Source organism: Coregonus lavaretus (assembly GCF_964263955.1).
Source record: "Coregonus lavaretus genome assembly, chromosome: 8".
Taxonomy (NCBI): domain Eukaryota; kingdom Metazoa; phylum Chordata; class Actinopteri; order Salmoniformes; family Salmonidae; genus Coregonus; species Coregonus lavaretus.
Window position 1 is genome coordinate 3,744,272 of NC_139995.1, and position 60,948 is coordinate 3,805,219.

Here is a 60,948-nt window from a genome sequence, read left to right on the forward strand (position 1 = left end):
GCTCTAGTAAGAACAACGATCTGGCGCCGGTGGAGAGCCATGCCCAGGAATTAGTAGTGCAGGTTGATGAGAGAATAGGATGCAGCTGCGTAGGCAGGAATCACTGGAAACAACCCGCAGCTGCACAGGAGAGGCAGATCCTTAGCACGCCCCCCGATCCACTCCAGACACACCCACATAATGGGGACAAACACACATACAGATACAACAGACAAAGAGGGGACAAAACAAGGAGGAAGGGAAACAGAAAAGGGAGAGACAAGCTGCCCACATAACAGTACCCCCCCCCCTCAATGGTCGCCACCTGGCGACCCACCAGGCCTGTCCGGGTTGTCGTGATGGAAGTCCGTGATCAGCTGAGGATCCAACACAAAACGCTTAGGGACCCAAGACCTCTCCTCTGGTCCATAACCTTCCCAATCGACTAGGTATTGGAGACCCCTACCCCGCCTCCGAGAGTCCAGGAGCCTACTGACGGTGTAGGCCGGATGGTCGTCAATGAGGCGAACAGGTGGAGGTGGATCTGCCGGCGGACACAAAAGGCTGGAGGACACAGGTTTCAGTTGGGAGACGTGGAAAGTAGGGTGTATCTTCATGGCTGAAGGCAACTTCAAACGAACCGCAGCGGGGTTAATGATGGACTCCACCACAAACGGACCCAGGTACCGAGGAGACAGCTTGCGTGATTCGGTACGAAGAGGTACGTTCTTAGATGACAGCCAAACTTCTTGACCAGGATGAAACACAGGTGCGGGAGTCCTGCTCCTATCCGCTGTCGTCTTGTTCCTGTCGGTGGTCCGAAGCAACGCTTCCCGAGCGTCGCTCCACACTCTCTGGCAGCGGCGGAGGTTCTCCTGAACCGAAGGAACAGCCAATTCCTTCTCCTGAGCAGGAAACAGAGGGGGTTGATAACCCATGATAACCTCGAAGGGTGAAAGGCCGGTGGCAGAGGTGGTGAGGGAGTTGTGGGCGTACTCTATCCAAGGCAGATGTTTGGCCCAGGATGATGGATGTTGAGCAGCCACACAACGAAGGGTTGCTTCGAGGTTTTGATTGGCTCTTTCTGTTTGACCGTTGGTCTGGGGATGAAACCCTGAGGACAGACTAACGGAAGCACCCAAAGCAGAACAGAAAACCTTCCAAACACGGGAAGTAAACTGTGGGCCACTATCAGATACGATGTCCACAGGTATTCCATGGGGACGGAATACATGTTGGACTAGGAGGTCCGCTGTCTCACTGGCAGATGGTAATTTTGGTAATGCTATATAGTGAACAGATTTAGAGAATCTGTCCACAATGGTAAGTATAGTATCATTACCTTCAGACTTGGGTAGGCCGGTGACAAAATCCATGGCTATGTGGGACCAGGGATGGCTGGGAACTGGGAGGGGTAGCAGCAGCCCCGAAGGGGACTGATGGGAGGCTTTGCCCCGAGCACAGGTTGAACAGGCTGCCACAAAAGCCCGAACGTCAGTTTCCATTGAAGGCCACCAAAAATGTCTCCTAAGCAGCGTCAACGTGCGTCTCATCCCAGGGTGACCAGCAAAACGGGAGGTGTGAATCCACTGCAACACCTGAGACCGGACCGTCTCGGGAACAAAGAGTAGGTTGGGAGGTCCATCACTTGGTCCCGGGTCCGTGGCAAGTGCAGTCTTCACAAGAGACTCGATCTCCCACTGTACTGCCGCCACGACGCATGAGGTAGGCAGGACTGCCTCAGGCTCGCTGGTCTCCGAAGGGTCAGCAAACTGGCGGGACAAAGCATCTGGTTTAACATTTCTTGACCCCGGTCTGTATGTAAGAATAAAGTTAAACCTACTAAAAAACAGGGCCCATCTGGCTTGGCGTGAGTTGAGTCTCTTAGTGGCTTGGATGTAAGCCAAGTTTTTGTGGTCTGTCCAGACCACAAACGGCAGTTCAGCTCCATCCAGCCAGTGCCGCCATTCTTCCAGTGCTAGCTTGACCGCCAGCAGTTCCCGGTTTCCAACGTCGTAATTCCGTTCTGTGGGTGACAATTTCTTGGAGAAAAAAGCACAGGGGTGAAGCTTTTGGTCAGTGGGGGAGCGCTGGGAGAGGACTGCTCCCACACCTGAGTCAGACGCGTCCACCTCCACAATAAACTGCAGAGAGGTATTGGGGTGTATCAACACGGGGGAGGTGGAAAACAGTTCCTTCAAAACCCCTACCGCCTGCTCCGCCTCAGGGGACCACAGAAAAGGGACTTTTGGGGATGTGAGTCTAGTAAGGGGTGCCACCACTTTACTAAAACCCTTAATGAATCTACGGTAGAAGTTAGCAAAGCCCAAAAATCGTTGAAGTTGCTTACGGGTGGTGGGTGTGGGCCACTCCGTCACTGCCCGGATCTTCTCGGGGTCCGCCTTCACCTGCCCGCTCTCAATGATGAAACCAAGGAACGATGTAGACTGTTTGTGGAACTCACACTTTTCTGCTTTGACGTACAGCTTATTCTCCAAGAGCCGTTGAAGGACTTGACGGACGTGTGACTCATGCTCCTCGGGTGACTTGGAAAAAACAAGAATATCATCCAGGTATACAAAGACAAAACGGTTCAAGAAATCCCTAAGAACATCGTTCACCATGGCTTGGAATACAGCAGGGGCGTTTGAGAGCCCAAAGGGCATGACCAAATACTCAAAATGCCCCAGTGGAGTGTTGAAAGCGGTTTTCCACTCATCTCCCTTTCGGATTCTGACAAGGTGATAAGCGTTCCTGAGGTCGAGCTTGGAGAAAACTGTGGCGCCATGCAGAGGTTCAAAAGCTGAGTTGATGAGTGGAAGGGGATACTTGTTTTTAACAGTTATGTTGTTTAAACCCCTGAAATCGATACAGGGGCGTAACGACTTGTCTTTCTTTTCCACGAAAAAGAAACCTGCACCCAAAGGAGACGACGAGGGACGGATTATGCCCGAGGCCAGAGAATCACCAATATACTGCTCCATTGCCTCTCTTTCCGGTCGGGACAGATTGTATAAGCGACTAGAGGGCAAGGGAGCACCAGGAAGCAGTTCAATAGGGCAATCATAAGGCCTATGTGGTGGTAGAGACAGTGCCTTGTCCTTACTGAAAACCTCCGCTAAGTCATGGTATTCTTTGGGGACAGATGACAGATGACAGATCGAGAGGAGCTGAGGGATGAGTTGGGTTACACTTAGTGGGGGGAACCGCTGACCTAAGGCACTCTGAATGGCAGTTAGTGCTCCAACTGAGAATGGTGTGACGTGTCCAATCAATTTGTGGGTTGTGAAGAGCCAACCAGGGGAAGCCAAGGATTAGGGAGGTAGCTGAGCCAGACATAACTCTTAACTGAATGCTTTCACAATGATTGCCAGAAATCACTAGGGAAACGGGGGTGGTTTGATGAGTTATCTCCGCGAGGAGGCGCCCATCAAGGGCTGTGACCCGAATGGGGGTAGGTAGTGGCTCCATGGGGATACAAGCTTGTGTAACGAACTGGTGGCTAATAAAGCTGTCTTCTGCACCTGAGTCTATGAGAGCTGAGAGTGGCAGGGAATGACTCTGGAAACGTAAGGTTACAGGTACTTGTAATCGGGGAATGATGGGTTCAGGATCTAACTCTGGGCTCGCAAGTAGACCCACCGTTACGAGCGAGCCTTGTCTTTTGGTCGCTTAGGGCATGTAGCCAGAATGTGTGTGGCGTCTCCACAGTACAGGCACTCACCCGCCTGGAGGCGCCGTTGCCGCTCTGCTGGATGTAGTCGAGCTCGACCCACATGCATTGGTTCCTCCTCTGTGCTCGGGATGGGATCAGGAACAAGAAGCTGCCGGCTCCGGGAAGGCGAGACTCGAGTGGTTGAAGGCTGGGGAACTCGTCCTCCTAGATGTGGCCGACCGCCTCTCTCCCGACGCCTCTCCCGCAACCGGTTGTCTAGCTTAATGGACAGGGAAAACGAGAGAATGTAAATCATGTGGCTCATCACGAGCAGCCAGTTCATCCTTAATGGCTTCATTCAAACCGTTTAGAAATGCTCCTTGAAGTGCCACATTGTTCCACTTGGAGTCCGCTGCCAATGTCCAGAACTCAATAGAGTACTCAGCCACACTGTTAGAACCCTGCCTCAAATTAAAAAGTATCTTGGAGGAATTACCCACATGGTCAGGATGGTCAAAAACAGTCTTCAATTTAGCAGAAAAATCAGCAAAAGTCAATCCAGTCAAAGTTTGATTTGAGCACACAGCCTCAGCCCAAACCAGAGCTCTCCCTCTTAACAGCCCCAGAACATAATGTACCTTAGAGGAATCAGTAGAAAACGACAGTGGTCTCTGCCGAAAAATCAAGTCACACTGAAGCAAAAATCCCCGGCACTTGTCCAATTCTCCATTGAACGGTTCAGGCGACGTGAAAGGGGGTTCCCGACGGAACGAACCCTGCATAATGTCTGAGGAAACAACTTGGGGTGCATCAAACTGGGGGTCAGAGAGAGATGGAGAACTGATAACAGACAATTTAGAGACTTGTGTAGTTAACTGAGTCACCTGGTTCAGTAGTTGATGATTATCTTCCAAAAGAGTCCGAATCAATTGGTCATGCTGTCCTAGCAACGTTCCTTGAGCCTGGATAGCTTGTTGGAAGCTGTCTTCGTTTGCCCCGTGCTGTTTCTCTGTTGGGTCCATGGCCAGATCGTTCTGTTACGCTATGGTTAAACCCAGCACTCAGAGAAACAAAACACGACTAAGGGAGTGGAAGAAACTAAGGGAGTGGAAGAAGTTCAATTTGTCTTGGTCCAAAAACAACTGAAGAAAAGGAACAGAGTGGGCTAGTCGGCTCCGGAGGAAGGAGAGGCTGAGGCAGGCAGGCCGGCAGGCAGGCAGGCAGGCAGGAAGGCAGGCAGGCAGGCAGGCAGGTTGGGAGGTATGTCTGAACTGAAGACAAAACAAACGACAGGTAAAGGAGAGTAAAAAGCCAGGCTAAAGACAAAGGCAATTTAACTTTACTGGTGAGCCAAGTTACCGCTCTAGTAAGAACAACGATCTGGGGCCGGTGGAGAGCCATGCCCAGGAATTAGTAGTGCAGGTTGATGAGAGAATAGGATGCAGCTGCGTAGGCAGGAATCACTGGAAACAACCCGCAGCTGCACAGGAGAGGCAGATCCTGAGCACGCCCCCCGATCCACTCCAGACACACCCACATAATGGGGACAAACACACATACAGATACAACAGACAAAGAGGGGACAAAACAAGGAGGAAGGGAAACAGAAAAGGGAGAGATAAGCTGCCCACATAACAGGCTGAGATTAACTCTGCCTTGTTGGCAGCAGAACGACAGTTCCAGAGGCTGCCTGAGACCTTGAACGCCACGTGGGTGGTGCGTGCAGGGACCACCAGGTTAGAGAGGCAGCAGCCACGCGGTTTGAGGCGTTTGTATAGCCTGTGCGGAGAGGAGAGAACAGGGATAGGCAGAGGCATAGTTGACAGGCTGCAGCAAATGGCTACAATAATGCAGAGGAGATCGGAATGAAATGAACTAAACATCTGGGAAAGGAGAGAGCGGGGCCTCCCTCACCACAACTCCCAAATATAACTCTCCCAACTTCCACCTCAGAAACTATAATTGTTGTAAACTACAGCGGTTCAATATTTTCTAGGAATAGACTAACTTAGTTTATTCAGCTAGCTAACTAGGTACAGTATTATTCCGTGAAAATCGTCCGGGCACCTAGTCATAAGACGCCACAGCCAGCTAGCATGCCGGACTCCAACAACACGGTTTAGCGCCAATACTCAGCCACAACAAACCACCAGTGTATCAACACGCAAGCAGATCGTTCGTGTCCGTGTCTAACGTTGTGGGTTAGTCCCGACAGCTTGAGCGAGTCTGTCGTGAACTTATTCAGCCAGTTAGTTAGCTAGAATAGTTAGCAAGCTAGCTAGCCATTGCTTTCAGACAAAGAAGAACCCCTCCTTTCACGGCACGAACACACAGAGAGAGCCAAGCTAACGTTAACTAGTCACCCATGTCCCGAATTCCTTGAACGACTCGGGCTACCAATATGTAAAAAACAAAACACAAATTTAAGTTATGACTTACCCCTAGCAGCTACTGTTATTTAGCCAAGTGCTAAGCTAGCCACTGAATTGACTCAGCCAGTTCGCGTCTGTTCGCTAGGTCGTTCCAGCTATTGTTTTCTAGTAGCTATCCAGGTAGCAACAAGCTAGCTAAATTTCAAGCACAGTAGCCACTTGCTACCTAACGTTAACGGTTCAGACAATGAGGTTAGAAAACAGCAATTATTGTATGTAATTAATAAGATACCTATTGATCTTTTCCAAACCTTCTCCACGTTCTTCACACCTTTTTCACCTAACTGCCCACTTCTTAGCTACAGTGGCTTGCGAAAGGATTCACCACCCCATGGCATTTTCCCTATTTTTTTCCCTTAAAACCTGGAATTCAAATGGATTTTGGGGGGGGTTGTATCATTTGATTTACACAACATGCCTACCACTTTGAAGATGCAAATTTTTTTTTGTATGTGTCAAACAAACAAGAAATAAGACAAAACAGACAACTTGAGCGTGCATAACTATTCACCCCCCATCCCCCCTCCCCTCCCCTGTATTTAGCGCCCTGTATCCATCATTCCTTCAATTCTGACCAGTTTCCCAGTCCCTGCCGATTAAAAACATCCCCACAGCATGATGCTGCCACCACCATGCTTCACTGTGGGGATGGTGTTCCCGGGGTGATGAGAGGTGTTGGGTTTGCGCCAGACATTGCGTTTTCCTTGATGGCCAAAAAGCTCATTTTTAGTCTCATCTGACCAGAGTACCTTCTTCCATATGTTTGGGGAGTCTCCCACATGCCTTTTGGCGAACACCAAACGTGTTTGCTTATTTCTTTCTTTAAGCAATGGCTTTTTTTCTGGCCACTCTTCCATAAAGCCCAGCTCTGTGGAGTGTACGGCTTAAAGTGGTCCTATGGACAGATACTCCAATCTCCGCTGTGGAGCATTGCAGCTCCTTCAGGGTTATCTTTGGTGTCTTTGTCTTTGTCTTTGATTAATGCCCTCCTTGCCTGGTCCGTGAGTTTTGGTGGGCGGCCCTCTCTTGGCAGGTTTGTTGTGGTGCCATATTCTTTCATTTTTTTTATAATGGATTTAATGGTGTTCCGTGGGATGTTAAAAGTTCCTAATATTTTTTTATAACCCAACCCTGATCTGTACTTCTCCACAACTTTGTCCCTGACCTGTTTGGAGACCTCCCTGGTCTTCATGGTGCCGCTTGCTTGGTGGTGCCCCTTGCTTAGTGGTGTTGCAGACTCTGGGGCCTTTCAGAACAGGTGTGCATATATACTGAGATCATGTGATAGATCATGTGTAACTTAGCTATAATGAATAATCGTTGTTTATCTATCCTAATTCACCAAACGCGGACAGCTTCTCAGCCGTTGTTTCCAGACTCGGCGAGACACCTGTTCTCAGCCTGTCTCCCTCTCCAGCTTTTACCGCTAGGTTTTATGGGTATTATTACTCATACTGTGGTACTCAATTGCTCCTCCATTGTTCCCCAAGCAAAGGGGGAGGCCGATGACATCACAAAGTCACAATCACACCAACTCCTTGAATGCCCTACTCCTTGAAGTTTGCAGTTGTGTCTAAAAAACACTATTTTGCTCAAAACATATATTATGTTTACCCTTTAGTGTGTGTACTTTACTGTATTTATACTTGGGATATCGCTTTTCAACAGGAAAAGTTCAAAAATATTTAAGTGTTAGGGTGAGGCTGCATTTAGACAGGGTGTGTGTGTGTTTTGGTCTACATGTGGCTCAAGATGGCAAAGGTCCCAACCCCAGATAGATCAACACATTTGAGGAGGTAAACAAACTCAGCTGGAGTGCCACCCACCACGCACATACACCCACACAGCTGTGAAACAGCACATTAGCCTGGTTGCACGGTTCAGAGATCACGGCCTGAGGAACAGCAGAAAATGGGTCTGCCCATGGCCAGGAGGAGGCTCATTGAGGGAACACATCACCCATCACAATCTCCACGTCTCTATCCCAAATATAGTGCACTACTTTTCACCAGGGCCCTAGTGCACTATATAGGGAGCCATACCATCATCTCTCCGTTCATTTAGGCGCTGCTGGCTATCGTTTGATGCCATCTGGTAATGTGTGGCTGCCTTTTACCGCCAGTGAGAATCCTGGAGGATGTGCCACCAGGAAGTGTTTGAGGAATGTGAGAGCATGGATAACATTTCACGACTAAGTACTTGAAATCGTCTGTGTCACAAACACACATTTTACATTTAGCAGACGCTCTTATCCAGAGCGACTTACAGGAGCAATTAGGGTTAAGTGCCTTGCTCAAGGGCACATCGACTGATTTTTCACCTAGTCGGCTCGGGGATTAGAACCAGCGACCATTCGGTTACTGGCACAACGCTCTTAACCACTAAGCTACCTGCCGCCCCACACAACAATCATTGTCCCATCTTCTAAGCAAACATAATTGGATGTAGCTAAATGATTTGGCAAATATCAATATGGAGAAAAGGTGAAAATAAGAGAGAAGTTAGAAGTTGCTGAACTCCTCAAAGAGGATGATAAAAGAAAGAAAGGAAGTTGTTCTCAGTGCCCAACACATCAGACTGTCTGAACCACTGATTGGGGGGAAATGAAGATATAGGGATTTAAAGTGTGTTTGTTTGTCTTACATGCTGGATCAGAAAGTGCATCCTCAGACCCAGCTTCATGACTGATCTCCTGCCAGTAAGGGGCCTCCTCATGCTTAGAGCCCCAGCAAGAAGCCCTCAGAAGTGAGCCAGTCAGCGACTCTCACACCCCCTCACCAAGAACCACGACACGCCAAAGCCTCTCTTCACCCGCCTGTCCCACTCCTGACATTTGGGGAATCTTTATCGCCTTATCCCTCTCTGAACCCGAGACTCAAAGTGCTTGGATGGCTGATGTTATTATGCAAATTAGCGCATACCGGTATGAAGATGCCGTGGCGAGTGGGGTGGTCTGAAAAACAACCCCGGCGGCAGCGGCCACCCGTGGGCTCGGTGGGGTTATCGATTAGCTGACACCCTCCTCGCTGATATATCACTTCCAAGAGGCTTGCCATTCCTACACAGGTGGCGCCTGGTCGATTGGGTACAGGCTTTTAATCTAGCAGGCCTCGGCTTGTCTGATTGACACCAATGGCGAAATGTCAATCTCCACCAAGAGCTACGGTGCTCCCCGGCTTGTGATAAACTCTTCATTTGGACTTTCAATTTCTATCGATTGCTTTTCCCTCCCCTCAAGCCGTACAACACTGCACAGCCACCACAGCAAATCTGCCAAAAAAGTTGTCTGAGTAGACAAGCGTCAGATACCAGCTAATGCGACCTGCTGTTCTCGACGCCTTTGACTGCAGGCTGACAAATACAAGGCAATTTGTTTTGGTGGCCAATGAGGTGGTTACAAAATTGCTTGTTCAGCTTGAATGTGAAAACTTTTCAATTGAATCATTTTCTGTGCCTGCGTGCAGAGAATTGAACTTGCCCACCTCTTTTCCAAAGAATCAGAGACGCCTAAAGAAGGCTGTTTAAATTGAGCTCTTTTTATGAGTTTCTCTTGGTCTCTCCATTATTATCACATTTCCACAAAATAATAAGCTATAAATCACATGAGAAAGACAGAAGGTAGAATAATCCACAGGAATTATGTCCTCTGTTGTTACTGTACTGGCACAAAATCTAAATTAACCTTATAATAATTTCATTTGGAGGGAAGCAATGAAGTAGGTTTTATATCATTCGCAGTCCTAAGGGGTAGTGGAGGGGCTCATTTTATCTAGCAGTACAGTCAAGCTTTACTTCCTTAATTCAATTTCAAGTTCATAATTGGGCTGTCTTTTGAAAAGGGACTGCAGCTCAAAGTTAATTAAAAATGAACAGCAATGAAGTCTGTCTCTGTGTGCTGCAATGCCCACTTTCTGTGTTATCAGATGCTCACGGTCTCACTCACTACAAGCAAGTGGGTGTAGATTTGTTGTAACCTAAGTATAAGATCATTCTTGTTTGTTTGTTTGCCATACTGCATATTCAAACATCCCATGCATCCTCCTAATCATGCAGAATGATCTCCTTTACTAACTAATTTCTATGCAAATTATTGGTGTGGATGAGAGCTATAGAGATGAGAAATAAATGCAGAATCCATTGAATAGTGTAGGGAATAGATACTCACTGATAGCCAGAACAAAGCTTTCCTCATCAGCCAAATTGACTTTTCATCTTTATCGGACAACATTTTGGACACAAGGATGGTCAGGACACATTTTTGGATGCAGCTTCTATCCTCATCCCTTTCCCAAGGTTCTCTTCTCTTTGTTCTGCTGAATTCACTGAACCACAAACCTTGAACACCTGCTGGGTTTACTTTTGTCAGCCAATGAGGAAGTTTTTGTTCTCTAGTAATCCTAAAGTCACCAGACCAGGCTTTCTGCTCTACTTTACGTGCTCTCTGTCCCCTGTACATGCCTCTACCTTAAAGATGGTCTGCGCCTCATGTGATTCCCAATGAACTATAAACATGTGGTACACTTTCCAGAGACAGATAACCAGTGAAGCACACAATTAATTTGTTCCAGAATCCATGGGCAAAGCAGTGTGTCATATCCGAGTACAACAATAGTGCAATCAGAAATGGATAAATACAGGTGGAGCATTTAAAATAAGATGTAGCTTTTCTGCCACTTTATTTTGATGAGTAGGCCTAATTCATTTTGAGTAATTAGTTGACAGCGCCAACTCTGTTCTTGTTCAGTGTGACACTGGCTGACATTAACAGACGTGCCCCATTTGTCTATATAGCAGTGAAAATATAAATAACATTTGTGGAGCTGTGTCTCTGTGTTGAGCTTTCCGGGAGAAGGAGAACAAAACAGCTCTCACTCCTGCCAATAGCTAATTGATTTGGCTGGGGCTGATCTGTTGTACTTACTTAAGTAGTTAATTTAGTTCATTTTTTATTTAGTTCCGCAAACTGCCTCTCTGAATAAAACTGCCAGAGCTGAATGGGTCAGCTGAATTAATTCCTCACACCCCAATATGCCTCAATCAAACACACATTAGAGTAGAGTAACTAAATTAGTGATACATACACACAGTTGGCTTCTGATAAGTGTACTTTGGATAAATGCATATTGCATCACCAGTCTCACCATTGCTAGATAGTGTGACATTCGACTGTCGCACAGGACCGAAGCCTACTTGCATACGTAAAACGATGCAATCTCACTTCAAACACTTTTTCTACCATTGATAACTGTAAACTCACATTCAAAATATTCTAAATAGTCCCAATCTATTGTATTTATAAGGACTTGATTGTCACTTAAAACCAAAATCATACACAACACCACATTGAAAACCTCTTAACTTGTCTAATACCCACAAATGTTATCTAATAATTCTACTAAGGTGTTGGCACTTAATTGGACCCTGCTGCAAAGCAAACTTTCCTTTCCTGTCTAGATAATGATGTTGACATTCAAACTGTTATAACACTCCAAGCAAAGCAAAGACAATGGGGAGAATTACTGTAAAATAAAATTAAGGCAGCAGCTTGGTGCAGTTTAAGTCACACTCACAATAGGGTGCAAGGGGATCGCGCTGTTTTTCACATTTGAGGACAGCATTCAAATATGAAAGTATGGATAAAAAAATAAGTGAAATGTGCAGTGAGGAATAATTTCATAAGCTGCTTACTGGGAAGACAAGGAAGTGATTAGGACCCATCAGCGAAGTGTCAGGTGTAATCCCACTATTTTTCCTGTTTAGCTGATGTCTTACTCTCAAGGAGAAAGCTCTCCTGCTGGTGCCTCCGAACAAATTCATACTGCTGCTGACATTTCTCATGTCATTCTTGATGTAGGTTCCTAGCTTGTGTAACTTTCTCTTTCTCTGCAATAACTTTCTCTACAATAACGTTTTGAGGTGACACATTTCACACCAATGATAAGAAGACCTATTTTAATATTGATTACTCTTTTACAGATCCTTGAGTTAATTTGGACCTATTCTGTGATCTGTTGGTATAGTAACCCAAGTACCAAACAACAAAAATGGACGGACAAGAATTGTCAAAATAAGCTGCAAGATCACTGGGATGATATGGAGAAGAGATATTTAGATACACATGTAAATATCAATCAACCAAATAACCACTCAATCAAATTTGATTGATTGGTTATTTGGTTGATTGACATTTACATGTGTAATATCCAGTGTCTACTCTATGCATCAATTCTTGCACTCAAATGTGACGCAAATCAATGTAATGATCTCACTTGGGTCTGCATTGACACCCTTTGCACATGTCAAAAACATGGAGTATGTCACAAGCAACACCCTAAAATGCATGCATGGTGGAAGTCATGCATCACTTAAATTAAAGTCTAAATAAATAAGTTCATTTTAAAGGCATTATGGCACTGATGCTCCAATTTTCCATCAAATGGACTTGTTGCGGATAAAATACTGGGTGTGATGATGTAGTGCACATAAACTAAATCATTTTTGGGCTTAAGTTTCCATGTACCGAATAAAGAGCAGAAGGTCAATGTGATCCATCACATTTTTAACTCAACCGATGGTTTTGCCACAAACTTGCCCAATCTGGTTTTGGCGCAAGCTCTCTTGACAACAGTTCACTGATAAAGTGGCAGGGTAGGTTTTGATGAGATATGGATAATTGATAGCCAAGCATCAATCATCATGTCACCAGCATTCAAATAAAACCCCCAAAATGTATTGGAAATTATCATCAAGCTGATCACCGTCTATCACTTAACCACCATTAAATTTGTCATAATTTATTTAATCTGCCTATAAACTCATTGCTTTTCCAAGTCGTAGTGGTCGTACCACATAGCATATCATCGCGTGACTCCCACGTTTTTATGCGAGTAAAGTCATGCCATATAAAACAAATTCACGACAGGTGTGATAAAAACACGACGGTTTATAATATCAATATTTACGCATAAAGGAGTTTCCACTGCAATTGTTGCAAAATTAATTTTACAGACACAAAAAGATCCCACCATGTCGAAAGAACAAATTGTCTGTCGACATTTATGAAATTGTACCGACACTTCATGTTTTTATCACACCTGTCGTGAATTTGTTTTATATGGCATGACTTTACTCGCATAAAAACTATGGATGGAAATGGTATAGAGAAGCATTGAGGAAAATTCACATCGGAATTGATTGAATTAAAATGGAAATGATCTGAAAGTATCCACCTGTTGCCACTATCTGTATGGGAGAGTATGGAAAAGATAGGTACCCTCTTGCCATCTACTGGTCATGAAGAGTAATATCAGGTTTGTGGGGCTTTATGGAGCTTAGCTGCTTAGTTCAACTGTTTTCCAGGCATCTGACTCTCCAAACACAAACTGGAAATAAATGATATTATTGCAGTGGCATAACTTTACAATCCTTTGTATTTTGTCAAATCTGGACAAACACTGATACAGATAAACCCGTTTAAAATATAACCTTTAAAAATTCCAATAAATAATACATCACAGGTGGCTTTTGTAGTTTCATTAACGTCATATCACGCCAATTACTACATGTTCTATGATGCATCTGTGCAAAGGGCGAGAAGGCTTCTTCATTAGCGTCATGGCAGCAACACTTCCTGGATCCTATCCACATTAGGACTTCCGTTTTTTTTATTTTTTTGGGGGGGGGGGCGGGGGGATGCCTTAAAAAAAATTCAAGGTAAAATGCTGTGTGTTTGATACGAAATCTATATTTTTTGCAGATTTGCATAGTGCAAAATTGAAATTATGTAATTCAAACTACAGTACATGGGTGGAAAAATCTAAACTAAAAAGAATTACTAATTTTTATAAGATATAGAATATTATAAAGGTGGAGCACATTGAGAAATGGTTGGAGCTTATATAAATTAATGTCATGAACATAATAATAGCCTACTGGTAAAAAACTTTTTTTTACAAATAAATCATTATTTTGTTTGACTTAATCTTGTTTATTTACTGGTGCTATTGTTCAAGAATGCAATGTTGAAATCTAATTTCTAAGAAAAGTCACTGTATTTTGTTGTATTGCACAAACAAATTGCACTGTACAGGGAAAAATATTGATTGCGTGTCCATAAAACCAGGGTCCAGTCTACTCACTAAAGTCCCTAGAAAACAAATCAGTTGAGTTTGAACAAAAAGCTAGATTATAGGAGGTGTTGCTAGACTTTTACTGTGGTCAAACAGCTTAAAATGGGGTGCCGGCACACTATATGGTACAAACATAGCACTGTACAGGAAAAACGATTATTTGTGCCGATGTAAAAGTTGGGATTACTCAGTAGGGTCTGTAGAATCTACTGTATATATGGTGTCATTTGATGGGCCTCTGAATAATATGGAGTGTTGCTGGACTTTTACTCCACCCATTCTAGTGGCAACAATACAAATCACTGTATATGGAATACATATTGGCTTATAGAGCAAAAAGTGTTATTTGTGCCGATGAATAAGTGGGGTGGGAATTATTCAGTAGGGTCTGTAGAATCTATATATGGGGTAATTTTATGGGACTCTGAATAATACGGAGTGTTACTGGACTTTCACTGTGGTCAAATAGCTTAAAGTGGGTTGCTTGGACACTATACCGTACAAATATAGCACTGTGTGTCCATAAAACCAGGGTTTACTAGACTACAGTCTACTAACTAGAATCCCTAGAATACAAAAAGCTAGGTCATAGGAAGCTTTGGGTTGACATTTGAACAGAGACCCATATCAGCACCATGGACAGCTACCATTTTAGACTGTTATGTTGTCACAGTCAGCCTAGCTCCAAATATGTGGCTTAAAAGCATATTAATGTGATTTCATATTTTGTCATTGCAAGACCACACACTGGTAAAGAGAAAACCTTACTATCTTTCTCAAATAAACTTTCTTGTAATGTCTACATTTAATCCTGCATGTTATATTAATTCCAAAACAATAAATGAATCGACTGTTTTTGTGTTGAATATCAGTTGGAAAAATAAACTGCTTACCCTAGTGTGAAATAAAATGCCATTCTATACACAACTTTCATGCACTCTTGCATTGCCAAATACCGATTATTAGCAGATTAGTTAAGAAGCCAACTGCTTCTAAGACTGCAACAATGATGGTCTGTCATACCTGTACGACCATGACACATTCATACATTCTACTGCTAGTGACAACAAGGTGAAATTAAACAAAATGGTACAAACAGAGAATGTAAATGAGGCTCAGGTTCAAAACCTATTGCATGTGGAGAGTTTAAATGAGGGAATGTCAACAACAATATGCAACACTATGCAAAATGTACACACTTTTGAGGATAAGAACCTGCTTCTGATTTTCATCCTTATGTAGCCATGAGTTTGTGTGAGGAAGTGTCAGTGGTGCATCTCAATCAAATCTGACACCCAAGATATTGGGAATGAATACTACCACTTAGAGATAAAAGTTTGTGGTAGAGGTATATCAGATCAGGAAATCATAAGCTCTATGAAAACTGAATCAGATGAGCAGCATGGAATATGCGAGGATACACTGAAATGTGTTTTGTCAGATGAGGCAAATTTGAGGGTTCAGGCATACCACTCCAAATAATGGTGTGTTTATATTAACTCGTGGTGAATGGGAGTGGTTCCGTTCAGAGAAAAGTGGTAGGTATTTCAAAAAGTTATCATGGGTAAGCCTATTTGCAGGAAAGATTAAAAAGTCAAATCCTTACTCTGTAGTACATTTTCGATATCATTAATTTTCAGTCGCTCAGAAAAGGATATAAAAAAAGCTCCAGAGAAGGAGCAACTTGCATTGTCATTACATAATACTGCCATATATAAGGTGCACAGGGAATTAATAGCCAATGCCGACCGCCGATGTTTGGCCGCTCAGAACCGAAGCGGCATTGGAGTAGATACATCAGTGTTGAGAAACATAAAAATCAGAACAACGCACAAATAACTTTTGGGATTCTGATAATCAAGTCACTGCAATTACTGAAAGAAAACATAAGAATGAAACATCGGCAAAAAGAATAGTTTTTCCTTTACAGTGCTATATTTGTACCATATATGTATTCTATAGACCCTACTGAGTATTCTCTACAATACCTTTACTGCGGCACCTAGAATAGTTTTTGCTCTGTCAATCAATAAAATGTCAATCAAATGTATTTATAAAGCCCTTTTTACATCAGCTGATGTCACAAAGTGCTATACAAAAACCCAGCCTAAAACCCCAAACAGCAAGCAAAACAGATGTAGAAGCCAATATGTATTCCATATACAGTGATACGCATTGTGGCCAATGGAATGGGTGGAGTAAAAGGCCAGCAACAATCAGTATTATTCAGTGCCCCATGAAATAACACCATATACAGTGCCGTGAAAAAGTATTTGCCCCCTTTCTGATTTTCTCTATTTTTGCATATTTTTTATACTGAATGTTATCAAATCTTCAACCAAAACCTAATATTAGATAAAGGGACCCTGAGTGAACAAATAACACACCAATTACATACTTATTCACAGCACTGTATACATTCTACAGACCTTACTGAGTATTCCCTTACTTTTACTGCAGCACCTATAATAGTTTTTTGCACTATAAGCCAATATGTATTCCATATACAGTTATTCACATTGTGTCCAATAGAATGGGTGGAGTAAAAGGCCAGGAACACTTTGTATTATTCAGTGCCCCATGAAATGACACCATATACACTGAGTATACAAAACATTAAGAACACCTGCTCTTTCCATGACATTGACTGACCAGGTGAATCCAGGTGAAAGCTACTGTATGATCCCTTATTGATGTCACTTGTTAAATCCGCTTCAATCAGTGAGACATGGATTGTGTATGTGTGCCATTCAGAGGGTGAATGGGAAAGACAAAATATTTAAGTGCCTTTGAACGGGGTATGGTAGTAGGTGCCAGGTGCACTAGTTTGTGTCAAGAACTGCAACGCTGCTGGGTTTTTCACGCTCAACAGTTTCCCGTGTGTATCAAGAACGGTCCACCACCCAAAGGACATCCAGCCAACTTGACACAACTGTGGGAAGCATTGGAGTCCCCGATGAAGACAGCTTGTCTGTTGAAACATTGGTTATTAGGTTATTAAATTATTGCATCTGAGCTCCTAGAGTGTGCAGCTCTCCTTTTCTTTTTCAAGTGTTCTACTCCGTTAGCCAGCACCTCGCTTAATTAGGTGTGTGTTTCTTTCGCCTCCATAGGAAGCATTGGAGTCAACATGGGTCAGCATCCTTGTGGAACGCCTTTGACACCTTGTAGAGTCCATGCCCAGATGAATTGAGGCTATTCTGAGGGCAAAAGGGTGGTGTGCAACTCAATATTAGGAAGGTCTTCCTAATGTTTGGTATACTCAGTGTACATTCTACAGACCCTACTGAAGATTCCCTACAATACTTTTACTGCAGCACCTAGAATAGTTTTTGCCTTGACCTTGGAACAGGTTTTAAAACCCAAATGTAATGCAAATGTCACTTAAATATGAACAAATATGAATCATTGTTAATGTTTAGAGAATTATGTTTCATATATCATGAATAAATACAGGTTTATTTTTATTTACACTTTTCTACTATTACGTGGGGGACTTTTATTTAAAAAAACGTTCGAAATGCCGTGACCCCGATTTACTTTGTTAGTGTTGCTGACGAGCCGCTGATGGCTTCTTCCTCCCAACAAAGATGGCAGCTCCCTTAACCCTGCTTTTAATTGTAGCTGTAACCATAAGAGCAGTATTATTTAGATCAAGTTTAGCTGAGCTAATACCAGAAAGAGTTGAGGTAGTATCTCCACTAAATGCCTGGAAAAGAGGTAGGCGCTTTATTGATTATCTTTGTAGGGAACTGCTGCTGCTCTGTCAGTATGATGTCGCCGGTCGGCTAGCTTGTTATTATGCAAACCTAGATAGCTGGTTGGATTGCACCAGTAAAAGTGTTATTGAGAGTTCTAGTCTTGCTAGTTTTAGTGATTCCACAAAGGAATATAGTAATATACATGGGGAGTCAGAGAATAATCTAAGCTAGTTAGCTGCCAATGTATGGCATGCTCTCTGGAATGGCAATCAATGGTAGGCTAGCTAGCTAAGGAAGCAAGGATGGGTAGCGACTGCAACAGTGATTCATGCATGTTTGCATTATTTTCTAATACAAGCCACAATGTAATTTGCTACTGTTCCCTTATCTATTGGTTTTATCCTCAATATCCTGTAAAGAAACGGAATGACAGGGAGGTATATTAATTATTAATCAGACAGTACATCAGCTTGTGCAAGTCTAGCTGACTCAACTCCACGAGATGCAAGTTAGCTAAGTTATATATCGTGGAGTTAAGTTTAGTCGGCAATAGATGTGGCTTTAATTATGATATTGCACTCAAAATGCAAAATGTTCAGGACCAGTTTTTGGAATAAAAATAACGAGCCCCAGCTATCATGGTTGAGAACAATCTGGACACAACAGGCTACACATACAATATTTTGGTTCCATATGTTAATGTTGTTTTATGGTTTGTTATTTGTAGTTGTGGAAGGCCTGGCTCTCCTGGACCTGGGAGTATCGCCATATGCAGGGGATGTGTTCCATGAGGTCAGTTCTCTCTCCATTCCATTCAACTAGTAACATTGTATCACAACAATGTGTTGCTTCATAAATTAATACATTCACGATGTCATCTTTTCTCTTTCAGACTCCCCTCATTATATACTTCTTTCACTTTGTTATTGATTATGCAGAGATTGTGTTTATGGTGAGTGCAACCTTTAATATACTAATTCAGTAATAACACTATTATGTTACTATACAGTTTGATACCTGTATCAAATTGAGAGTCCAGTGTAATTTGACTGCTAGTTTTGCTTAGAGACAATTAGCTTTAACATACATGGATGCTACAGAGAAACCATAATTTGAGTTTGATTCCCAAAGGTAAAATCCATCCATACATCCATCAATTGTTATATCATCTCTGCCTCTCAACCTGCCCCATAGATAGCAGATGCACTCACTGCGGTGGCGCTATACCTAGCAGTGAAGGGCTACAACAAAACTGTGGTAAGTGACAAATAATGCCAAAATAAATATAATGCAGATCATGATGATATACTGTGTCATGGGATATCATGCATGACCTAAAAATATGCATCAAGATGCCTTGGGATTGGGTGTTAGACATTTTACATTTCACTTGCATTATGGGTACAGGAACAACAAGCCTTGATCTGTGACCTAATATATATACTCCATACTGCTTACTACAAGTATTTACTGTGCCTATTTGCTACATATAAATAATATGCCATTTAGCAGACACTTTTATCTAAAGCGATTTACAGTCATGTGTGCATACATTTTTGTGTATGGGTGGTCCCGGGGCTCTACCAGCTGAGCTACAGAGGACCACGTAGGCCTACTATTTTAGAACATAGGCTAAATGTTTAGCTGCCCCTGTATCTGGTTGTCAGCTGTTGTGACAAACACAGGAGTCTGAAAAGTCGAGTCACTTCCTCAAGTGTGCAGTGAATTCAAACTACAGGAAAAGCTGAAATGAGTATCACATCCTGGCTATATTTTATATAGTCTTCTACTACAAAACATTTTATTTTCACATATCCAACAAGCTTACTAAAATAGGACGTGGCAGAAGAATTCCGTCACAGCCATTGTCTAGTGTTAACACAATAGTTGGTGTGTCGTCTTTCTGCTGTTTCAAGATGCCCTGGGATTGGGTGTTCGAGAGCATCAAATCAGTGATGCATTTTGGGTAAATTGTGACTCACTGACTGATCTACAAATAATAGTGAGTAGTTATTTATGATGCAAGGAGATTTGTAGATCAGTCAGTTGGCAGTCAACTGCAATGTTGAAGAATCCCAGAGACTTTTGACTTTGCTGTTGCATTATGGGTTCAGGAACAACACAGACTTGGTATAGTGGCACAGCTAGTGTGGTGTGTGTTTCTGCTCCAGTTCAGGAAACAGAAGTACACCCTGGAGGCTGAACGCTATCCTCTGGACTGCCTGGAGCTCATCCACACCCCCAAAGAGATGTACTACATCCCTCTGAAAGTGGCCATGTTGTAAGTACCAGAGAAGGCACAGATCTAGGATCAGCTTACTTTCCCCAGTCCTAACATTAACCATTAGAGGGTAAAACACAAAACTGACTCTAGATCAGAATCCAGGGTTAACTTCACCCTACTCCACCTGGCTCAAACTGGTCAGCTTAAAGAACAGCAATGTCAACATTCAGAGATGCACAGCAACACAATTACTCCTTGAAACCTATGGGTGTCTGCCAGTTTTGGTAAATAAAGTATTTACAACCTAATGATGACCTTGTGTTTTCGCTCTCTCTCCCTGCAGTTACTTGTTGAACCCTTTCACTATCCTCTCCTGTGTGGCAAAGTCAACCTGCGGGCTTAACAATGCAGTCATCGCACTCTTCATTCTCTGTACAGTAAAAGGTATGTGAACCGCAACAAATGACAAAATAAAAACTATTTTGGTGTGACCCAAACCATGTATTTGCTTGTCATGTCAATAACGTAATTCTTCTCTGATATTGAAGGAAGTGCCTTGATGAGTGCGATATTCTTGGCCTTGGCGACATACCAGTCAATCTACCCCCTCACACTATTTGCCCCAGCACTGCTATACCTACTACAGGTACGTTCGTATCACTCAGCTGAAAGACTCACGTTGGCCTCACTTTTCACAAGGTTTCCATCCAATTTGCGACAGAGACCAGTGGTCCCCAGGAGAACGCTACCTGCCCGAATACATAGTGCCAACTGTAAAGTTTGGTGGAGGAGGAATAATGGTCTGGGGCTGTTTTTCTTGGATCGGGCTAGGCCCCTTAGTTCCAGTGAAGGGAAATCTTAACGCTACAGCATACAATGACATTCTAGACGATTCTGTGCTTCCAATTTTGTGGCAACAGTTTGGGGAAGGCCCTTTCCTGATTCAGTATGACAATGCCCCTGTGCACAAAGCGAGGTCCATACAGAAATGGTTTGTCGAGATCGGTGTGGAAGAACTTGACTGGCCTGCACAGAGCCCTGACCTCAACCCCATCAAACCCCTTTGAGATGAATTGGAACGCTGACTGCGAGTCAGGCCTAATTGCCCAACATCAGTCCCCGACCTCACTAATGCTCTTGTGGCTGAATGGAAGCAAGTCCCTGCAGCAATGTTCCAACATCTAGTGGGACGCCTCCCCAGAAGAGTGGAGGCTGTTATAGCAGCAAAGGGGGGACCAACTCCATATTAATGCCCATGATTTTGGAATGAGATGTTCGACGAGCAGGTGTCCACATACCTTTGGTCATGTAGTGTAGCATCCCGTGACTGAAAATTGACCTCAACATAATGGTTATTCTTTGCCTGACGACTCAAACTGAATTCTACAAACTTCAGTCTGAGACTGCCATCGTTGAAGTTGATTGTGGTGACGTCAAAATTAGGGGTGTTGTACAAAACAAATTCATCAGCGATTGGATAATCTCTAACCAATCAGAGAATGAAAGCCAATGACGCATTTTCAGAACACTGCTTTACTTACGTGTGTTTTGGCTATGGCCCAACCCATCGGTTTCTGGGACCAATCAGACCGGTTAGAATGTGTTTGCGTACTCTGATCCAGACTCATTGCGGAGAAGAAACTAATGTCCGTGGGCGTGGCATACTGTTTGGCCAGAGCAAGGAGTTTGGGTAGCCAGGAAAGGTTATTCTATCAACAATTGTCCAATAAATAGTTTCCATTTTACCGACACAAAAATAACAAATTCTGCCGACATTTTTTTTTTTATACAGTATGACTTTACTCGCATAAAGACTGTAGATCGAAACGTGGTTAGTGATATGTGGCCCATCTCTATAGTCCAAAGTGGCTTCCTCCCCTTGTCGCCTTTCCTTTATATGCACAGACATGAAAACTGGGCAGGTGAAAGTTAAGTCCTGGTTGGTAGGCATCCACAATATGTGTTCTAGCTTATGCCTTCAGTTCAATGCAGTTGAAGGAGTCACAGAGTGGAGAGGAGGCCAAGTTGGATTATTGAGATGCACCCCTGGTGAACATACAAAATTCTGTCCTCTCCTTGCCCTGTCTACTTCATTGTACTGATCTGTAAGAACTGAACAGGTGACAGGCAGCCTAATGATGAGCTTCCACCTTTCAAGTCTTTTCCACATCAGTGCAAATTAAGGAGACCAGGAGTCAACAGTATGTTTCAAGCATCTCAGAATAGCAGCACAGATCTAGGATCAGGTTTTCAGTGTCCATGTAACCTTAATCATTTTGATCTAAATAAAGCCCTCCTACTCTGAGACGCTTGATACATTCTGCCCGCGATTTTTAAGCATTTAAAACACTAATTCTCTCCCTGGTGTTTCTATCTTGCCCACAGAGATTGTACATCCCAGTGAACTGGCAAAGATCCAGCTTCTGGCTCTTCACAATGCAGTATGCCTTCATGTACCTGGGCAGCCTGTGGGTCATGGTCTGTTTGTCCTTCTTCCTGCTCAGCTCCTGGGACTTCCTGTCTTCCGTCTACGGATTCATGTGAGTGACACCAGTGTTGGGGTCATTCCATTTCAGCAATATACTTAATTTTAATGGGATTGAGCCCAACCCTGATGGACACATAAACTAAGGGAGTTTTTTTCAGCTTGATGTTGTAGACCTTAGCATACAATGAATGAATTTGTTATGAATTTTTATTTTATTTAACCTTAATTTAACTAGGCAAGTCAGTTAAGAAAAATGTGTTATTTACAATGATAGCCTATCCCGGCGACGCTGGTCCAATTGTGTGCCGCCCTATGGGATTCCCAATCATGGCCGGTTGTGATACAGCCTGGGATTGAACCAGGGTCTGTAGTGGCGCCTCTAGCACTGAGATGCATTGCCTTAGACCGCTGCGCCACATGGAATAGGATAGAGAGAACCTTCGCCCGCTATCAAAAATCTCATGAATAAAGTTTGTCTTTCTTAATTTGGGATGGCATTTAGGCCTAGCAGACATATTTACATATTTGGAAGATGAGAGACCGCTATGCGACAGAATGTGTTATGAAAGGACCTTTATGCTTTCCCCTCTGACTGTGTGAATGCTGTTCTCTGTACCACCCCCCCCCCCCTCCCCCCCCAGCCTCTGCGTTCCAGACCTCACCCCCAACATAGGCCTCTTCTGGTACTTCTTTGCCGAGATGTTTGAGCACTTCCGCCTCTTCTTCATCTGCGTCTTTCAGATCAACGTGTTCTTCTACACCATTCCACTCTCCATCAAGCTAAAGTGAGTCCCTCTTCTCTTTAACTCACAGTATAGTGAGACTAGGGGTGTCGTTTTCGTGGTGAAAAAGAGCACAGATCTGTGGAGAGAAAATACAGTAAATCTCATTATCTGGCAGCCTGATGTCATTTAAAATATTTCAACAATGTATGTTGTAAGGAGGTGACTATACATTGCTCAGTTCAATAAACTAGTTGAATAATTGCCTCCTTATAATGCATATTGTTGAAGAAAAGTTTCAAATTAAATCACGTGGCCCAATTGCAATTTTTTTTGCACAGATGAAAATGTCACCCAAGTGCTTTGTCTCTTTTCTATGAAGTGGATATTATACTACCACCTTGTGGTAATAGGCAGGTTAATGAATGAGTAACTACAATGTTGATGATACCCGTTATGGTATTTAGAATTAAACCTGATTTTGGTCATTGCAATTATGTCAAATGTATGTACAGTGTCAGTCAACATTTTTGGACACACCTACTCATTCAAGGGTTTTTCTTTATTTTTACTATTTTCTACATTGTAGAAGAATAGTGAAGACATCAAAACTATGAAATAACACATATGGAATCATGTAGTAACCAAGAAAGTGTTAAACAAATCTAAATATATTTTATATTTGAGGTTCTTCAAAGTAGCCACCCTTTGCCTTGATGACAGCTTTGCACACTATTGGCAAGTGTGCCTTGTTAAAAGTTAATTTGTGGAATTTCTTTCCTCCTTAATGCGTTTGAGCCAATAAATTGTGTTGTGACAAGGTAGGGGGGGGGGGTATACAGAAGATAGCCCTATTTGGTAAAAGACCAAGTCCATACTATGGCAAGAACAACTCAAATAATCAAAGCGAAATGGCAGTCCATCATTACTTTAAGACATGAAGGTCAGTCATTCCGGAAAATGTGAAGAACCTCACGAGAGCCCGTTCCATCAACAGTTCCATTAAGCGCTATGATGAAACTGGCTCTCATGAGCACCGCCACAGGAAAGGAAGACCCAGAGTTACCTCTGCTGCAGAGGATAAGTTCATTAGAGTTACCAGCCTCAGAAATTGCAGCAAAAATAAATGCTTCACAGAATTCAAGTAACAGACACATCTCAACATCAACTGTTCAGAGGAGACTGCGTGAATCAGGCCTTCATGGTCAAATTGCTGCAAAGAAAAAACTACTAAAGGACACCAATAAGAAGAAGAGACTTGCTTTGTCCAAGAAACACGAGCGATGGACATTAGACCGGTGGAAATGTGTCCTTTGGTCTGGAGTCCAAATTTGAGATTTTTGGTTCCAAACGCTGTGTCTTTGTGAGACGCAGTGTAGGTGAGTGGATGATCTCTGCATGTGTAGTTCCCACCTTGAAGCATGGAGGAGGAGGTGTGATATGTGGGACTGCTTTGGTGGTGACACTGTCTGTGATTTATTTAGAATTCAAGGCACACTTAACCAGCATGGCTACCCCAGTATTCTGCAGTGATACGCCATCCCATCTGGTTTGGGCTTAGTGGGACTATCATTTGTTTTTCAACAGGACAATGACCCAACACACCTCCTGGCTGTGTAAGGGCGATTTGACCAAGAAGGAGAGTGATGGAATTCTGCATCAGATGACCTGGCCTCCACAATCCCCCGACCTCAACCCAATTGAGATGGTTTGGGATGAGTTGGACCGCAGAGTGAAGGAAAAGCAGCCAACAAGTGCTCAGCATATGTGGTAACTCCTTCAAGACTGTTGGAAAAGCATTCCAGGTGAATCTGGTTGAGAGAATGCCAAAAGTGTGCAAAGCTGTCATCAAGGCAAAGGGTGGCTATTTGAAGAATCTCAAATCTCAAATATATTGTACTACATGATTCCATATGTGTTATGTCATAGTTTTGATGTCTTCACAATTATTCTACGATGTAGAAAATAGTTAAAATAAAGAAACACCCTTGAATGAGTAGGTGTGTCCAAACTTTTGACTGGTACTGTATTTGTTTGTAAACAAACAGTTTGTTATTTGAGATAACACCGCCCCACAGTCTACAATGCTAGCACAGACTAGAATATGTTCTGGGATTCTTCCGATGGCATTGAGGAGTACACCACATGAGTCACTGGCTTCATCAATAAGTGCATCGATGACGTCGTCCCCACAGTGACCGTATGTTCATACCCCAACCAGAAGCCATGGATTACAGGCAATATCTGCACTGAGCTAAAGGGTACAGCTGCCACTTTCAAGGAGCGGGACTCTAACCCGGACGCTTATAAGAAATCCCGCTATGCCCTCCGACGAACCATCAAACAGGCAAAGAGTCAATACAGGACTAAGATTGAATCGTACTACACCTGCTCCGACGCTCGTCGGATGTGGCAGGGCTTGCAAACTATTACAGACTACAAAGGGAAGCACAGCCGCGAGCTGCCCAGTGACACGAGCCTACCAGACGAGCTAAATCGCTTCGAGGCAAGCAACACTAAAGCATGCTTGAGAGCATCAGCTGTTCCGGATGACTGTGATCACGCTCTCCGTAGCCGATGTGAGTAAGACTTTTAAGCAGGTCAACATTCACAAGGCCGCAAGGCCAGACGGATTTCCAGGATGTGTACTCCGAGCATGCACTGATAACCTGCCTAAATGACTACCGAACCGTAGCACTCACGTCTGTAGCCATGAAGTGCTTTGAAAGGTTGGTCATGGCTTACATCAACACCATTATCACAGAAACCCTAGACCCACTCCAATTTGCATACCGCCCCAACAGATCCACAGATGATGCATCTCTATTGCACTCCACACTGCCCTTCCCACCTGGACAAGAGGAAGACCTACGTGAGAATGCTATTCATTGACAACAGCTCAGCGTTCAACACCATAGTGCCCTCAAAGCTCATCACTAAGCTAAGGACGCTGGGACTAAACACCTCCCTCTGCAACTGGATCCTGGACTTCCTGATGGGTAGGTAACAACACATCTGCCACGCTGATCCTCAACACGGGGGCCCCTCAGGGGTGCGTGCTCAGTCCCCTCCTGTACTCCCTGTTCACCCATGACTGCATGGCCAGGCACGACTCCAACACAATCATTAAGTTTGCCGACGACACAACAGTGGTAGGCCTGATCACTGACAACGATGAGACAGCCTATAGGGAGGAGGTCAGAGACCTGGCCGTGTGGTGCCAGGATAACAACCTCTCCCTCAACGTGATCAAGACAAAGTAGAGAATTGTGGACTACAGGAAAAAAAAGAGGACTGAGCACGCCCCAATTCTCATCGACAGGGCTGTAGTGGAACAGGTTGAGAGCTTCAAGTTCCTTGGTGTCCACATCACCAACAAACTATCATGGTCCAAACACACCTAGACAGTCTTGAAGAGGGTACGACAAAGCCTATTCCCCACGGGTCCTCAGATCCTCAAAGTTCTACAGCTCCACCATCGAGAGCATCCTGACTGGTTGCATCACCGCCTGGTATGGCAACTGCTCGGCCTCCGACTGCAAGGCACTACAGAGGGTAGTGCGTACGGCCCTGTACATCACTGGGGCCAAGCTTCCTGCCTTCCAGGACCTCTATACCAGGTGGTGTCAGAAGAAGGCCTTAAAAATTGTCAAAGACTCCAGCCACCCTAGTCATAGACTGTTCTCTCTGCTACCAAATGGCAAGCGGTACCGGAGCCCTAAGTCTAGGTCCAAAAGGCTTCTTAACAGCTTCTACCCCCAAGCCATAAGACTCCTGAACAGCTAATCATGGCTACCCAGACTATTTGCATTGCCACCCCACCCCCTCTTTTACGCTGCTGCTACTCTGTTTATTATCTAGGTATAGTCACATTAGCTCTACCCACATGTACATATTACCTCAATTACCTCGACTAACCGGTGCCATATTTTACATTTTTACATTTTAGTCATTTAGCAGACGCTCTTATCCAGAGCGACTTACAGTTAGTGAGTGCATACATTTTTTAATACTGGCCCCCCGTGGGAATCGAACCCACAACCCTGGCGTTGCAAACGCCATGCTCTACCAACTGAGCTACATCCCTGCTGGCCATTCCCTCCCCTACCCTGGACGACGCTGGGCCAATTGTGCGCCGCCCCATTGCGGTGCCCCCGCACATTGACTCTGTACCGGTACCCCCTGTATATAGCCTCCCTACTGTTATTTTATTTTACTGTTGCTCTTTAATTATTTGCTATTTAAATTTTTTACTTATCTAGTTTTTTACTTAACACTTTTTTATTTTCTTAAAACTGCATTGTTGGTTAAGGGCTTGTAAGTAAGCATTTCACTGTAAGGTCTACACCTGTTGTGTTCAGCGCATGTGGCAAATACAATTTGATTTCATTTGAGATATGCATCTGTTGGTCACAGATAACTTTACAAAAATAATAATAATAGGGTCAGAAAACCAGTCTGGTGTGACCAACATTTGCCTCATGCACCGCGACACATCTCCTTTGCATAGAGTTTATCAGGCTGTTGATTGTAGCCTTTGGAATGTTGTCCCACTCCTCTTCAATGGTTGTGCGAAGTTGCTAGATATTGGCTGGAACTGGAACACACTGTCGTACACGTCGATCCAGAGCATCCCAAACCTGCTCAATGGGTGACATGTCTGGTGAGTATGCAGGCCTTGGACGAACTGGGACATTTTCAGCTTCCAGGAATTGTGTACAGATCCTTGCGACATGGGGCCGTGCATTATCATGCTGAAACATGAGGTGATAGCAGCGGAAGAATGGCACGACAATGGTCCTCAGGATCTCGTCACGGTATATCTGTGCATTCAAATTGCCATTGATAAAATGCAAATGTTTTCGTTGTCCATAGCTTATGCCTGCCCATACCATAACCGCACCGCCACCATGGGGCACTCTGTTCACAACATTGACATCAGCGAACCACTCGCCCACATGACGCCATACACGCTATGCTGTCTGCAATCTGCCCGGTACAGTTGAAACCGGGATTCATCCATGAAGAACACACTTCTCCAATGTGCACTTTCCCACTGAAGTCGGTTATGACGCCAAACTGCAGTCAGGTCAAGACGCAGATGAGCTTCCCTGAGACTGTTTCTGACAGTTTGTGCAGAAATTATTCGGTTGTGCAAACCCACATTTTCTTCAGCTGTCCGGGTGGCTGGTCCGGATGTGGAGCTCCTGGGCTGGCGTGGTTAGACGTGGTTTGCAATGTGAGGCCGGTTGGACATACTGCCAAATTCTCTAAAACGACGTTGGAGGCAGCTTATGGTAGAAAAATGTACATTACATTCTCTGGCAACAGCTCCCGTGGACATTCCTGCAGTCAGCATACTGATTGCACACTCCCTCAACTTTTTAGAGTAGCCTTTTATTGTCCCCAGCACAAGGTGCACCTGTGTAATGATCATGCTGTTTTATCAGCTTCTTGATATGCCACACCTGTCAGGTGGATGGATTATCTTGGTAAAGGAGAAATGCACATTATTATTGATGTAAACACATTTGTGCATATTTTAGAGAAATAAGCTTTTTGTGCATATGGAAAATTTCTGGGTGTCACGATCTTCGTAAGCAACGGACCAAGGCGCAGCGTGATATGCGTACATCTTTTAATGAGTACTTTAAACAACAATTTACAAAAAAAAAATTAAAAAAAATACGTGAAGTCCTAAGGTTAACAAACACAAACCTCTCCGGAACAAGATCCCACAAATGACAAGTGCAAAACAGGCTGCCTAAGTATGGTTCCCAATCAGAGACAACAAGCCACAGCTGCCTCTGATTGGGAACCACCCCGGCCAACTTAGAAACACATAAACTAGAACATAAACATAGAACACTAAACATAGAAACTAACACCCTGGCTCAACATATAAGAGTCCCCAGAGCCAGGGCGTGACAGTACCCCCCCACCCCCCCAAAGGCGCGGACTGCGACCACGCCAACTAAATCCAACAGGGGAGGGGCCGGGTGGGCATTCCGCCTCGGAGGCGGATCCGGCTCCGGGCGTGACCACCACTCTCTCGCTACCCCCCCCCCCGTAGCACCCCTGGTCTGGTCCCGCTGGCTGGAGCTGGACTGGACATCGGTGGAGCGGATTGCTTAGGCTCCGGTGTGGAGCAGCTGACCGGTACCTGACCAGGCACCGGTGGAACAGGCACGGGCTGTGCCGGACTGACGACGCACACCACTGGCTTGGTGCGGGGAGCAGGAATGGGCCGGACCGGGCTGACGACGCGCACCACAGGCTTGGTGCGAGGGGCAGGAACAGGCCGGGCTGGCGACGCGCACCACAGGCTTGGTGTGAGGGGCAGGAACAGGCCGGGCCGTACTGGGAACACGCACCACTAACTTAGTGCGGGGAGCAGGAACGGGCCGGGCTGGACTGGGAACACGCACCACTAACTTAGTGCGGGGAGCAGGGAACGGGTTGGGCCGTACTGGGAACACGCACCACTAACTTAGTGCGGGGAGCAGGAACGGGTTGGGCCGTATTGGGAACACGCACCCCTAACTTAGTGCGGGGAGCAGGAACGGGTTGGGCCGTATTGGGAACACGCACCACTAACTTAGTGCGGGGAGCAGGAACGGGTTGGCCGTACTGGGAACACGCACCACTAACTTAGTGCGGGGATCAGGAACGGGCCGGACCGTACTGGGAACACACACCACTGGCCTTGTGCGGGAAGCAGGAACGGGTTGGGCCGTACTGGGAACACGCACCACTAACTTAGTGCGGGGAGCAGGAACGGGTTGGGCCGTACTGGGAACACGCACCACTAACTTAGTGCGGGGAGCAGGAACGGGTTGGGCCGTATTGGGAACACGCACCACTAACTTAGTGCGGGGAGCAGGAACGGGTTGGGCCGTACTGGGAACACGCACCACTAACTTAGTGCGGGGATCAGGAACAGGCCGGACCGTACTGGGAACACACACCACTGGCCTTGTGCGGGAAGCAGGAACGGGTCGGGCCGTACTGGGAACACGCACCACTAACTTAGTGCGTGAATCAGGAACGGGCCGGACCGGACTGGAGACACACACCACTTGCTTGGTGCGAGGAGCGGGACTGGGTTTCCTCATAAACCTCCGCTCCCTCTGCTGCCTAACCAGTTCCTCTCGCCGTGCCTCTACACTCTCCTTCTCCCTTATCGCCTCCAGTAGTTCCTCCCTCTGACCAACTAACTCCTGCTCTCTCATGACCAATAGCCCCCGTAACCTGGTGGCCTCCTCTCCTATTCTGCAGATTCGCCCTGTAGCTGCCTCCTGCTGCCCCGTCGTCCAAGCCGTGTGCCCTCCCCAAAAAATGTATTGGGGTTGCCTCTTGCGTGTCCGACGTCGGCACGGTTGGCGCCGCTGCTCCTCTCTATGGCGCGCCTCCACAGTCTCCTCCCACGGACGGCGATCCATTCCGGCCTGGATTTCCTCCCAAGTCCAGGATCCCTTCCCGTCCAGGATCTCCTCCCAAGTCCAGGCTGTCTGCTCCTGGACACGCTGCTTGGTCCTTAATTGGTGGGATCTTCTGTCAGATCGTCGTAAGCAACGGACCAAGGCGCAGCGTGATATGCGTACATCTTTTAATGAGTACTTTAAACAACAATTTACAACAAAAAAAAAAATACGATATGTGAGGTCCTAAGGTTAACAAACACAAACCTCTCCGGAACAAGATCCCACAAATGACAAGTGCAAAACAGGCTGCCTAAGTATGGTTCCCAATCAGAGACAACAAGCCACAGCTGCCTCTGATTGGGAACCACCCCGGCCAACACATAAACTAGAACATAAACATAGAACACTAAACATAGAAACTAACACCCTGGCTCAACATATAAGAGTCCCCAGACACTGGGATCTTTTATTTCAGCTCATAAAACATGGGACCAGCACTTCATGTTGTGTTTTATATTTTTGTTCAGTATACATGAATTTCCATTTCAGTGGATATAATTGCCATTGATGTTCCTGGGTATTATTCATGTTTTATGATGTATATTATTATTGTTGGATATGGACTTGAGCCCATTTTAACCTCTTTGTAATTGTATAATTAGCCTAGTGTTATCGGTTAGATGGAATGCTCTATGTGCATTGTATTTGGGTAGAGGGAATGTATAAAGGGGGCCTGTCTCTGAGGGCAAGAATGATTCAATAAGGGTTGAATAGTAGCCATGTATCTGGAGTTAGAGCTGGTAGATTGTAATTACTATTTTATGACTGTTTTATATCTTTACTGTTTTATACCATTATATACTCCTAATATAAATGAGATTTTATATATTCTTAGCGATTGTTCATCCTAGACACAAAAGGAGGGTCTAGTTGGGAAGTGGGGCCTAGTCGGGAAGGGGGGCCTAGTCGGATGTTATAAATACAGGTGCTTGAGAATTTGTATGGTGTTCTTGCAGCTGCAAAACCGAGTGTGGTGAATATATCTACCCTGAGCTTTCTTTGGTATTCGTCTGGATTATTGAACCAGAACTTAGAACCTAACATTATGTATTAACTTATATTAATGTACATACCATTTAGCAGACAATTTCATCTAAAGCGACTTACAGTAGTGCGTGCATACATTTGGTATGGTTGCATACATTTTGTATGGGTTGCCCCAGTGGGAATCGAACCCAGAACTCTGGTGTTACAACCGCTATGCTCTACTGTGCCACACAGGACCAAATCTACTGTATATATAATGTATCCCATCTAAACGAGTGACATCAATACGTCCTGTAAATGATTTTGTCTTAAAATGGCTGCCGTACAGTAGTAACACTCGGCTGTCCTCTCTCTGTCCCAGGGAGCACCCGTTTTTTCTGATCTTCATGCAGATTGCCGTCATCTCCATCTTCAAGTCCTACCCCACCGTGGGCGACATCGCCCTCTACATGGCCTTCCTGCCCGCCTGGAACCACCTATACAGATGTGAGTGGTTCCTTCCATAGAGATAGATAGAGGACTTAGCTGTGTATCTGTGCCATTATAGTGTCTGTGACAGCATGGGCAGCGCCATTGAGGCTATCTGCATTTTAAAGTAGTCCATTTTCTTCTTCACGATTGGTTGATCCCTCCTGATGACATGGTTGGACATGATTCCAACAGTCACCAGGAGGGATCAGTCAATGAAGTTGAAGTCCCACCCAGTTGACTACATTAAAATGGTGGACGCCCTCAATGGCGCTGCCCATGCTAATATGGCCTTTGGCCACTATCATTCTCTATTGTTCCTTCCCATGACCCTGGGGTTGTGTTCAATAGGGCTCACCGTAGTAAACAGTTTTGCAATAGAAGACGAACACAAGCATGTCTTATTGGACTAGTTTAGCTGGTACCTCCCCTTTTCACTTTTCAAAGCGCTTTCTTCCATTTTGCGCCTACTGATTATTATTTTTTTTTTTTTCATTTTAGCAGACGCTCTTATCCAGAGCGACTTACAGTTAGTGAGTGCATACATTATTTTATTTTATTTTTCATACTGGCCCCCCGTGGGAATCGAACCCACAACCCTGGCGTTGCAAACGCCATGCTCTACCAACTGAGCTACATCCCTGCCGGCCATTCCCTCCCCTACCCTGGACGACACTGGGCCAATTGTGCGCCGCCCCATGGGTCTCCCGGTCGCGGCCGGCTACGACAGAGCCTGGATTCGAACCAGGATCTCTAGTGGCACTCGGAGGTGGTCTCAAGGAGAGGTTTTGGAAACATGTTAATGAGATGCACAACAGATGGCGTTGGACATGGAGTGTGTGCTCCTTAACATCGTGAGTCCCTAATAATGTAGTGCAGTAATCCTCAAATCCGCAGTACTGCAGGTTTTGTCCCAGCTGAGCAGTGGAACACCTGATTCATCTAATCAAGGTGTTGACGATCAGTTTAATTTGGTACTACGCCACTACGGCAGTTTCCTCTTAACACACCCAAGTACAGAGAAGGTTCTACGCTTGGCCCCGACCCCTTTCATTGTTTGCTGATGTAGAGGAACTGGATTGCAAGCAATGTTCCCTCTAAGCTGTGCGTGTGAGCGCAGTAACCGGAGACTGCCACGCAGCTCCCCCGGGACTGCCACGCCGAGCGCAGAAGAAATATCAGCCCACAGAGAGAAGCGCGAGATTGAACTTCACTCAACTTTCTGGAGTTTTCTCAGTTAGTTTGTTTCTCTGTTAGTTAGTTAGTTATCAACGTTACTGTGGCAATTGTGATCGAATCAAAGCAATATTAGCCACTTTCAATGCCACATACCGAAACAAAGCGAACTATGCAAGAGATTTTGTTGTAGGTAGAACGCATCGGAGTATGATTCTATTGGGCACGTAGTAGGCCTATATGCAAATTGACCATTGCCATATGTGGATCTGTGCTGTTTACTTTGAACTGGACTGTTTACAGCTGTGGTTGTGAGTAGATGCGCTTGTTTTGAGATCAAAGCGAGAGCTGCATGTAGCCACGTGTGCACATTTTGTTCATATCCTTTTCTAATTAGTGAGTTATTATCCCAGTTATAGATCATTTGTAGTCAGCAATAGGGGAGTGATTGCTTCCTACAAGAGCACAAAACGTGCACATTTCTAGACATCTTTGAAAAGCGAGTCAGGTAAAGAGCTTTTTTTGTCTTAAAGTGGCAGTGTTGTATTTTGAGACAGGCTTGAATAAGCTAAGTAGCCAATAGGCCGAGGGTTGCATCATTTGTCTGATTCTCTGTAATAGTTGTCTGGGAATAATAATGCATTTTATTTTGTAAAGTGGTTTCTTGTATCAAACAACAAACCTCCTTGTCTGAAAAATAAGTGGATAAACAGGTTAATGTCAAGCCCTGCATGTTTTTTTCAAAAGTCTCATGGAATGTAATAATATAATAATAATAATATGCCATTTAGCAGACGCTTTTATCCAAAGCGACTTACAGTCATTTGTGCATACATTTTTACGTATGGGTGGTCCCGGGGATCGAACCCACTACCTTGGCGTTACAAGCGCCATGCTCTACCAATTGAGCTACAGAGGACCACAAGATCAAAGGGGATAAGGTGAGGAGGCAAGGAAAGGAGATGAAACTTCTCTAGACTATTGAGATACAGTGGTCGGGTATGGGAGGAAGTGAAGCGTGAGGGTGCGTCTCACTCCTCATCAGCGTTCTTCAGCATGAGTATGGCGTTGTATATCTTGAGGGCGGGGCCTAGTTTGATTGACAGGATCTTGACTATGTCTGCTTGGGTGAGAAGCAGGAAGGCCTCTCCGTCTATTTGCTCTGTCCTGAAGGTGGCAGCGTGCTCTTTGCAGCCCGGGAGCCCTTTGACAAAACTGGCCACCTCGTCAGCGGTCCAGGTTGCAACTCTCTTAGCAGTGAGGCCCAGGACCTCAGGGAGCAGCTGGCAGTGTTTGTCCCAGCACAGAGCCACCCTGTGAGGGGGAGAGGAGGAGCCACCTGGGGAGAACACTGACTCATGGAGTGCCTGCTGGAGAGACAGGGGGTCTTTCCCATCTCCACTCTCCTGCTTGACGAAGTGCAGCTTCAGATACTTTGGGAATGGAGCAGACCTGCTCTTGACCTTGGCTCCGTCGTGGCTGGGCTCGGTTGAGCCCCCTGGTGGCTCACTCTGACTGCTGCACCCGGATCGTTCGCCCTCGACAACCGTTGGCCCCCTAGTAACACTGGTCTGAGGGGAGTGGTAGTCCCCTGTAGCTCAGTTGGTAGATCATGGCGCTTGCAACGGCAGGGTTGTGGGTTTGTTTCCCACGGGGGGCCAGTATGAAAATGTATGCACTCACTAACTGTAAGTCGCTCTGGATAAGAGCATCTGTTAAAATAAAATAAAAAAACACACATTTGCTGCTACTGTAGGCTAAATGATAGAACCGCTATTTCCATGTTAAAATGTTATGGGATGCATTTTCTCCATTGTTTTTGATGGTAGGCCACTCTGGTAGGCCTATGTTATGGTCAAATAGCCACTGTAGCCTACTTGGCCATTGTTAAAACTGTAACTTAAAGTGGGTACAGCCTCAGTGTTCACAGTAAATGTGCACTGGAAGTTGCTTGGGCTCAGCAGACCTGACATTTCGTTATTGATGGAAGAAATAGAGGAAACATTGATTGCAAGCTAGCCATTGTAGCTTACACCCATCTGGTTCTTACAGTGGTCTAGGACAGTGTTTCCCAATCATGGCCATTTTGTCACAGTGACTCACTACCCAAATCAGACGCAACTGGTTTAAAGTGGCCAAGAGACGTCATGTGATCTCCTGCTGCTATCTAGTGGACAAACTGGGAATCAGACGGGATATATTTACATCAGTGGATAGATAGGCAAGTCTTTTTTTATATAAAAAATAATAATAATGGGGGGGGGGGGTCTAGGTGAAGAGGATTATTTAAGATACTGTTTGAAGAGGTAAGGCTTCAGATGTTTTCGGAAGATGGGCAGGGACTCTGCTGTCCTAGCTTCAGGAGGAAGCTGGTTCCACCATTGGGGTGCCAGGACAGAGAAGAGCTTGGACTGGGCTGAGCAGGAGCTGCCCTCCCGTAGGGGTGGGAGGGCCAAGAGACCTGAGGTGGCAGTGCTTGGGTTGGGGTGTACGGTTTGAGCATAGCCTGAAGGTAGGGAGGGGCAGTTCCTCTTGCTGTTCCGTAGGTAAGCACCATGGTCTTGTAGTGGATGCAAGCTTCGACTGGAAGCCAGTGGAGTGTGCGGAGGAGCGGGGTGACATGAGAGAACTTGGGAAGGTTGAAAACCAGGTGGATTGCTGTGTTCTGGATAAGTTGCAGGGGTTCGATTGCACAAGCAGGGAGCCCAGCCAACAGTGAGTTGCAGTAGTCCAGACGGGAGAGGACAAGTGCCTGGACTATTAGGAAGGTGTTCTTAACGTTTTGTACACTCAGTGTATATTTTCTATTTATTTCACGTCTTTATTTCCCTTTTGTCTTCCAGTCTTGAGAAATATATTTCTGGTGTCAGTTGTGTTGTTGGCTTGCTCTGCCCTGTTCCCCGTCCTCTGGCACCTCTGGATCTACGCTGGCAGCGCCAACTCCAACTTCTACTACGCCATCACGCTGCTCTTCAACGTGGCACAGGTGAGTGGGCTGGCATAGGCTGCACAGCTGGGTAAGCTAGCATGGGGACCGGCATCTTCAGTGTCATTTCCAGCTAATCCTAGGGCATTGATCATTGACTAGATTCAGCCGCCGGCCGATTTCTTTTTCTTGAGCGGATGGTTGGGGGGCAGGATCATAATTACAAATAATTTATAGACTGAAAATTGATCGCAAGAAGCCCAAACAGATATAATGTTTGACTAAAACATAATCATTACATTTGTATGCGATCACGTGTCTCTCTATTATGTGTGGGAATAGTTGGAAACAGATTTCTTAAATTAAAATCACTTGGAGCTTATTTCCTGGTGTTTTTTAAGTATTTTATGTCCAACAATAAAAACAATTTAGTTTTTTCTCAGAAAACTTTGGGGGCCAAATAAAACCACCCATGGGCCAAATTCAATGCACGGGCTGCCAGTTGGGGAACCCTGTCCTAGGGTATGGCAAGGTCTTTTGCCTTGGGATTGGAATGCTAGTTGCACCGTATTTAACATTGTTGGTCTTGTGCTAGGGTATGTTAACTGCCACAGACTGCTATACCCAAATGACACCCCTGGGGCATCTCACCAAGATCAATGATACAGTGAGTCTGGCTACGGACCAGAAGTTGTCAAGTTTGTATGTAGAAGAGGCTTATGATGTCACCTATAATGAATAGTGGAGGCAGTATAACAGGTAGACTTATTGGAGGACTTTCCCCATTGATAAGCTACCAGATAAACATTCTAAATAAACGGCAGCCATTTTGCATTTGAAATCATGGTAGTACAGAGCAAGGACTTACAGAGGGGACCGGACGCAGGAATGTTCATCCTCGGCCACGTTTTTCAGTAATTCATGGTGACCAACACCTGCTCTGGAAAAGATGACATAGAAACCAAGGTTTTGGGTTACCTGTCAGAGTATGACTATGATATCACTGTCCAACACTGTTTAATGGAGAGGCCGGTAAACTGGGTGTAAGACACTTTGGGATAAAATAGCTAATTTTGGTCCATTGAGACTTTTCTTCCTTGTCTTCTCAGCTAAGGACGTAAGCAGGATCAGCAAAGACTGAACAAACACTATTTTCAATCTCCGGAGGGGAAAATGAGGATAATGGTGTCTTAGGGGGTCATTCATAATTTGACGGTGTTGTTTTCAACAAAACAAGGCCCTTATTAGGTTCACACAGTACTCTGGGCACATAATAGTATAAATTATAGCTGATACTGAGGCCCTTTAGCCTATTATGTTAGGTTTCTCAGATGAAGCCTATTCCTAGACTTCCCAGACTGCTCAATTATACACTTGTGCAGAGAGCAGACTATTTATAAAAACTGTTCCCGTAAACAAATGTTGAGTTCGTAGTTCAGTGGTTGTGAATTATATTTAGATAACCAGTGTGAGATTGTGGTAAACCTGTCTGTCAGTTTTGAGATAAACCATGTGAGATTAACCTGGTCAGTTTTACTAGCTGACCGCTTTGGCTGACATAGATTTCCAATTTCTCTGATAGTATGCAGGTTGACTTTGCCTGAGATGACATCATTTGAAAAGGAAGGAAGGCCTATCCATTCCATACATGGTTTGGAGATGCTCCCAGAATTGTTATGTAGCAATGTTTAAAATGTAAGATGTAATATCTTCTATAGCTTGTAGCTGTGAAATCAGCTTGATGGGAGGACAGTACCTATAACTATTGAAATTCTACTATTCACAGATGGATTTCTGATAATGACTTTGTTTCTTCTCAGATCTTGCTGGTGTCGGACTACTTCTATGCGTACCTGCGGCGAGAGCACCACCTGACCCATGGCCTGTACCTGAAGAGGAAAGATGGCAGCGAGGCCACTCTGGTTCTCAAGTAGACGACAGAAACTCTCACACACACTCGTGCGCACACACACAGGCAGGGATGGGACATTGGGTGACAGACCCCTGCCTGACTGACAGTGACTCTGAACATTACCCCACCCTCTGAATTCTTATTTCTGAGGTCTTACTTTTAAGCAAACATCCCACCGACCCAACCAACCAACCCCCTGCTCCCCCATAGACCAAAGCCTTAGTGTTTCTGAAGGTCCTTCTGGTGCAGAAATGAAGGATGGAGTAGTCATGGAGGTGAAGAGGCTGGGATGGAAGATGGGTGCCTTTTTGCTCTTTCCATGCTCTGTCGCTCCAGTGAGTAGGCGACAAATCTTGTTGTGTCGGGTAGTTGATGGTGTTACTGGTCCTGTTCTTTTGCTTTATTTGGTCCTCGTTTTTTCCTGGATTTCCTTTCTTATGCTTTTAGGAATCGCTGTCACTCTCATTGAAAACAAGCAGATGACTTGAGCAGATGACTTGAGCAGATGTGAGCCTTTGGGGACTTGGGAGCACACACAAACCAGACAGTTCTGCATTTAGGCTGTTTGCCAGCAGAGGGTGTTGGTTGAACATGAAAACCACAGTGGCTTGTCAGTCAGTCTGTCTGTCTGCCAATCTAGTGTTTACTGGAAGAAACAGCCTCCACATCTGGGTCGTGTTCATTAGGGCACGCAACTGAAAATGTGTAATAAAAAAAGAATGTGCATTTCTTATTGTCCAAGTAGTTCTCCTCTGTTCCAGTATGTTGTCTTCTGTTTGGTGCCTAATGAACACAACCCTTTATTTTGTGTTTTACTAATACACTAAACACTTTGTCCTACAATAACTGTCTGTACAAAATGTTGGTAAGTTGGTACTCTTCACTCAATGGATATCTGATGGGCCTAACTACTGCATTGTCACTATTTGCAAGACTAGGAAAAAGATATTGGGGATTAGACACCCGTTTACTGGAGTGTCTTCTCTGAGAAAAATGTAGTCTGATAACTCTGTACCCTGTGAAAATTAGATATGATCTAGATTCCTCACTGTCTGAACTCTCGTGATGCACTCTGCTTGTTGAATGTGATCTGCGTCCAGCTTGAATATTCATGCATGCCCTTTTTATTTGTACGTATACAGTATTTATTTATTGACAGCACTAATTTTGTTCTACATTTTTTGCTTAGATAATTTGCTAAATGGAGGAGTACTTTAGTTGTTTTGATATGTTCATGTTTTTTTTTTTACATGATATTGAAGACCAGGGTGATTTTTAAAACGGATCATGTTCTATTTGCTGAATGAGTGGATATGAATGATGACTACAGCTGTTTGTCTATGGCTGAATCCCAAATCACCCCTTTCCCCTCACTCCTTGGCTCTCCATTTGCGTTTTCAAGCGCACCTGCGCCATTTGCACAAGTGTCCCAAAGCTGAGGGAGTGAAAATGATTGAGGGTGTAGGGACTAATTCGACCCTTAGCCACTTCGACCAAGGCTTCAGAGTGAAGTGATATCCCGACATGCACTGTGATATGTTTGGAATTTGTGCAATTTTCATACAAAATAATGGAGAGGCGTGACTAATTATATTCCACGTGCATTTGTTTGTCTGATTTCGTGACTTGACACATATAACCGATGAAATACCTCCCAAATAAAAAATTTAGCTGTTACTGAGGTTTAAATTATAAAACGACATGGGGCATTTGTTCATTTGAATTTCATGCTTGTTTTATTATTTAAAAGTGGAACATGAATTGCATCACTCAAGTCAGGAGTGTGTCCCGAAGTTGATGGGTTTATTGATCCCCTCGCCACTCTGGGAGTCACCCTCAGTTTCGTCAGCAACATGTGACAACGGAGGGCCTTCCGAGCGAGTTGGTGGGGTGAGGGGGTGGTTTGGGATTTACCGTACAGTGCATTCGGAAAGTATTCAGACCCCTTGACTTGTTCAACATTTTGTTACATTACAGCCTTATTCTACATAAGTATTCAGATCCTTTGCTATGAGACTAGCATGAAAATATAAAAGCCTCTGACCCACTTTTTTGACCTAGACTTTGGTTCACAGATTTTAAGCCATACATACTATAGTTCATGCTTGCCAAACCATCTTATGCGAATAAGTGAGTCTTTGGTATTTACTGTGACAAGAGTCTTTCAAATCTGACACTGATGTTCAGGCACCCAAAAAATCTGAGGGGGCACAAAGTACATGAGGATGGCTATGACCCAGTCCGAAAGTTGGATAACACTTTATTTGGATAGTCCAGTAACATTTAAACTAATTATCTACTAACCCTAAACTTAACCCTTATTTTAAACCTAGCCTTAACCATAGCAAGCAGTTGCTTATCAACAGATACACTGAACAAAAATATAAACGCAACACGTAAAGTGTTGGTCCCATGTTTCATGAGCTGAAATAAAGAGTCCCAGTAATTTTCCAAATGCTTATTACTCTCATTTTGTGCACAAATTTGTTTATAGCTGTTAGTGAGCATTTCTCCTTTGACAAGATAATTCATCCACCTGACACGTGTGGCATATCAAGAAGCTGATTAAACAGCATGATCATTACACAGGTGCACCTTGTGCTGGGGACCAAGGTCGCAACTTTGGTTGTAGAAGTGGGGGGGACACAAAAAAAACATACAGTGCCTTCGGAAAGTATTCAGACCCCTTCACTTTTTCCAAATGTTGTTAGGTTACAGCCTTATTCTAAAATGCATTAACAAAAATAAATCCTCATCAATCTACACACACTACCCCATAATGACAAAGCAAAAACAGGTTTAGAAATTTTAGCAAATGTATTACAAATTAAAAACTATCAAATGTACATAAGTATTCAGACCTTTTACTCAGTACTTTGTTGAAGCACCTTTGGCAGCGATTACAGCAGCGAGTCTTCTTGGGTATGACGCTACAAGCTTGGCACACCTGTATTTGGGGAGTTTCTCCCGTTCTTCTCTGCAGATCCTCTCAAGCTCTGAAAATAGAGACCAGCGATTTTCAGGTCTTTCCAGAGATGCGTTCGATCGGGTTCAAGTCCGGACTCTGGCTGGGCCACTCAAGGACATTCAGAGACTTATTCCGAAGCCACTCCTGTGTTGTCTTGGCTGTGTGCTTAGGGTTGTTGTCCTGTTGGAAGGTGAACCATCGCCCCAGTCTGAGGTCCTGAGAGCTCTGGAGCAGGTTTTCATCAAGGATCTCTCTGTACTTTGCTCTGTTCATATTTTCCTCGATCATGACTAGTCTCCCAGTCCCTGCCACTGAAAAACATCCCTGTGGCATGATGCTGCCACCACCATGCTTCACCGTAGGGATGGTGCCAGGTTTCCTCCAGATGTGACGCTTGGCATTCAGGCCAAAAAGTTCAATCCTGGTTTTATCAGACTAGAGAATCTTGTTTCTCATGGTCTGAGAGTCTTTAGGTACCTTTTGGAAACTCCAAGCGGGCTGTCATATGCCTTTTACTGAGGAGTGGCTTCCGTCTGGCCGCTCTACCATGATTGGTGGAGTGCTGCAGAGATGATTGTCCTGCTGGAAGGTTCTCCCATCTCCACAGAGGAACTCTAGAGCTCTGTCAGAGTGACCATCAGGTTTTTGGTCACCACCCTGACCAAGGCCCTTCTCCCCCGAATGCTCAGTTTGGCCGGGTGGCCAGCTTTAGAAAGAGTCTTGGTGGTTCCAAACTTCTTCCATTTAAGAATGATGGATGCCACTGTGTTCTTGGGGACCTTCAATGCTGCAGACATTTTTTGGTACCCTTCCCCAGATCTGTGCCTTGACACAATCCTGTCTCGGAGCTCTACGGACAATTCCTTCGACCTCATGGCTTGGTTTTTGCTCTGACATGCACTGTCAACTGTGGGACCTTATATAGACAGGTGTGTGCCTTTCCAAATCATGTCCAATCAATTGAATTTACCACAGGTGGACTCCAATCAAGTTGTAGAAACATCTCAAGGACAGGTGTGTGCCTTTCCAAATCATGTCCAATCAATTGAATTTACCACAGGTGGACTCCAATCAAGTTGTAGAAACATCTCAAGGATGATCAATGGAAACAGGATGCACCTGAGCTCAATTTCGATTCTCATAGAAAAGGGTCTGAATACTTATGTATACAAGATATTTCTGTTACATTTTTTTATACATTTGCAAAAATTTCGAAAACCTGTTTTCGCTTTGTCATTATGGGGTATTGTGTGTAGATTGCTGACATTTGTATGTATTTAATCAATTTTAGAATAAGGCTGTAACGTAACAAAATTTGGAAAAGGTCAAGGGGTCTGAATACTTTCCGAAGGCCCTGAATATATTCTTATTACTTATATTTTTTTAGTCCATATTCTGGCAATAACAGCTCAAATAAGCAAAGAGAAACAACAGTCCATCATTACTTTAATAATAATCCATGAAGGTCAGTCAATACGTAAAATGTCAAGAACTTTGAAAGTTTCTATCAAGTGCAGTCGCAAAAACCATCAAGCGCTGTGATGAAACTGGCTCTCATGAGGACCGCCACAGGAAAGGAAGACCCAGAGTTACCTCTGCTGCAGAGGATAAGTTCATTAGATTTACCAGCCTCAGAAATTGCAGTCCAAATAAATGCTTCACAGAGTTCAAGTAACAGACACATCTCAACATTAACTGTTCAGAAGAGACTGTGTGAATCAGGCCTTCATGTTCGAATTGCTGCAAAGAAACCACTACTAAAGGACACCAATAAGAAGATGACGCTTGCTTGGGCCAAGAAACACGAGCAATGGACATTAGACCGGTGGAATTTTTTCCTTTGGTCTGGAGTCCAAATTTGAGATTTTTGGTTCCAACCGCTGTGTCTTTGTGAGACGCGGTGTGGGTGAATGGATGATCTCCACATGTGTATTTCCCACCGTAAAGCATGGAGGAGGGGGTGTTATGGTTTGGGGATGCTTTGCTGGTGACACTGTCTGTGATTGATTTAGAATTCAAGGCACACTTAACCAGCATGGCTACCACAGCATTCTGCAGCGATACGCCATCCCACCTGGTTTGGGCTTAGTGGGACTATCATTTGTTTTTCAACAGGACAATGACCCAAAACACACCTCCATGCTGTGTAAGGGCTATTTTACCAAGAAGGAGAGTGATGGAGTGCTGCATCAGATGACCTGGCCTCCACAATCCCCCGACCTCAACCCAATTGAGATGGTTTGGGATGAGTTGGACCGCAGAGTGAAGGAAAAGCAGCCAACAAGTGCTCAGCATATGTGGGAACTCCTTCAAGACTGTTGGAAAAGCATTCCAGGTGAAGCTGGTTGAGAGAATGCCAAGACTGTGCAAAGCTGTCATCAAGGCAAAGGGTGGCTATTTGAAGAATTTCAAATATAAAATATATTTTGATTTGTTTAACACTTTTTTGATTACTACATGATTCCATATGTGTTATTTCATAGATTTGATGTCTTCACTATTATTCTACAATATAGAAAATAGTAAAAATAAAGAAAAACCCTTGAATGAGTAGGTGTTCTAAAACTTTTGACCGGTAGTGTATGTACAGTGGGGAGAACAAGTATTTGATACACTGCCGATTTTGCAGGTTTTCCTACTTACAAAGCATGTAGAGGTCTGTAATTTGTATCATAGGTACACTTCAACTGTGAGAGACGGAATCTAAAACAAAAATCCAGAAAATCACATTGTAGGATTTTTAAGTAATTAATTTGCAATTTATTGCATGACATAAGTATTTGATACATCAGAAAAGCAGAACTTAATATTTGGTACAGAAACCTTTGTTTGCAATTACAGAGATCATACGTTTCCTGTAGGTCTTGACCAGGTTTGCACACACTGCAGCAGGGATTTTGGCCCGAACAGACCTTCTCCAGATCCTTCAGGTTTCGCGGCTGTCGCTGGGCAATACGGACTTTCAGCTCCCTCCAAAGATTTTCTATTGGGTTCCGGTCTGGAGACTGGCTAGGCCACTCCAGGACCTTGAGATGCTTCTTACGGAGCCACTCCTTAGTTGCCCCGGCTGTGTGTTTCGGGTCGTTGTCATGCTGGAAGACCCAGCCACGACCCATCTTCAATGCTCTTACTGAGGGAAGGAGGTTGTTGGCCAAGATCTCACGATACATGGCCCCATCCATCCTCCCCTCAATACGGTGCAGTCGTCCTGTCCCCTTTGCAGAAAAGCATCCCCAAAGAATGATGTTTCCACCTCCATGCTTCACGGTTGGGATGGTGTTCTTGGGGTTGTCCTCATCCTTCTTCTTCCTCCAAACACGGCGAGTGGAGTTTAGACCAAAAAGCTATATTTTTGTCTCATCAGACCACATGACCTTCTCCCATTCCTCCTCTGGATCATCCAGATGGTCATTGGCAAACTTCAGACGGGTCTGGACATGCGCTGGCTTGAGCAGGGGGACCTTGTGTGCGCTGCAGGATTTTAATCCATGACGGCGCAGTGTGTTACTAATGGTTTTCTTTGAGACTGTGGTCCCAGCTCTCTTCAGGTCATTGACCAGGTCCTGCCGTGTAGTTCTGGGCTGATCCCTCACCTTCCTCATGATCATTGATGCCCCACGAGGTGAGATCTTGCATGGAGCCCCAGACCGAGGGTGATTGACCATCATCTTGAACTTCTTCCATTTTCTAATAATTGCGCCAACAGTTGTTGCCTTCTCACCAAGCTGCTTGCCTATTGTCCTGTAGCCCATCCCAGCCTTGTGCAGGTCTACAATTTTATCCCTGATGTCCTTACACAGCTCTCTGGTCTTGGCCATTGTGGAGAGGTTGGAGTCTGTTTGATTGAGTGTGTGGACAGGTGCAGTTAATACAGGTAATGAGTGGAGAACAGGAGGGCTTCTTAAAGAATAAACTAACAGGTCTGTGAGAGCTGGAATTCTTACTGGTTGGTAGGTGATCAAATACTTATGTCATGCAATAAAATGCAAATTAATTACTTAAAAATCATACAATGTGATTTTCTGGATTTTTGTTTTAGATTCAGTCTCTCACAATTGAAGTGTACCTATGATAAAAATGACAGACCTCTACATGCTTTGTAAGTAGGAAAACCTGCAAAATTGGCAGTGTATCAAATACTTGCTCTCCCCACATATATTTCTTAAATATGTTTTCCTTCATTATTTTCCCCTAACCCTACCATCCCTCCCCTAATTGGAGTAAACTAATGGACAACAACACTTAGGCTTCTACTTCCAGCTTATACATACTAGATACATTTTACATTCCACTCAACCCCTCCCATCTATCTCTGAACATCATCCAGCTTTGATTTCTATTTGCCATATATTTTTTCAACTGTGCTGTGATGTTTCACATCATTTCTGAAACGTTCTATTCTCATAGATTCTACATATTGTAAATTAAAAATAAACATTTTTCCTAAGAGTATTATTGATTGATTGACTATGACTTTTTAAATCACCCAGCAGTGCTATTTACAGAGGGGGACATAACTTGGCAGGGTTTCTGGGGGTCCTCCCATTTATGGGTTGCATTTAAACCACATTTCCTGCATTTCTACACAATCTGAAGAAACCCATGGCCCTTCTCAACAAAAAGAAAGCAAACATTCCCACAGTCATCAAGCTAGGTAAGAGATTATTAAATATGTTTAAGTGATTGATAAGACTGAACTAGATCCATGATCATTCAACAATCAATATTGTGTTGCTCCTTTAACCAATTGCCTAAAAAATGAACAACTCTTACAAATAAAGTAGAAAGACAACTTTTGATTGTCTTTAAGACATAATCTATATAAAATTTCAGCCAGACCGCCCAGCCAACCCGAGCCGCCTAAACGCCCGACCCCCACCAGTCTAGTCAATAACTCAACTCTCTCCCCAACACAACTAACTTCCCATCTTTTTTTTATGTCTCAAGGGAAAGGTTTGGAAGACAAAAGGTGAATGAAAGCACACATACACCTACACAATAACACACAGAAACAGTACACCCTCCATATAATTCATATCATCGGCCTAATAGTCATGTAGAGCTCTTTTTACTTGTACGCAATATAGCTGGGTCACCCCGTCCTGCCCCTAGGGATCCACAGCCCTGTAGCGCCCCAACCCAACACACCCCACTCAGCTTTAGGATCTTAGTGAAACATTCATTATTGGTTTAAGGTGTATTAGGCCAAGGCCAGAGTGACAAAAGTACAGCAGACCCCCAGCCAGGACTGAGCAGCCCAGCAGCTAAGGATTGCCTAAATCTCCCCTGACATGGGCATGTTTTCAATAGACTGCTTTTGTCGTACAGTATTCCATATAAGGCATCCAGCCAGACCTCGAGAAAGTTGCACAGTATACCCTTAATCTTAAAACAAATTTGGTGACACTGTACAAAACTTGGCAATTCTTCCATACATTGTGGGAGGATAGCCAACCTGCCAATTAATGGCAATGCATTTGTTAGCCACTATAAATGCTAGGTTACACAGTTTCTTCTGATAAGTCTCCAGTATCAACATTTCCAAGCAAACAAAAACAGGGAGAAGCAAACAAGCAAACAAAAACAGGGAGAAGGGAGAATCTGTAGACATGCTGAGATAAAATAACATACTCTTTGCCAGAATTCAGCCAGCCTTCACAAGACCACAATATATGCAAATATGTCCCCCTTGATACAGTTTGGAAATCAACTTTGGAGGTTTGTCAGACTGCCTTAAAATAGCATCTGGCTTGTCACTTCACCTCTGTCACAGACTGGTCTTCCCTGGCAGCCTGACTCTTCTGAGACCGCTGTCACCATCGGATCCTCCTAAAATGAGGCATGACAAAGAATTACCTTGGTGTACATTTATACATTATATTATCCAAGAATAGAATCAATGGTTTAATAATTGAAATGACCATTATTCCCAGATCCCAGACTGTAGCTTTAAGCTTAAACTGCTGTCCTGTAGCTACTGTAGGTCTACCCATCAATTCAAGATGGAACTTTGTATCATTCACTGACTATACTGCAAAATTTACCTGAGCTCCGTAGACTGGTCTTCCCTGGCTGTCTGACCCTGCTGGGACCCCTGTCACCATCTGATCCTGCTAAGACACAATGAGCATTTTGTTGTGTACTGACTGCACTAGAGGGCTGTGGTCCCGACAGAGATCATTGCGGCACGGTCTGCATTTTTCATGCTGCAGGCGGGAGCGGGTGGTCAGTCAGACGACTTTGGGATTAAAATATTTTTGTTGTCCCACAGATTATTTTGAAACGGTCCTCTTTCTGCTTTGTATGCGTTAGCCTTCCTATTGTATTAAAAGCACATATTTTCCGCATTATTCACGCTCAGAATTCGCTGCTTCAACTTCAGTAGCCTACCTCTCCTAGTTGGGTGTGAGAGTTAAATGCGCCTAGTATTTGTGGTCTCATTGAAATAGAGTAGGCTGCCTACATGGGCGGAGAATCACGTGGCAGTTAACTTGAATATGAAATGAACTTAAATATGATTAGACATGAATTAAGCGCGGCCTTGTGGAGGATTTCCGGGGGCACGAATGACGTAACACACGTTTCCCGGAGCTCCGCCGAGTTGTGACAAACTTTATTTAATTTAGAGCACAGTTCCATTTATTGTTTAATTGATTTCGCTTTACTAAGTATTGTTGACATAGTTTCATATCTTGTTGCTTTTCCAAATGGTTATAATGGCAGTGAATTGCTGAATGAAAGATTGCTAAAGTAGGCCGCAGCAAAGCCTTGGATTTTCCTGAACTATTTACCAATTGGAGAGGCGGGCATATTTGTCTGCTCCTGACAAAGTTTTGGTTGCCTTGGTCAGCAGAATATCTGAAGAAAGGTTTTTCATCTCTTTTCTCTTCATAACAGTGAAAAAAGGGATATAATCGCTGTAAACGCGACTTGACATAAGAAGCCCCTTTCAGCTACCAAACATTCGTCAGCAATCTAGCACAGCTGCTAATTGAGTAAATGGTCATGTTTCTGTTATTTAAAACCTCAGTCTAGTCTACAACTTGACTTCAAATTGCTGAACTTAATTTCCGAAACATAATCTGACTCTTCACTGTTCCACAAATCTAAAAGAGACCCTCCCAAAGGAGGCCCCATTAAAGCCCCAGGCTTGCCTGGGTGAACAACCCGCCAAGCAACTCGCAGAGACAGAGATGGCCAGGACGCAGCCCTTAGTTTGAGGAAGTTCACAGAAGCTTTGGATGGGCTCAAAAGAGACATATATGATAAACTTGACATGAAAATTGACACTCTCCAAATTGACACTCTCCACAACTCTCCGCTCAGAAATGTCTTTAATTAAGGAAGAACTGAAATAATCTGTAGCTGCACTACAGGCAACAGTGACTACACAGGGCACTACCATACTTGAAATAGAGTGCTCTGCTGTGTCTTACAGTGATGACCTAACCACCCTTCAGGCCACAGTGAATTCGCTCTCATCTGATGTTAAAGCACTTAAAGAAAAATGCAAGGACCTAGAAGGACGTCCGCCACAACATACGTCTGGTGGGCATTGCTGAAGGTCTGGAGGGGCCCCGCCCAACAGACTTTGTTTCCCAACAATTGCAGGACAAGCTTAACCTTGAAGAAAAACCCCTCTTAGACCGTGCCCATAGGTCACTGTGAGCTAGACCCAGAGAGGGTAACCCCCCACGGCCCTTCGTCATTAGAGTGCATTACTACCATGTACCGAGGCAAGAGACTGTCCATTTTCCCAGACTTCACTGCCTCCGTGGCCAAGAAACGAGTGGCGTTTGGTAACGCAAAGACACTCTCTCCACAACTCTCTGCTCAGAAATGTCCTTAATTAAGGAAGAACTGAAATCATTTTTATTGGCCAGTCTGAGATATGGCTTTTTCTTTGCAACTCTGCCTAGGTCAGCATCCCGGAGTCGCCTCTTCACTGTTGACGTTGAGACTGGTGTTTTGCGGGTACTATTTAATGAAGCTGCCAATTGAGGACCTGTGAGGCACCGGTTTCTTAAACTAGACACTCTAATGTATTTGTCCTCTTGCTCAATTGTGCACCGGGGCCTCCCACTCCTCTTTCTATTCTGGTTAGAGCCAGTTTGCGCTGTTCTGTGAAGGGAGTAGTACACAGCGTTGTACGAGATCTTCAGTTTCTTGGCAATTTCTCACATGGAATAGCCTTCATTTCTCAGAACAGGAATAGACTGACGAGTTTCAGAAGAAAGTTATTTGTTTCTGGCCATTTTGAGCCTGTAATCGAACCCACAATTGCTGATGCTCCAGATACTCAACTAGTCTCAAGAAGGCCAGTTTTATTGCTTCTTTAATCAGCACAACAGTTTTCAGCTGTGCTAACATAATTGCAAAATGGTTTTCTAATGATCAATTAGCCTTTTAAAATTATTAACTTGGATTAGCAAACACAACGTGCCATTGGAACACAGGACTGACTGAGGGTTGCTGATAATGGGCCTCTGTACGCCTATGTAGATATTCCATTAAAAATCAGCCGTTTCCAGCTACAATAGCCATTTACAACATTAACAATGTCTACACTGTATTTCTGATCAATTTGATGTTATTTTAATGGACAAAAAAATTGCTTTTCTTTCGAAAACAAGGACATTTCTAAGTGACCGCAAACTTTTGAACGGTATGTCTGTATTTTTTAAATCCTTCTTTAACCTGCCCGCTCCCCTTCATCTACACTGATTGAAGTGGATTTAACAAGTGACATCAACAAGGGATCATAGCTTTCAGCTGGATTCACCTGGTCAGTCTATGTCATGGAAAGAGAAGGTGTTCCTAATGTTTAGTACACTGTGTTCAAGCTGTTCAAGTGGATTTTTCCCGGTCGTATGTGGTAAATTCCCACTTCCCACTTGGTTACGAACACATCATTAATTCAGGATAAATGGAGCTCAGTTGAGCTCTTTTGTTGCATGGGTTTTCCATTGTAAATACATTTTTGTAGACTATTTCTCCCTGCGGCAGCAACAGTGTCTATACTAGCTGTGTCTTTACAAACGAGATAACTCTAGTTTGTCAAGAAGAGTTTTTTGGATCATTCCTTTTACTTGAATGTCTCAATTTTGAAACCAGCTTTATAGCTGTTTTCGCTGATGATTGTTTTGGGGGAATTATTTTATGTAGCACGCATTGGTTGTATTATATTTTTTACCAGGCGATAAGTTTTAAGGGGGGGTTATTCCCTTGATTTATTTGCTGTAAAAATCTGAAAAAAGTAATATGTTTTAATTAAGGAATACACAGTGACAGCTTATCACCACGATCAGGCTCAATCTGAGCCTATAGGATATTTATGCAATTTATGTTTGTAGACCCATATGCCTATTATGGGGTGAGTTTCCTGAACGCTTTGTAGCTAATGTTGTACTTTAATTCTCTTGACAACCCAGACCCACACATCACTCGTAAATCATCAAAGTGCTTCATTTGGTTAATGTCGTTCACGAACAGATTGACCATCAAACCTAGATTTCATTGCTACTTTCTCACTGATGTGGGTCTGGGTTGTGGAGACAAAGTGTACTGTCAGCTATTAAGCTTTTGGGAAACTATTTTTGTCATCCAGAGAGGATTTTTGTGCTATCCATGTTTTTTCTTGTACATGTTTGACCAGATGGTGCCTTGGCCAATTGCATACTCTTAGCTTCTGTTACTTCCTCAGCAGCATTTGATTTCGAGCCAGTGCCTTAAGAGACATTATATAATCACCAAACTGGAAATATACAGTACGTACAGTACATGCACTTCACATACAAACCATTTGGTGGCCACCTCAAGCTTGTAACATGGCCATGATATTATTCCACAGGTGTACAAAAAGAGTATTGAAAGCCTATAATTTTCTTTGGAATTATTTGTTGTAAAGTTGTGGAGGCCATATATTAACAGACACCTAGATCACAAATACATTAAAAGCAGCGCAACATTGATAGTCTCTTTCAAGACATCCCTAGGAGTCTGTCATACAAGAATACAATGTAGATGGTTTGCAATGGCTCCTTAGTACTTGCTACACAAGAAAGTAAGACCAAAGACCCATCATTCTTTTCCATGCCAGATGTTTGTGTCTTTTAAACCGTTAATCATTTTAATGACTTTTTAAATGTAAATGTAAAATAAATGGTCTTTCTTCATTCATTCATGGTCTCAGTCCAAACATTGTTTAATCAGCAGAACACTGACAGATCAATAGAAAAGAGACTAAATGCAATATTTTCAGAGAATCGAATCGTTTATTTGGTTCAAAATGTGCTGTAAATCGTTCCTCCCCACTGTTACCAAATTCTGAGAGATGTGGATTGTTTGTTTATTTTATGAAAATTGCCATCCAAACAGTTAGCATAATATCCATCATCATCCAAACGGTTAGCATCATCGTTATCATGTGGGCAGAAAGAATGCACAGTTTGATGCGGGTGGCTATAATGTTTTCACTTGTGTGTTCTTTTCCATGTTGATATACAGAATTTGGATCGTTTGTATTACACTGTTTTCAACAAACCTGTTTTTCTCTGGTTTCTATGCCACTGAATGAATTGATTAATTAAATAATGTATTTTATTGGACATATTAATAGATAAAAAGTTGCCTCATTCATTGAGTACAGACTTATTTCCATTGTGGTCCTTGTTATCATGTGGGCACTTTACGTGGACAATAAAGTTTTTCTAATTCTTCACATTCAATACAATTGGAACACTTTGTGCTTGGCTTTGCGCTCAGTTGATCCTTTCTGATTTCCAAATGACATTTGAAGTGTGTGCCACCAGTGTGCACCAGATGGCAGCATATTCTAACCATTCAGTTAGCAACAGGTTTGCATACCATGAGGAATGCAGTCTCTCTGATGGTATTAATAAACCGAACCAAAAAATAAAAGCAACATGTAAAGTGTTGGTCCCATGTTTCATGAGCTAAAATAAAAGATCCCAGACATTTTCCATAGGCACAAAAAGCCTATTTCTCTCAAATGTTATGCACAAATTTGTTTACATCCCTGTTAGTGAGCATTTCTCCTTTGCCAAGATAATCCATCCGCATGACAGGTGTGAAATATCAAGAAGCTAAAAGGCCACTCTAAAATGTATAGTTTTGTCACACAACACAATTCCACAGATGTCTCAAGTTTTGAGGGAGTGTGCAATTGGCATGCTGACTGCAGGAATGTCCACCAGAGCTGTTGCCAGAGAATTTAATGTTCATTTCTCTACCATAAGCCACTTCCAACGTCTAGAGAATTTGGCAGTACGTCCAACCGGCCTCACAACCTCAGACCACGTGTAACCACGCAAGCCCAGGACCTCCACATCTGGCTTCTTCACCTGCGGGATTGTCTGAGACCAGCCACCCGGACAGCTGATGAAACTGTGGGTCTGCAAAAACTGTCAGAAACCATCTCAGGGAAGCTCATCTGCGTGCTCGTCATCCTCACCAGGGTCTTGACCTGACTGCAGTTCGGTGTCGTAACCAACTTCAGTGGGCAAATGCTCACCTTCGATGGCCACTGGCATGCTGGAGATATGTGCTCTTACATTTACATTTTACATTTACGTCATTTAGCAGACGCTCTTATCCAGAGCGACTTACAAATTGGTGCATTCACCCTATAGCTAGTGGGATAACCACTTTACAATATGTTTATACAATTTTTTTTTTTTTTTTTTTTTTTTTTTTTATCTTTTTTTTATCTTTTTTTGGGGGGGGGCGGGGGGGTAGAAGGATTACTTTATCCTATCCCAGGTATTCCTTAAAGAGGTGGGGTTTCAAATGTCTCCGGAAGGTGGTGAGTGACTCCGCTGTCCTGGCGTCGTGAGGGAGCTTGTTCCACCATTGGGGTGCCAGAGCAGCGAACAGTTTTGACTGGGCTGAGCGGGAACTATGCTTCCGCAGAGGAAGGGGAGCCAGCAGGCCAGAGGTGGATGAACGCAATGCCCTCGGTTGGGTGTAGGGACTGATCAGAGCCTGAAGGTATAGAGGTGCCGATCCCCTCAAAGCTCCATAGGCAAGCACCATGGTCTTGTAACAGATGCGAGCTTCAACTGGAAGCCAGTGGAGTGTGTGGAGGAGCGGGGTGACGTGAGAGAACTTGGGAAGGTTGAACACCAGACGGGCTGCGGCATTCTGGATGAGTTGTAGGGGTTTAATGGCACAGGCAGGGAGCCCAGCCAACAGCGAGTTGCAGTAATCCAGACGGGAGATGACAAGTGCCTGGATTAGGACCTGTGCCGCTTCCTGTGTAAGGCAGGGTCGTACTCTCCGAATGTTGTAGAGCATGAACCTGCAGGATCGGGTCACCGCCTTGATGTTAGCGGAGAACGACAGGGTGTTGTCCAGGGTCACGCCAAGGCTCTTCGCACTCTGGGAGGAGGACACAACGGAGTTGTCAACCGTGATGGCGAGATCATGGAACGGGCAGTCCTTCCCCGGGAGGAAGAGCAGCTCCGTCTTGCCAAGGTTCAGCTTGAGGTGGTGATCCGTCATCCATACTGATATGTCTGCCAGACATGCAGAGATGCGATTCGCCACCTGGTTATCTTCACGGATGAATCCCGGTTTGAACTGTACCGGGCAGATGGAGTGCATGCCGTCGTGTGGGCGAGCAGTTTGCTGATGTCAACATTGTGAACAGAGTGCCCCATAGTGGCAGTGGGGTTATGGTATGGGCAGGCATAAGCTACGGAAAACTAACACAATTGCATTTTATCGATGGCAATTTGAATGCAAAGAGATACCGTGACGAGATCCTGAGGCCCGTTGTTGTGCCATTCATCCGCTGCCATCACCTCATGTTTCAGCATGATAATGCACAGTCCCATGACGCAAGGATCTGTACACAATTCCTGGAAGCTGAAAATGTCCCATTTCTTCCATGGCCTGCATACTCATGGACATGTCATCCTTTGAGCATGTTTGAGATGCTCTGGATCGACGTATACGACAGTGTGTTCCAGTTCCCGCCAATATCCAGCAACTTCGCACAGCCATTGAATAGGAGTGGGAAAACTTTCCACAGGCCACAATCAACAGACTGATCAACTCTATGCGAAGGAGATGTGTCGCACTGCATGAGGCAAATGTTGGTCACACCAGATACTGACTGGTTTTCTGATCCACGCCCCTACCTTTTTTTTAAGGTATCTGTGACCAACAGATGCATATCTGTATTTCCAGTCATATGAAACCAATAGATTAGGGCCTAAATAATGTATTTAAATTGACTGATTTCCTTATATGAACTGTAACTCAGTTAAATCTTTGAAATTGTTGCACTAATATTTGTGTTCAGTGTACAGTATAATATGAACTGTATGGGAACTACTTAGAGGCTATTTCATACCCCAGAAACCCAGCTGTGTTAATGTTTCTGGGTAATTCAGTTCATTTTTCTCCCCAATTGGTAGTTACGATCTTGTCTCATCGCTGCAACTCCCCAACGGGCTCAGGAGAGGCGAAGGTTGCGACATGCGTCCTCTGAAACATTACCCGCCAAGACATGCATCCTTCGAAACATTACACGCCAAGTCGCGCTGCTTCTTAACACACTGCTTGCTTTATCCGGAAGCCAGCGGCACCAATGTGTCGGAGGAAACACAGTTCGACTGACGACCGAAGCCAGCTTGCAGGCGCCTGCCACAAGGAATTGCTAGAGGCCAATTGTGCACCGCACTATGGGGCTCCCGGTCACAGCCGGCTGTGACACAGCCTGGGATCGAACCCCAGGCTGTAGAACCCTAGGCTGCGCCACTCGGGAGGCGGCCATCTGTTCCATTTCTAATAGCCATTAGGAGGCCACAGTTTTCACACATGATTTATTTCACTGATGTCCTTCCCAGTCAACACGGTGGGTTCGGGCCTATTCCGTTTGAGACTCGGGGGACTCGGCATCATCTCGGACTTGGACGGCTTCATATGGGCCGAGCTCTTCCCGAGTCCGGCAGAATCATATTACTCTGTGTTCCGGCTAATGGTACTTGGGCCGAGTCCACTTCAGCATATCTGGCCCGATTAACTTTTTCAGAAGTAGTGCTATATGAGGTTTATATTTTCGGCAGTTGATGAAAGAATAAAAAAACTAATTAAGGTAATAACTTCACCTCGAATTTGCTAGGTCATTTGCAAGCAAAAATGTGGCCTATTAGGCTATTAGATGGAGAAGGACCGTAGAGAACCTATGCTATAAATTAATTTGATTTTACTACAGATTTTTTTGGGGAACCCCACTCACACTAATTCTATTAATTTCAGCCATTAGCGATTTTTAGGCATATGCTGTTGGCCACGTTAATTATAGGACGACTTGGGATCCATGATCAATGACAGACAGCACATCTCAGTGTCATAGGCTATAGCCTATTTTTCTATGGTTGGCCTATCTGTAAACTCTGATACATCCTGACAAAATACACAGTATGTGTGGCCTAATGTAATTTTCTGGACCGTGTAAACTGTCGAGAATAAACCCGTAACTGATCCAAATGGTTGTATAATCAGGGCTTTATTTCGGCATGAAACACAAAAAGGATGTTTGAACGGTTATTCAAATTATCCTAAATCACTGCAGTTTACAGTCTAGACAATAATTGTGTACTATCAATAACACATTCTTCATTGCACTGTGTTGTTGTAGTCTAGAAGGTAGAATAATTATATTTTCAAAAAATGTAGGCCTATATCTTCCATTTGTCAATCTGCTACCTAGGCTGAAGGAGTGATGCAACCTACAACCATGCATGTTTAATTATTGCAATAGCCTATTAAACTGTTACAAATGTAGTATATAGCCTATTAAAATAGAAAAATAAATAACGACCATGACAGTCAATTGAAAAAACATGGCGCTCGAAACGTCGTGATTGTGGGTTCGATTCCCGGGGTCACAAATGGAAAATGAATGCGCGCATACTGTTGCTTTGGATAAAAGCGTCTGCTTAATGTCACATTTATAATTTTTGCACACCTCATAGTTGTGAGACATCGAACATTTTCCTGGAACTTTTGACAGTAGCTATGGGCTGCCGGTACATTCTGAGAAGACTGCTTATCTAAACCGGGTAAATTATGAATTGTATCACCAACTGTGTAACTTTGCCATAGTGTTTATTTGTCACAACCCAAGGTTGCGTGCCACATTTTGCTGAACCTGAACATAGACAAAGTTTAATTCAAGACTGAGACCTCACATCACCAAGTCAACAATCACTCTATTGCGGCATTGCCTTATCAGTTGTTAGTTGTATATTACATTATACAATCGAGATATAGACACGTATAACGCCTCATATACTATTTCCTGTCTGTTTTACAAACCGGTGACTGTAATTTTCAACATAGCAAATGGCAGCATACATGTATCTTCAATAGCCAACATCAAGGCTTGCTGAAGTATCCTTAATAGGGAACTAGCATTACCTCTAAAGGAACCAAAAACACACGATCCAGCAGCGGTGGAAAACATCGGTAGTCTAGCTAAGACTAGGCAAGAAAGCACACGTATACAGTAGCACGCGGTGCCGTGGTGAAATACCGCTTCCCATTCATTTTGAATGGAAGGAACGCGGTGAGAAGCGGAGTGGGCGGGGACCGTTGTGTGGCGCGAAGGTGGTGTGGGAGGAAGTAGAACAGTTCAGCGTTTCCCAACTTTATGCAAATCACCAGCGGTGACCGCTGGGCGATGACCAATCATATCGAGTGGTTCCCATGACGAATTTGACACTATGTGACCCAAGGCTGGAGACTTTCTTCAGCAAAGAAGAGATGGTTGAAGGTAAGTAATTATGACATCATAACGAATCATGCAAAAAATGTACAGTTAAGAGAAATATGTTAGTGTAGAGACAAACGATGATAAATATTTTTTTGTCATAAAGTTAATTTACGAAAATCGTTATTTAGCAAGCTAGCTGACTAGCTGACATTGGCTAGCTTTATGGGCATTGTGACATGAGTATGACATTATAATTCTGGTTGTTTAATGTTTTAGGGACTCCTGAACTGGTTGTTTAATGTTTTAGGGACTCCTGAAACAACCAGCAAACCAGGCTGTCGTCTTGTGAAACAGTGAATGTAAACAATTTAGCTAGCTAAAGCATTTACTGCAAATTGAATGTACAATTTTGTAAGCTTGACTGCCATGCAAGGCAGCTGAAGTAACGTAGCTAGCTAACTATGTTCTTGCTTATTGTGTAGTGGAGGATAAAAATACCTGTATGCCTATAGATGTGTAGCTAGCTATGTAGCCGATCTGTGTATGGACCCTAAAACGTTTGGTATAAATATTAGTTCAGAACCTAGCTATGAACCTCAGCTAACATAGCCGGTTGTATCAACTTCAAAACAGTCTGAATAACATTAATGAAGCCTATGGATTGAGTAGAATATAACATCACTTTGTGCCAAGTATGCAAGACGTATAACATGTAGTTATTACCAAGCTTGAGATCCCCACATTGTATATATTCACTGATCATGTACATTACCTTGGTAAATAAAGGTGCAGTTCAGGTATGAATGTCTGTGGGACATTATTTCAGTCATATCCAATACCAGGAGTATCAAACTCCAGTCTTTGAATTATGCTGTGTCTGCATGTACAGTACCAGTAAAAAGTTTGGACACACCTACTCAATCAAGGGTTTTTCTTTATTTTTACTATTTTCTACATTGTAGAATAATAGTAAAGACATCAAAACTATGAAATAGCACATATGGAATCATGTAGTAACCAAAAAAGTGTTAAACAAATCAAAATATATTTTATATTTGAAATTCTTCAAATAGCAACCCTTTGCCTTGATGACAGCTTTGCACACTCTTGGCATTCTCTCAACCAGCTTCACCTGGAATGCTTTTCCAACAGTCTTGAAGGAGTTCCCACATATGCTGAGCACATGTTGGCTGCTTTTCCTTCACTCTGCGGTCCGACTCATCCCAAACCATCTCAATTGGGTTGAGGACGGAGGAGTGTGGAGGCCAGGTCATCTGATGCAGCACTCCATTACTCTCCTTCTTGGTAAAATAGCCCTTACACAGCCTGGAGGTGTGTTGGGTCATTGTCCTGTTGAAAAACAAATGATAGTCCCACTAAGCCCAAACCAGATGGGATGGCGTATCGCTGCAGAATGCTGTGGTAGCCATGCTGGTTAAGCGTGCCTTGAATTCTAAATAAATCACTGACAGTGTCACCAGCAAAGCATCCCCACACCATAACACCACCTCCTCCATGCTTTACGGTGGGAACTACACATGCAGAGATCATCCGTTCACCCACACCACTTCTCACAAAGACACGGCGGTTTGAACCAAAAATCTCCAATTTGGACTCCAGACCAAAGGATACATTTCCACCGGTATAATGTCAATTTCTCGTGTTTCTTGGCCCAAGCAGGTCTCTTCTTATTATTGGTGTCCTTTAGTAGTGGTTTCTTTGCAGCAATTCGACCATGAAGGCCTGATTCACACAGTCATTTTACATTTACATTTTAGTCATTTAGCAGACGCTCTTATCCAGAGCGACTTACAGGAGCAATTAGGGTTAAGTGCCTTGCTCAAGGGCACATTTACGTCATTTAACAGACGCTCTTATCCAGAGCGACTTACAAATTGGTGCATTCACCCTATAGCCTCTGAACAGTTGATGTTGAGATGTGTCTGTGACTTGAACTCTGTGAAGCATTTATTTGGGCTGCAATTTCTGAGGCTGGTAACTCTAATGAACTTATCCTCTGCAGCAGAGGTAACTCTGGGTCTTCCATTCCTGTGGCGGTCCTCATGAGAGCCAGTTTCATCATAGCGCTTGATGGTTTTTGCGACTGCACTTTCAAAGGTCTTGAAATATTCCGTATTGACCTTCATGTCTTAAAGTAATAATGTACTGTCGTTTCTCTTTGCTTATTTGAGCTGTTCTTGCCATAATATGGACTTGGTCTTTTACCAAATAGGGCTATCTTCTGTATATCCCCCCTACCTTGTCACTACACAACTGATTAGCTCAAACACATTAAAAAGGAAAGAAATTCCACAAATTAACTTTTAAGAAGACACACCTTTTAATTGAAATGCATTTCAGGTGACTACCTCATGAAGCTGGTTGAGAGAATGCCAAGAGTGTGCAAAGCTGTCATCAAGGCAAATGGTGGCTACTTGAAGAATCTCAAATATATTTTGATTTGCTTAACACTTTTTTGGTTACTACATGATTCCATATGTGTTATTTCATAGTTTTACATTTACATTTTAGTCATTTAGCAGACGCTCTTATCCAGAGCAACTTACAGGAGTAATTAGGGTTAAGTGCCTTGCTCAAGGGCACATCAACAGATTTTTTCACCTAGTCGGCTTTGGGATTAGAACCAGCGACCTTTCGGTTACTGGCACAACGCTCTTAACCACTAAGCTACCTGCCACCCTTTAGTACAATGAAAGCTATTTGTTGTCCTGGATCTTACCCAACATATCCGTAACGTTAGCCACTTGGGCCCTTCAGGTTAGCAGACTAGCGTAGCTAGCTGCCTGTAGCTAGGTGACGAGAGCGTGACCAAGTTGAGCTATTTTGCATTTGCAGGGAAATATTGCTAACTATGTCATGTCAAAGAGTAAGTGTGTGCAGATTGATGAGGAAAAAACAATTTAATCGATTTTAGAATAAGGCTGTAACGTAACAAAATGTGGAAATAAATCAATGGGTGTGAATACTTTCCGGATACCCTACCAGTCAAAAGTTTGGACACACCTCCTCATTCAAGGGTTTTTCTTTAATTTGACTATGTTTTACATTGTAGAATAATAGTGAAGACATCAAAACTATGAAATAACACATATGGAATCATGTAGTAACCAAAAAAGTGTTAAACAAATCAAAACATATGTTATATTTGAGATTCTTCAAATAGCCACCCTTTGCCTTGATGACAGCTTTGCATACTCTTGGCATTCTCTCAACCAGCTTCATGAGGTAGTCACCTGGAATACATTTCAATTAACAGGTGTTCCTTCTTAAAAGTTAATGTGTGTTATTTCTTTCCTTCTTAATGCGTTTGAGCCAATCAGTTGTTTTGTGACAAGGTATACAGAAGCTGGCCCTATTTGGTAAAAGACCAAGTCCATATTATGGCAAGAACAGCTCAAATAAGCAAACAGTCCATCATTACTTTAAGACATGAAGGTCAGTCAATATGGAAAATGTCAAGAACTTTGAAAGTTTCTTCAAGTGTAGTCATGCATGCTTCAGTGTTGCTTGCCTCAAAGCGAGCATAGAAGTAATGCAGGAAGGTAATATAACTGTGACTTTGTGTGTATGTGTTCACAGAAACATGTATGGAAACAGCACGGAGACTTGCAAGATGATGTGATAAAGTCCAGACTGACAGATGGGCTTGATACTGATGTCTCTGAATCGAGAAAGACCTGGCACTCATCATAAACATGTTAATAGAACTTTTACTTGTATTGTCTTTTATTGTTATATAAATTCAGCAATTGCATTCTTCTCATATTAGTCTTTAGGTTACTGACCTATTCAAAGCTTCCTGCGGCATCTCACCATACATCTGCCTATAGTTATTGAAATCAACCTGCAGGAGGTTTGTTTGTTGTGAATGAGTGGGGTGAAACAGCTGTGGGCAAGGTTCTGACAGATGGGTGTGTCTTGTTGGTGGAAA

The 60,948-nt window shown here is 43.8% G+C and overlaps 1 protein-coding gene across 1 annotated transcript; it reads left to right on the forward strand.

Annotated features, from left to right (window-relative positions):
* Positions 1-17,764: 17,764 nt before the first annotated feature.
* LOC311133266 (phosphatidylinositol glycan anchor biosynthesis class U protein-like) lies at positions 17,765-40,331 on the forward strand. The gene is made up of 12 exons (XM_084166753.1): positions 17,765-17,915; positions 18,624-18,688; positions 18,789-18,848; positions 19,091-19,153; positions 20,068-20,177; positions 20,464-20,564; positions 20,669-20,766; positions 22,506-22,660; positions 23,250-23,393; positions 32,163-32,287; positions 36,289-36,431; positions 38,192-40,331. The coding sequence occupies exons 1-12, from the start codon at positions 17,786-17,788 to the stop codon at positions 38,303-38,305; spliced, it is 1,308 nt and encodes a 435-aa protein (XP_084022879.1). The 5' UTR covers positions 17,765-17,785; the 3' UTR covers positions 38,306-40,331.
* Positions 40,332-60,948: the final 20,617 nt, after the last annotated feature.

Bases quoted from the DNA above. Each gene is read 5' to 3' on its own strand.
- LOC311133266 (XM_084166753.1), top strand. From the start codon at position 17,786: ATGGCAGCTCCCTTAACCCTGCTTTTAATTGTAGCTGTAACCATAAGA. The intron at 20,767-22,505 runs GTACGTTCGTAT...TCTTGCCCACAG, and splicing joins CACTGCTATACCTACTACAG to AGATTGTACATCCCAGTGAA. The intron at 32,288-36,288 runs GTGAGTGGTTCC...TTTGTCTTCCAG, and splicing joins CTGGAACCACCTATACAGAT to TCTTGAGAAATATATTTCTG.